This window comes from Gadus chalcogrammus, chromosome 1, assembly GCF_026213295.1.
Source record: "Gadus chalcogrammus isolate NIFS_2021 chromosome 1, NIFS_Gcha_1.0, whole genome shotgun sequence".
NCBI classification, from domain to species: domain Eukaryota; kingdom Metazoa; phylum Chordata; class Actinopteri; order Gadiformes; family Gadidae; genus Gadus; species Gadus chalcogrammus.
In genome coordinates, this window is record NC_079412.1 from 19,858,570 (window position 1) to 19,926,069 (window position 67,500).

Sequence of the window (67,500 nt, forward strand, 5' to 3'; positions counted from 1 at the left end):
TGTCTTCGTAGAGAAGGTAGGGGTTAGCCCACTCACAGACACCTACAGGTAGATGCAGACAGTGCAGGGTCTGACCCGCTGACCCCTGACCCCTAGAGGTTCCTGGTCCGCTGTACAAAGAGGTTGGTTCAGCTCCCGCCTCGCTCCGCTGCCGTGCTTCAGAGGGGGTGTGTACCGCGTGATAGGCAGCGACTCTTCCTCCGTACTAATGAGGAGAACCTCTCCTCTCGTCTGAGCGCTCCACGCCTGACGTGGCTGCTCCTGAGATGGTTTGTTTACGCTCTCCTGTAAATGAGGGTGATGCTAACAGGATGAAACAATGTCTCGCTTCTCTATCATTACGGAGAAAGAGAGCTTCGAGGTAGAGAGGTAGAGGTAGAGAGGGGGAGAGGGGGAGAGAGGGGGAGAGGGGGAGAGAGAGAGAGAGAGAGAGAGGTGTTTGGCATGTGGTAGGTCGATGTAGATCGATGAGACCGGCAGCATTATAGTTCACCAGAATGTCATCCTTCTCGTTCACAAGATGCGTTTATAGAGTGAATTCAGATAAACGTAATCCAGGCTTAGGCTTGTTTCTCAAGTATACTTGGGATCGTGGCTTTATCAAGTGGTGGGAACTTTGACGGACAGCTGAAGTGCGGTGCGTCGGAGGACTACAACTCCCAGCTGCCGGGCCTCTAGACGGCGGTCAGCCTTCCAGAACCTCTCGCCGAGCCCGCGATGCCTTCCAGATGTGGGTGCCCTGCTCTCTCTCTCTCTCTCTCTCTCTCTCTCTCTCTCTCTCTCTCTGCTCGCCCCCCAAAATGTTTGGGTCCCACATTACATCATGTCATCGTCTCCATGCTGATATGTGGGTGTTTTTTTTTTTTAGCTCTGAGGAATTTGTGTGTGTGTGTTTCTGTGTGTGTGTGTGTTGGGGTTAATTTAACCTGTGTGTGTGTGTGTGTGTGTGTGTGTGTGTGTGTGTGTGTGTGTGTGTGTGTGTGTGTGTGTGTGTGTGTGTGTGTGTGTGTGTGTGTGTGTGAACTCCACCCTTTCACCACCCACTAAGACCAGTTATTGGTGGGTAGTGCGGTGGTTTACGGTCTGTTATGGAGCAGCAGGACTTGGGCGTGGAACCCCATGCCCACTCTGTCATTAACAACACAACTACCTCACTGGAAACACACACACACACACACACACACACACACACACACACACACACACACACACACACACACACACACACACACACACACACACACACACACTCCCTTTGAGAGGAAGCAGCTTGGCTTGGGCCTCTAAATACCTGCTACACAATGAAGCTGTGAGCCACGTTGTTCGGACTTGGTGTTCCGAGATGGATGGTGTAAAAGGACTGGTTGGTGTTCAGAGACGGGTGGTGTTCTTAGACGGATGGTGTTCAGCGATTGGTTGGTGTTCACCAGCTTGGAGGGAAGTTCTGCTCCCACTAGTTCCCACAACTGCTCTGTTTCCCTAACCCCCCCCCCCCAACTAAATACGGGTGAACATTTGACCTCTGAACCATTAGAGGGCACCAGAAAGACAGATTCCACAACAAAAACAAACGATATGCATCAACCCAATCACAGCAGAGGGAGGGAGGAGAGGGAGGGAGGGAGGAGAGAGAGGGGGGAGACAGTAGCATGTGGAGCTGAAGAGAAATGGGTTTATTTAACGCAGTGTGACGGTGTGTATACATCTGTGTCTGCAGAGGAACGTGTGTGGACGTAGGGGGAGATGGGAGTGTGCACGTGTACAGTAAGTGTGCACGTGTACAGTAAGTGTGTCCATCTGTGTTGCTTTGAGGCTTGGAGCACACATGTCTCCACAAGGTGTTTGGGTCACAATGTAGAACCGCCTCTGACAGGTGAATCTAGGCGGGGTGGAGGGTTTGAAGCAAGGGTGTTCAACTCAAATAGAAAGAGGTCCAGTTAGAAAACATTTTTCCGGTAGATCCTAATGTATAACTATTTAGAGTGATACGTTTAAGTTGCTGTATCAACATCTGCATGTAATCAATACCTAGATACCTTAGATTAGACTATTAGATTCAATTTTATTGTCATTGCACAAGTAAGGAGAACCAGTGCAACGAAATGCAGCTTGCATCTAACCAGTAGTTCATCATCAACAACAAGTGCTTTTCCTTATGGCAGTGCTTAAATAAAATAAAAAAAGACAGTGCATCGGTGATCAATACCTGACTGTCAAATCAAATGAATTCCAAACTGAACATACAACCTATGTCAATATATGTCTATCCTTTAAACTTAGAGTATTAGCGTTTGTACAGGCTTTAATACATCACTCCTTTGTACATCAATCTGGCGTGCCGGGCGACCAAACGCATCCACCAAGCGACCCCCACAGTATCGCGGTGTGGATAACCTGCTTCAACTTGAGCTGATTGAATTGCCTCCCTGTGTTGAAGCTGGGGGTCATTAGAGACCCCGAGGTCCTCTCTCGGAGCCCGGAGGAGTGTCATATCACCGCACCGCCGTGCAGCCCTAATGAAAGCCTTCTGAAGCAGCTCAGCGGCCAATGGCAGCGCTGCGTTCTCCTGGTTTGTTTACCCTGCCCGGGGTCGGGTTTTTTGGCCGTCGGCGAATCAGACCCGAAGCCGTGTCGCCGCCGAACGCGAGTCACACTATACTTCCTCCAGAGGGGACCCGACCAGATCTGGGAGATGTGGTGGGTTTTGGATTCCAGCGCCGTGTGTATGTTCCCCTAGTTCTGATTAGGAGTGTGTGTGTGTGTGTGTGTGTGTGTGTGTGTGTGTGTGTGTGTGTGTGTGTGTGTGTGTGTGTGTGTGTGTGTGTGTGTGTGTGTGTGTGTGTGTGTGTGTGTGTGCGTGCGTGCGTGCGTGCGTGCGTGCGTGCGCGCGCGCACAGTGTACACACAGTGTGTGTGTGTGCGTGCGTGCGCGCGCGCACAGTGTACACACAGTGTGTGTGTGTGCGTGCGTGCGCGCGCGCACAGTGTACACACAGTGTGTGTGTGTGCGTGCGTGCGCGCGCGCACAGTGTACACACAGTGTGTGTGTGTGCGTGCGCGCGTGCGCGCACAGTGTGCGTGTGTGCGTGCGCGCGTGCGCGCACAGTGTGCGTGCGTGCGTGCGTGCGTGCGTGCGTGCGTGCGTGCGTGCGTGCGTGCGTGCGTGCGTGCGTGCGTGCGCGCGCGTGCGTGCGCGTGATTGAATGTGTGCCTGGGGAGATGGGATGTGAGCCAAGCTCCTGCTGATTACATAAGGCCTCTCTTTTCTCTGCTGCTGGCTCCAGCATGCCGCCCCCCCCCCCCTCCCCCAGTGAGGGGGTCCATGCTGTATCTTCCCCAACACCCGGCCCGCTCCGTCCCGGGGGCCCGGTGCGGCGGTGGTACGGGGCCAGAACAAAGCCCTTGTGTTGTGGGCAGGGCCCCCGTGTGGAGGGATCACAGCTAGAGTTAGTCTGGTGACTCACACCGCCACGGGGCCGGGGAACAGGCTGCGCTCTTACTGTGACACAGCCAGCGCCTTTACTTTGATATATAAATGCGGCCCGTTGGCTGTGTTAAACGCAGCAGTTTTACTGTGATGCAAGCAACGCCTTTACTCCGATACAGGCTGCGCTCTTACTGTGGTACAGCCAGCGCCTTTACTTTGATACACGCAGCCCTTCGACGGTGATGAACACAGCGGGTTCGACTGGGATGCGAGCAGCGCTTTTACTCTGATACAGGCCCGTGCTTTTATTGTGATACAGGCAGCTGGGTTAAAGCGAAACAGTGTGCCTTCCACGTAGAGCGCTGGCATTGGGGTTGGAACCGACAACCGTTCAGCAAGTGAGGCGCTGTTCTGCCCCAGGGCTGTACAGACAGACAGACAGGCAGGGCTCTGCCCCCCCCCCCCGCGCTACATAAATCACCCCCGGGCCTCCCGTCAACGTGTGGAAGCACGGCCTTGCCACCGCAGATTCCACACACAGACGGTGAAATAAGCGATTAGATGAGAGTGAGACACAAACATCCCTGGATCCCTGAATCCCTCTCTTTGTGCTCGGGAATGTTAATGGAGGGATGGGAATGATGGTGATCCCAATAAAAAAAAGCGCTTTTATTCTCTGGTTTTTACGCTCGCACTATAAACGTATTTAAGCGTCCCCCTCACAGTGTGATGGGGGGGGCTGTCGGACTGTGATATGATGTTTATGACCCCGGGGCTGATATCTCGTCGGGATAAGTCGAGCAAGGCATCATTATTGTCATTTGAGGGGCGTTTTTAATCGGCTTGCGTGTCGTAAATCGGATTCGGAGTCTCGCTGTCGGAAGGGTAATTTGAATCGGAATCTGAATAATTACACGCCGGGGCTGCTGTGGTTTTTCCCGCCCTGCGGCGGAACAGGGGATCACGGCCAACGCTTTAAACCCGGGTCCGGCCTAGCGCCTCCGGGGTGTGTGAGCCTGCGTGTGCGTGTGCGCGTGTGTGTGTGTGTGTGTGTGTGACGTGATGGTACACAGAGTAGTTTTCTCTACAGCCACTCAAACCTGTGCTTTATCTTCTGTCACTAAGCAGACGCCTTTACGTTAACGCAGTGATGTGTGCGTGTTCCCCTGGCTCCGCAGCGAGTGCAACAGCAACCGGGACTCTGTGCTGTCCTACACCAGCGTGCGCAGCAACAGCTCCTACCTGGGCAGCGACGAGATGGGCTCAGGTGAGTCGCCCTGCCGTCGCCGTGGATACGGCTGGAGCAGCTCTTGTTCTTGTGCGTGTGTCCCCTGGGATTGCTCTGCAAGTGAGTGACCTGGTCCTCTTGGTCCTCCCCGTAGGAGACGAGCTGCCCTGGGACATGAGGATCCCCTCAGACAAACAGGACAAGCTCCACGGCTGCCTGGAGCACCTCTTTAACCAGGTAACCCCCCTACCTCGTTAACCAATTAACCTCTTTAACTAGATAACCCCCCTACCTCGTTAACGAATTAACCTCTTTAACCGGGTAACCTCCCTACCTCATTAACCAATTAACCTCTTTAACCAGGTAACCCACCTACCTTGTTAACCAATTCACCTCTTTAACCTTGTTAACCAATTAACATATTTGACCAGTTAATCACCTTCCTCGTTAACCAATTCACCTATTAAGCCACCATGTTAACAAATGAACTGTTTTAACCCGGTATCCTCCCTTGTAAACCAGTTAAACCTTAACCAGGTAACATATTTACCTGTTGAACCGACTAACCTTTTAGGTCTAATTTTCTCACACTCACCAACTTGTTCTTCGTGAGGCGGACGCTGACCAGATGAATACCGTGACTTATTCCCCACATGTGTTTACCCAAATCAATTCAAATCAAAGGAGCTTTATTGGCATGAAAAGACAAGATGTCTTTGTTTGCTTGCCAAAGCGAATATGAAGTTGATTCACGTAGTGTTTATAAAAGAACAAGAAAACCGATTCAATACAACAATAAAAAAGGTATAAATAAATACACACGCACAGCCACCCTCGCCCCTGGCCAGGTAAACAACAGATGCAGGTTCATTAATCATGGCCGTCTTCTGGTCCTGATGCTGAGAGATTTAAACCAGACGATGCTAGCGAGAAGAGTGTGTGTTCATGTGTGTGTGTTTTAATGGTGGAAACCTTGGCAGCAGAGTGTGTATGTGTGTGGATTAGGGCAGAGGAAGAGGAAGAGGATACAAAGAAACACTCACTGACTACCTGAATGTCATCCTGTGTGTGTGTGTGTGTGTGTATGTGTCTGTCTGTGTGTGTGTGTGTGTGCGCGTAGGTGGACTCCATCAACAGCCTGCTCAAAGGACCGGTTATGACCAAGGCCTGTGAAGAAACCAAGCACTTCCACCCTGACCACAGCCAGCCAGGTGTGTGTGTGTGTGTGTGTGTGTGTGTGTGTGTGTGTGTGTGTGTGTGTGTGTGTGTCTACATGTCTTTTTACTTGTGTGTGTATTTGGGCCACCATGCCTCCTGTAATTAATTCAGTCAAAGGGCGTGGCATGAAATCAATGTTTACGCAGGGCATACACACACATGGCCCATAGTCAGGCGGTGTGTGTGTGTGGGTGTGTGTGTGTGTGTGTGTGTGTGTGTGTGTGTGTGTGTGTGTTTACTGTTTAATGATTTAAATGCTTTTATCCAAAGTAAACGTAGAGTGATTAAAATGTAATCCATGTAATGAAGGAGCAGGGAGAGTGTTCAGCCATCTTGCTCTAGGATGCCTACAGGGAGACTGGGAATCGAACCCACACCCTTTCGGCTGGGGGGGTCAAACACCCATAGCTAGCTGCTATGCTACCGTGCTAGTCTGAAGCATGCACACCTTCACCATGTTAAGCGAACCACTCTCCCCTTCTCTCTCCTCTCCTTCTCCTCGTCCTCTCCTATCCTCTTCCTCTCTCCTCTCCTCCTCCTCTCCCTCTCCTCTTGACTCTCTTCTCCCCTCTCCTCTTCCCTCCATTCTTTCTCTCCTCTCTCTCCTCTCTCCTCTCTCTCCTCTCATCCTCTCCTCCTCTCTTCTTCTCCCTCCTCTTGCTCTCCTCTCCTCCTCCTCTCCCTCTCCTCTCCTCTTCCCTCTCTTCTTCCCTCTCCTCTTCCCTCCCTTCTCTCTCTTCTCTCTCCTCTCTCTCCTCTCATCCTCTCCTCTCCTCTTCTTCTCCCTCCTCTTCCCTCTCCTCCTCCTCTCCTCTTCCTCCCCCCCTTCTCTCTCCTCTCTCTCCTCCTCCTCTCCTCTCCTCTACCTCCCCCTCCTCTCTCTCCTCTCTGCTCTCTCCTCCTCCTCTCCTCCCCTCTCCTCCTTTTATTCTCCTCTCCTCCTCCGTCTCCTTGGCGACGAGCAGAGTTCCGGCACACGGAGGACTGGACGGTGCGGTGCCGCTGCGTGATCCACAAGAACATCCAGGAGGACCCGTGGAACCTGCCCAGCTCCATCCGGACGCTGGTGGACAGCCTGCAGCGCTTTGTGGAAGGTGAGGCCCTGCTGAACGTAGCTCTGGTGAACGTAGCTCTGGTGAACGTAGCTCTGCTGAACGTAGCTCTGGTGAACGTAGCTCTGGTGAATGTAGCTCTGGTGAACGTAGCTCTGGTGAACGTAGCTCTGGTGAACGTAGCTCTGGTGAACGTAGCTCTGGTGAACGTAGCTCTGGTGAACGTAGCTCTGGTGAACGTAGCTCTGGTGAACGTAGCTCTGGTGAACGTAGCTCTGCTGAACGTAGCTCTGGTGAACGTAGCTCTGGTGAACGTAGCTCTGCTGAACGTACCTCTGCTGAACGTAGCTCTGCTGAACGTACCTCTGGTGAACGTAGCTCTGGTGAACGTAGTTCTGGAGAACGTACCTCTGGTGAACGTACCTCTGGTGAACGTAGCTCTGGTGAACGTAGTTCTGGAGAACGTATGAACGTACCTCTGGTTATCCTTGTCAACAACTCTGTCATTATTTGGTTCGTATTTTTGTATCGATTCAGACCTATGATCTAGCTCTTATGCTGGTATAATGTAAGGTCTAGTCTCCCTTATGTAGCAGAATGCTTCCATATTTATTGAGACTTCATCAGGTTAAATAAAAATGCATTGATGAAAATAATCGTAACTTAAAAAATATCGTTAGCATCGACTTTTATGCATTTCATTGATCGTTTGTATTGCTTCTCCTCCTCCTCCTCCTCCTCCTCCTCCTCCTCCTCCTCCTCCTCCTCGTCTCCCAGACGGGAAGAACCAGCTGCTCCTGGCTCTCCTCAAGTGCACAGGTACTGCTCCCCGCATCGCACCCCCTCGGCCCTCCCTAAGGCTCAGGGTTGAATGGTCAGGGTTAGATGGTCCGGGTTAGATGGTCAGGTGGTCCGGGTTAGATGGTCAGGGTTAGATGGTCAGGGTTAGATGGTTAGGGTTAGATGGTTAGGGTTAGATGGTAAGGGTTAGATGGTTAGGGTTAGATGGTCAGGGTTAGATGGTCAGGGTTAGATGGTCAGGGTTAGATGGTCAGGGTTAGATGGTCAGGGTTGGATGGTCCGGGTTAGATGGTCAGGGTTAGATGGTCAGGGTTGGATGGTCCGGGTTAGATGGTCCGGGTTAGATGGTCAGGGTTAGTTGGTCCGGGTTAGATGGTCAGGGTTAGATGGTCAGGGTTAGATGGTCAGGGTTAGGTGGTCAGGGTTAGATGGTAAGGGGTTAGATGGTCAGGGTTAGATGGTTAGGGTTAGATGGTTAGGGTTAGATGGTCAGGGTTAGATGGTCAGGGTTGGATGGTCAGGGTTGAATGGTCAGGGTTAGATGGTCAGGGTTAGATGGTCAGGGTTAGATGGTTAGATGGTCAGGGTTAGATGGTAAGGGGTTAGATGGTCAGGGTTGGATGGTCAGGGTTGGATGGTCAGGGTTAGATGGTCAGGGTTGGATGGTCAGGGGTAAATGTTAGAGATGGACTAGAGCCACAGATTGGATTGGCTCCGGCATTGTGTAGGAACTAATTTGTTGTTTGTTGTAGAGGATTTAGATGAACCATTACAGCGGTTCCACTTCAACCTAACAAGTGCTTCACAAAGTGTTTTGGTGTTCATTAGCCTCATCACTTCATTCATAGCTGGCATTTTAGTTATCACATTTTGTAACATTCTCTCTCTGTCTGTCTGTCTGTCTGTCTGTCTGTCTGTCTGTCTGTCTGTCTGTCTGTCTGTCTGTCTGTCTGTCTGTCTGTCTGTCTGTCTGTCTGTCTGTCTGTCTCTCTCTCTCTCTATGTGTCTCTCTATGTGTCTCTGTCTCTCTCTGTCTCTCTCTCTGTCTCTCTCTGTCTCTCTCTCTCTGTCTCTGTCTCTGTCTCTGTCTCTGTCTCTGTCTCTGTCTCTGTCTCTGTCTCTGTCTCTCTCTCTCTGTCTCTCTCTCTCTGTGTCTCTGTCTCTCTCTCTCTATGTGTCTCTCTCTCTCCCTCCCCCCCCCCCCCCCCCCAGACACCTCCCTCCAGCTGAGGAGGGATGTGATCTTCTGCCAGGCCGCGGGCGCGGCGGTGCTAACGCTAGCTGAGCAGCTCCTTGCGGCGCTGCGCGCGCGCTACAACAACGCCGGGGAGTACCAGGAGGACAGCAAGGAGACCAGCCGGAAGTGGCTGGAGCAGGTGTCCGCCATCGGAGTGCTGCTGCACTTCCAGAGCTCGCTGGCGCCCCACCTGGTGAGGAGTGGTACTGCACGGACAAAAGAACAACATGGAAGCGTGTGACTCATCCCCACGATGTTGTCTGTACAGTGTACATGTTGAAGGTTTCACGCCGCCGTCCATTCACACCGAAAGTGCACTTTCAGACTAATTCACTCAAAGTGAAAAGGGAAATGCCTCATTTCACTTTCCCTGTGCTTTGTTTACATGTAAAGGATGTGGTCGATGACGTGTCACCCAAACCGGTGATTCTCAATGCACGTGTTGTAAATCACGTTTGCAACTGTTGACTGTCAGTCGCAGTCTCCCTCAAGAGAAGTGAAGCATTCCTCAAAGCGTCCTTTTGACTGCACATCTGTCTTCTAACAACAAACATTCAAATCTCCCTTCCTCCCTCCCTCCTCCCTCCTCTCCCTCCTCCCTCTCTCCCTCTGTCTCCCTTCCACCCCCCCCCCCCACTCCATCCCTAATCCCTACCACCTCCTCCCTCACTCTCCCCCCCCCTCCCTCTCCTCCTCTCCCAACCCTCCCTCCCTCTCACCCTTTCCTCCCTCCCCCCTTCCCTCCTCCTCCATCCACCCTCCTCTACCTCCCTCTCTCCCTTCCTCCCCCCCTCCCTCTCCTCCTCTCCCCCCCCTCCCTCTCCTCCTCTCCCCCCCCCCCTGGCAGAAGGAGGAGCGTACCATGCTGGAGGACACTAAGGCCGCTCTGTTGGACCTGGACAAGCTCACCGTGTTCTTCAAGCAGACCCAAAACGAGTATCTGGTGCCCAGTAAGTCCCGCCCTGACGGACACACAGGGGGACCTCTCAGAGGGCGGGGGCGGGGCCACGCAGCTGGAGGGGCCGGGATAAGGTTCCCTTGTGCTCTCTGAATCTCCCCCTTCTGCCTTCCGACGCTGGCACCCATCGCTGTCTCAGGCCACGTCTCTCTCTCTCCATCTCTCCCTCTCTCTCTCTCCCTCTCCCTCTCTCTCTCTCTCTCTCTCTCTCCTCTCTCTCTCTCTCTCTCTCTCTCGCTCTCTCTCTCTCTCTCTCTCTCCCTCCTCACTCTCTCCCTCTCTCTCTCCCTCCTCACTCTCTCCCTCTCTCTCTCCCTCCTCACTCTCTCTCTCTCTCTCTCTCTCTCTCCCTCTCCCTCTCTCTCGCTCTCCCTCTCTCTCTCTCTCTCCCTCCCATCCCTCCCTCGTTCGGCCTCTACATTTAAATTCACGCCTCCACCCCTCCCAAACGAGGCGACCGGTGGAGTCGGGTGAATCAATCCTCCGACACCACCCATGAATCATTCACACTCCAGCCAGAAACGCTCTCCCTGTCCTGGGTCAGCCGGCCGGAGGGTGGCCCGCCTAGCTTCACTCTCTGTGGATGGTGCAAAGGGTAGATGGTGTATACGGTATGTGGGTGGTGTATACGGTATGTGGGTGGTGTATAGGGTATGTGGGTGGTGTACAGGGTATGTGGGTGGTGTATAGGGTATGTGGGTGGTGTATAGGGTATGTGGGTGGTGTATAGGGTATGTGGGTGGTGTATAGGGTATGTGGGTGGTGTATAGGGTATGTGGGTGGTGTATCGGGTAAGTGGGTGGTATATAGGGTATAGGGGTGGTGTATTGGGTAAGTGGGTGGTGTATAGGGGTAGATGTTGTATAGGGTAAGTCACTGGTGTATCTGGGTGGTGTATAGGGTATGTGGGTGGTGTATAGGGTATGTGGGTGGTGTGTAGGGTATGTGGGTGGTGTGTAGGGTATGTGGGTGGTGTATAGGGTATGTGGGTGGTGTATAGGGTATGTGGGTGGTGTATAGGGTATGTGGGTGGTGTATAGGGTATGTGGGTGGTGTGTAGGGTATGTGGGTGGTGTATAGGGTATGTGGGTGGTGTATAGGGTATGTGGGTGGTGTATAGGGTATAGGGTAAGTCAATGGTGTATGTGGGTGGTTTACTGGGTATGTGGGCCAGGATGGTGGCATGAGATAGATGGTTAGCAGTTGCCTGGCGACCGCGACCCACTGCTCCGTCTTACCTCTGGGTCGATCCGGATGCAGGATCTCGTCTTGTCGGCGGTCTGAGCCTCTTCCTCATCTCCCTCATCTTCACTTCAGACTTGAGCTGCTGTGTTTGAGCTGGATCTCGCTGAAGGACTTACAGCTGTGTGCATAGTGTTGTAGATCCTGGGCGGTGATCTCATCGCGACCTCGCACCCTCCAATAGTGTGCCGTCTGTTTTTCTGGCGAAATGCATTCTGGGTAGGGACGCATATCCACCGGATATAGGCGCGGGAATGATGCGCACAGGTTGGCAAAGCGTGAACTCACAGATGAACATAGATACGCATACACATGAGTTTGCACACGCACACACATACACTTCAAAACACGCACACAAAAAAACTCACACACAGGCATATGAATGTGAGTATGTTTACAAAATAGGATTATACACACACACACACACACACACACACACACACACACACACACACACACACACACACACACACACACACACACACACACACACACACACACACACACAAGAACAAACACACACACACACAAGAACAAACACACACACAAGAACACACACACACACAAGAACACACACACGCACAAGAACACACACACGCACAAGAACACACACACACACACACACACACACACACACACACACACACACACGTAGACACTTGCTCAAAGACACACGCACACACAGAAACAGATACACGTAGACGCAGACACACGCACACACACAGACAAGAACGCACAGCCAATGTTTTTTTAATGTGCTTTTAAACGGCCTTCCACCTGCTGCTTCAGAGGCAGCTCTCAGGCCTTTTATCTGCTCCGCTGTCCACCCGACCTGAAGCCCGGGCGCAGTCCCAGGGCGCGGTATTGATCGGCTAAGAGCAGCTGAGTGGGCTGGGAGGCTACAGTGGTCTCTGCGGAGCTCTGTAAGCACGATAGGAAATGGACCCTCCACCTCTTCCTCCACGTCGTCCTTTTTCTCCAACCTTCTCCCTCCTCCACCGCTTCCTCCGTCACCCTTTCTCCCCCCTCCTCCACTGCCCCCTTTTCTCCTCCCTCCACCACCTCCACCACCTCCACCTCTACCTCCTCCTATTGCTTCAGCCCTCAGCTGGACAGGGCCCTGGGGTTCAGTAGAGCGCACCGCCCCACGTCTGTCTCTAGAAGGGTTCACTGAGCACCGGTTAGAGGGACAATATTGTATTCAAGTGTAAAAGATCATTAAATGTGCATGTGTGTGTGTTTGTGTTATTAATCGCGTCTATGTGTGTGTATGTGTGTATGTATTAATGCCTGTCTGTCTGTGTGTGGATTAGTGTGTGTGTGTGTGTGTGTGTGTGTGTGTGTGTGTGTGTGTATTAATGTCTGTGTATGTTTGTGTGTACTAATGCGTGTCTGTGTGAGTACTAATGCGTGTCTGTGTGCAGGTTAATGCGCCCTGTGTTTGTGTGTGTGGGTGTGTGTGTATTAATGCATCCTGTCTGTGTATGCATTGATGCCCGCTGGGTATGAATGTGTGTGTGTGTGTGTGTGTGTGTGTGTGTGTGTGTGTGTGTGTGTGTGTGTGTGTGTGTGTGTGTGTGTGTGTGTGTGTGTGTGTGTGTGTGTGTGTGTTTTAATGTGTGTGTGTTTTAATGTGTGTGTATTAATGCGCCCTGTGTGTGTGTGTGTGTGTGTGTGTGTGTGTGTGTGTGTATTTATGCCTCCTGTGTGTGTGTGTGTGTGTGTGTTTTAATGTGTGTGTATTAATGCGCCCTGTGTGTGTGTGTGTGTGTGTGTGTGTGTGTGTGTGTATTTATGCCTCCTGTGTGTGTGTGTGTGTGTGTGTGTTTTAATGTGTGTATTAATGCGCCCTGGGTATGATTGTGTGTATTAACTCCCCCTGTGTGTGTGTGTGTGTGTGTGTGTGTGTTTCTGTGTGTCTGTATGTATTGATGCGCCCTGGGTATGATTGTGTGTATTAACTCCCCCTGTGTGTGTTGCAGACACGCCCGTGTCCTACCAGGTGGACGGCGGTCGCCAGGCGCTGCGCGTCACCCTGCTGCTGGACAGCTGTCACTTCAGCGAGCTGCCCGGCCGTCTGCAGAACGGAGGCAGCCTCAAGCTGCACACCGTGCTGTTCACCCGCGGTACGACCCCGGGACGGGGGGGACCAGGGGGAGGGACCAGGGAGAGAGAGAACCAGGGGGAGGGACCAGGGTAGACAGAGAACCAGGGGTAGAGGACACAACCAGGGGTAGAGGACCCAGGGTAGAGGGCACAACCAGGGGAGAGGACACAACCAGGGGAGAGGACCCAGGGTAGAGGACACAACCAGGGGAGAGGACACAACCAGGGGAGAGGACCCAGGGGAGAGGACCCAGGGGAGAGGACACAACCAGGGGAGAGAGGGGGTCCCAGGGGAGAGAGGGGGTCCCAGGGGAGAGAGGGGGTCCCAGGGGAGAGGACACAACCAGGGGAGAGGACACAACCAGGGGAGAGGACACAACCAGGGGAGAGAGGGGGTCCCAGGGGAGAGATGGGGTCCCAGGGGAGAGGACACAACCAGGGGAGAGGACCCAACCAGGGGAGAGGACCCAGGGGAGAGGACCCAGGGGAGAGGACACAAGGGAGAGGACACAACCAGGGGAGAGGACCCAACCAGGGGAGAGGACACAACCAGGGGAGAGAGGGGGTCCCAGGGGAGAGGACCCAGGGGAGAGGACACAACCAGGGGAGAGAGGGGGTCCCAGGGGAGAGGACACAACCAGGGGAGAGGACCCAGGGGAGAGGACACAACCAGGGGAGAGGACACAACCAGGGGAGAGGACCCAGGGGAGAGAGAGGACACAACCAGGGGAGAGAGGGGGTCCCAGGGGAGAGGACACAACCAGGGGAGAGGACCCAGGGGAGAGGACACAACCAGGGGAGAGAGGGGGTCCCAGGGGAGAGGACACAACCAGGGGAGAGGACCCAGGGGAGAGGACACAACCAGGGGAGAGGACACAACCAGGGGAGAGGACACAATCAGGGGAGAGGACACAACCAGGGGAGAGGACCCAACCAGGGGAGAGGACCCAACCAGGGGAGAGGACACAACCAGGACTGAGAACCCAGGGTAGAGAGGCTGGGGACAGAACCGGGGCCAGGGACACAGCTGTAGTAGTAGGGACATCCAGAAAAGGGGATACACTCAGAGCAGAGGGACCCAGGGGATAGAGACCCAGGGCTGAGGGCCCCTGGACCAGGGGACACAACCGTAGTAGCGACACAGCAAGACCGGGGCTGGGGTCAACGCAAGGGGTGGAGGCAAGGGGTGGATGGCGGAGCCAGAGCAGGGCTGAGGGACTTGATGGGGGCGGATATAGCTCAACACTGCTCCCTAGTGGGGGAGTCTATGAACTGCAGTTACACACTTGAAAGGCCAGGTGCTGAAGTGGGCATGCTTGTTTGTGCTTGTGTGTGACAGTGCCAGCAGCTGTGAAGCTAAAGGCCAAAAGAAAAGAGGATTTCAATTCTGTGTGTGTGTGTATTGCTCTCAGGCTTAATGTTTAGAACAATTTGTGTGTGCGTGCAGCTCTGAAGTACAATGTTTATAAAAAATGAGTGCGAGTGTCTGTATGCATTTTTGCGAGGCGTAATGTTTATAAATGCTTTGTCTGTGTGTGTGTGTGTGTGTGTGTGTGTGTGTGTGTGTGTGTGTGTGTGTGTGTGTGTGTGTGTGTGTGTGTGTGTGTGTGTGTGTGTGTGTGTGTGTGTGTGTGCGCGTGTGTGTGCGTGTCCCCCCCCAGCCCTGGAGCGTCCAGAGGGCTCGTCCCAGCAGGACTTTGTTGCCATGGAGGAGTTCCAGCAGAGGACCAACGCGGTGTCCCTGGAGAGGGTCAAGGCCTACTACCGCAAACTCAGGTATGCTACGCTAGGCTAATACTGTGCTAGGCTACTGCTGTTCTAGGCTAATTATTTGCTAGGACGAAGCCAGGCTAATGCTGGTCTATGGTAATTATGTGCTAGGCTAGTACTGTTCTAGGCTAATGATTTGCTAGGATAATGCTAGGCTAATGCTGTGCTAGGCTAGTACTGTCCTAGGCTATTGCTGTTCTAGGCTAATGATTTGCTAGGCTAATGCTGTGCTAGGCTAATACTGTCCTAGGCTAGTGCTGTTCTAGGCTAATGCCCTGCTAGGCTGGTACTGTCCTAGGCTAGTTCTGTTATGGGCTCATGCTCAGCTAGGCTAGTACTGTGCTAGGCTAATAATGTGCTAGGCCACTGCTGTTCGAAGCTAATGATATGCTAGGATAATGGCAGACTAATGCTGTGCTATGCTAAGTCTCTGCCACCAGGCTCACTACTTCCCTCATTTTCCGTCTAGGATTATTAAGGAAAATCGTATCTTGACTGTGCTATAGTGATATGCTACGATGCTAACACTGTGCTACGCTGGTGTCCACAGGGCTTTCTACCTGGAGAAGTCAAACCTGCAGACCGACTCCAACACCACCGCCATGAAAATCGACCAGGTAGATATTAAGTCTTCAACTCCTTGCTCCTCCTCATCACCGTTTATGGCCTTACTTTTTTCATTTCAACGTATTCTGTCACTTTTGCTGTGGTCCTGTGGCATGCTTTGTGACTTTTTTTTATCATTATTTTCTGTTGACACATTTCTGTGACTCAAAAATAAATGTGAGCACAGATACTGGGCCTGGAGGTCAGAGACCACCAGCCGAGCATTTCCAAAGTAAGAAGGTGTCTGGTACGCTGGGTTTCAATGGGAACCCCCCCCCCCGGTAGATGGTCGAGAAGACCTGATTAATCCTCACTAACCTCCACACCTCCACTCCGATGAAGCACATTAAACACATTAAAACTCTGCATTTAACCCCAGACTAGACTCAAGAGAGCAGTAGACTAGCGTGCATCCCCTCCCCTGGCCCGCTGTAGCCGAGTAGTTGAAATGGAGTCCGCTGGTCGTAGAATACACAATGGAGATCTCAGTTCCGGTCTGTCCTGGAACAGGAAGTCCAAAAAAGGTTCTTCCTGTCCCGCCCCTTAACTACCTTCCATGGGCAACGGACAACACCGGTCTGGGTGATCAACCCCCTGTAAACACCTTTTCACTCAAACATCCGTTACCCGTATCGTTTGGCTAAATGACTTGGATGTACCGATTCTTCCGGAGATAAATTAGCATGAGCCACGAATGTAAACAATGGCAACACAGCATTTCTTTAACAACGTCTGTTAGACTCAAGGTGTGCCGGTTAGTGAAGAATTTAAGGACGACATAACAGTGAATCATCATACAAGTATTCAACCAAATGTCCCCACACAAAGAACAAAGTGCTGTGTTGCTGTTGTTTAAATTCGCGGCAGACGGCTTTACGCTAAATAATCCGCTCTTCGGCAGAATCGGGCCGACGAGAAAATAACCAGGGATGACGACTCCTCTTTAATAAAGCAGTTCCCACCTCACCTTCTTCATACCAGCCTCCTCTCCGATCCTCCCTTCCCCCCCCCCCTCAACCGTCCTGTCACCTTTTGAACCACGCCGACCTCTGACCTCTGACCCCTGACCTCTCCTCCAGCTCCTGCGACCCCTGAACACGCTGGACGACCTGTGCCGCCTGATGCAGTCCTACGTCAACGTGCGGCCCAGCGCGGGAGGCCACCCGTCGGGGGTCAGCGTGCTGAGCGTCTCCTCGGAGCTCTGCAACCGCCTGGGGGCGTGCCACGTCACCATGTGCGCCACGGGCATGCAGAGGTCAGTCGCTACGCCCGCCGCCGCAACGCCGCCACCGTGCACACACACACACCCACTGCAATGCACTCCATTCACCTACGGCGGTCAGACGGACCAGAAATGACTGACACTCCATGTTCATCACCTTAGGCCAATAAGCCTACTTTCGGTTTCTATATAATCCGAAGACTCCGCCATCCGACAACATGCGGTCGCGCTGCTCTGATGAACTCCATTACCCAGCAGCCCCGGGGTGACCTGTAGCCTGTGTTGTGTCCATGCAGGTGCACCCTGAGCGTGACCCTGGAGCAGGCCATGATCCTGGCCCGCAACCACGGCCTCATCCCCCGCTGCATCATGCAGACCATGGACATCATGCGTAAACAGGTACACCACCGGCCGGGTCTCTCCTGAAAAATACTTCTTAATCTCAGTGAGACTTTCACCTGGTTAAAAAAAAGGTATAATAAAAAACCGAGTTTGTAAAGTGCTTTGGCTTTGTAGTGAATATTATGTGTTTGTATTCAAATGTATCATATTTTTAGATGTCCCGTTTTATTTTAAACCTACGTCTTGGTTCCGGTTGTGTCGTTTACCTTTGGGTGTGAACCAAGAACCTCTCGACTGGGGAGTCAAACAACCTAACCACTAGACTATGCTGCCCCCCATTCACCCCCGAGAAAACGGTTGATAACGTCGGCCATTTTAACTATTTTTCCCGCTCTTTGTTCCATTCAACAGGGGACTCGGGTTGAGCTGTTTGCTAAAAACCTGAAGGTGATGGACCAGATGCCACCGTCAGCACCCAGGTAACATCAGCCCCTACCACAACCAACTACCATCTTGCATTGTACAGCACTGGTCAACTATTATTAGATAGTTAGAGCAACACTTTATAAATGTTAGTTCGAGTTAGATAACATTTTATCTAATTACAATTATTGAGTTAAGCAGAGCAGCAGTGAAGGAAAAGATGCAAGATATACAGTATTTCAGTAAAATACAATACAATACAAACTATTGCTAAAGTTATGCTAGGAAACACTGAAAGAATTCAACCAACTGAAACCCAACTGAAACGCTTTAATATTACATAATCAACCCATGTTGTCTTCTGCCTCACAGGCTCTTCAGGCTGTGTTTGCCTCCGTCGGACGGAGATCTCTAAGGACACAATAACAGCACATCTACTCTGGACCTCTCACAACAAACAGGGAAGACCTCGAGGGACTCCAGCGGCGGAGGTCCTGAACGAATGTGGAGAAGAGGAAGAGGAGGAGCCAAGGGGAGGAGCCAGAGGGAGGAGCCAAGAGGAGGAGATAGGGGAGAAGCCCAAGGGGGAGGAGCCAAGGGGAGGAGCTAGGGACAGAGTTTATACCTCTGTGTTTCTGACCGGGAGACCGTGACGTTGACAACTAAAAACAAATCCTTGTACTGGATGATTCTCTGACCATCCCAGGGACCATTCCATCGTAGAAGAGGGAGAGCCTTTGTTGGGGTTATCGATTAACCCTCAGAACCATCAGACCAGACACAGAGCTGGAGTGGAGCTTCACCACCTGCGGTGTGAACACCTGTTGACACTGAAGATCTCCACTTGAAAAACTCTTCTGTACCAGGGATTTCTATTGTAACAAAAAAAAGAAAAAACAGCTTGAAAATATGTCGAAGTCTTACGGGGGGAAAAGGAGGTCTTCGAGAAACGCATCAAACAATAATATGCTCGCAGCTGTCCAGGGCTGGCATTACTGGATTAACCAAACTACCTGCATCCTCCACTCATACCCCTAACACACGTTCACCGCACGCTCACCGGTCCGCTGACCGCAAGGCACGGGGCGGTCACTTTCACTGTCTGGGGAGGGAGGGGGGGGGGGGGGGGGGAGGAGGGAGGGAGGGGGGGGATGGTATATGAAGGGGTGAGTTCAAGGGGGTAGATGGCCAAGGGAGAGACGGACCCCCCCCCCAACAGGGCTAGAGATCTCTAACCGGGGGGATATCTCTCCCTGTATGTGTCCGATTGCGAGTTGGGGGGGGGGGGGAAATCAAAGTGTTGGAGGTTCGCCGGAGGAAGGGGTGGAGGAGGATCGCAGGACGGGGAAGGGGTCTGCCCCCCCCCAACGCATGTGGTCTCTGTGCAATTACTGTAGAGGTAGTGTGCGTACTGTATCACCACACTCGATGAAGGATAGTCTATTTATTGTAGCGGCGAAAAAAGAAGCGTCTTTTTAACCTCTCACTTATATCAGGTATTAAAGAACTTAAAAAGCATTCCAGCCTACGCCATAAACAGTATTTAATGGACCAATGGCATGCCATTAGTTTATTTTATTTTATTTAGACTCTGCTACCTGTGTATTTTTTTTTTACTTTGTATCGATCACGGCGTTGATTGATTATAGGAGAGCGGGTGCGAGCTGAGGTTTCAGGGAGCGTGAGGGAGGGAGTCCACGACGCACCAATCAGGGGACAGAGAAAACCACGGCAGAGCTTGCAGCAGAGTTGTTTATTTTTTCGTTGGCGTGTGCGGCCAAGTCTGAGTTACTGAATCATGTGTTTTAAATTATTAATATATTGGTTTATAGCGCTAGTACTGGTGTTTATAGTGCGGACGTGGAGGACCGCGTCGGAGCTTTTCGTCTTCTTGCGTGACTCACAACAACAAGCTGTCTCGGATCAGGAGCCGGTGGAAAAAAAGCACAATTCATCCAGCGAGTTCACAGCGCTGCCGGTGGGGGTGGAAAAAATAAAAAGACGGCCGGTGGCAGAGGCAGAAGGGACCAGTGACGACCGAGGGCATAGACATGTTATTTTAATATGACAGATTTAAATTTTATTGCCAGTGTATATACAAACTGTGTAACCACAACGGACAGAGTAGTAAAATACAAATAAGCCCAACTTATGTCTTAATGAGTAACGCTGTGAGCTAAACTGAATACGTTTTATTGGAGGGATTATTACATAACTTAGAGGATGTTTAAAACCTTCTGCTTTTTATGAAAAAAAATTAAAACACAGACTAGCGAGAGAAGAGTGCAGCTATGGGGGTTTCTCTGCCTCCATTTTGTGCTGGGATTCCGCTGTCCCACTTCCCGCCATTTTATTTATTTATTGAAGCTCTGGAATGCTAACATTTAAAGTGTCTAACCCCCACGTGCTACTGCAGCCGCTAAAGACGCGTGACCTTAAACTCAACTTTTGCATATGAAAAACTGCCTAGTATGTCTATAAAACGACCAGGCCGTAGGGTCTTACATTAGCTAAATGCTCTTAAAAAGCGTCACTCTGAAGGGAAAATGCATCGGTCTTAATCATTTCTCGAGTTACATTTTAAACGTGATGTTTGCCTCCTGCAGAATGAACATGTCACTGACTATAGTCAGTGACATGTTCATTCTGCAGTATATTTACTCATGTATTGACCATGTTTTAATGTTGCCCAAATGTACATACTTTATTTTACCATTTTATTTTGCCTGACAATAACTGTACAAAAGATTTTCTTCCCTCGCCTTTCTAAAAGTATAATTGTAAATGGAATCTTAACAAGCTAGTAAATAAAATGTTCTCAGTTCGATAATGCTACGCCACATCTCTGCGTTGAACTTTGTTCATACTCATCTATACTGCATTGTACTTGTTTTACATACCTCTGTATAGCCTACATCACCTATGTATAGGTGATGTTTATCTGGTGGCGCTATCCAAAGCCGCGAACATCATTCAACTCGATGAGACACGCACCCCCCCCCCCCCCCCCCCACAGCGGCCATATTGTTTTGTTGGGCAGGAAACCTTCTAGAATCTTTGGAAACCATGACGACTCAATGCACAATGTTCAGTTCTCCGTTCCCGTCCTCCCAGGAATCATTAGGAGAAACTAGCATCGACACCAAAGAAACTCCACAAGGGATGTTTAATTATGTCGCCCGATATTACTCTTCCGACATTATTTAGCATTCACACCTACGTTGAATGTTGGCAAAACAAAAATGCCCTTGCTAAATTATTAATTCTGAATTATCCTAGAGTCGTTTCCCTTTTTGAAGATGAAACCAGAAATGTGTGTGTGTGTGTGTGTGTGTGTGTGTGTGTGTGTGTGTGTGTGTGTGTGTGTGTGTGTGTGTGTGTGTGTGTGTGTGTGTGTGTGTGTGTGTGTGTGTGTGTGTCAATAAGTCATGGGACTACTATCCAGTGGATGTTTATATCACTGTTTTTATTGGAAACCTTAAAAAGTGTTCCTTCATCTCAAATACCTGAGTTTAAACGGTAGGCTACAACGTGTAGCTTAAACCGGATAAAAGGGAAATCAAGGTGTGTGTGTGTGTGTGTGTGTGTGTGTGTGTGTGTGTGTGTGTGTGTGTGTGTGTGTGTGTGTGTGTGTGTGTGTGTGTGTGTGTGTGTGTGTGTGTGTCAATAAGTCATGGGACTACTATCCAGTGGATGTTTATATCACTGTTTTTATTGGAAACCTTAAAAAGTGTTCCTTCATCTCAAATACCTGAGTTTAAACGGTAGGCTACAACGTGTAGCTTAAACCGGATAAAAGGGAAATCAAGGTAGGGGTGTGTGTGTGTGTGTGTGTGTGTGTGTGTGTGTGTGTGTGTGTGTGTGTGTGTGTGTGTGTGTGTGTGTGTGTGTGTGTGTGTGAGTGTGAGAGAGAGAGAGAGAGAGAGAGCTCACACATTGCAGTTTCCAGCGGTTATTCTAATTGGTTTCTCAGGGTGGGGGGGAGGGAGGGAGACCAGCACCAACTGCATTCACGAGCTCAGCCCAGCAGCGCACACCCCTTCTCACAGGCACCGGCGATGCATCCCCGAGGCGAAGGCACCGCGACCAGCTGCTGTTCGCCGCCCGAGTCCCGGTAGGATGGTGCAGAAAGCGGTGAACGGCGGCGGGGTCTACCCGGACCAGGCCGGGGGGGAGAAATCTAGGCACAAAGTGGGCTTCGTCGGTCTGGACCCAGGGGCTCCGGAGTCGAACCGGGACGGAGCGCTGCTCATCGAGGACGCGAAGAGGGGTAGCATCCTCTCCAGACCACGGGCCAGCGTCTCCGGGGGGAGACCCAGACCCAGGCCGTCCAAGAAGAACGCCAGCTATCGGAAACTCCAGAATTTCTTGTACCAAGCGCTGGAGAGACCGCGGGGATGGGCCTTCATCTACCACGCTTATGTGTAAGTGTGCGTGTGTTCCCCGCGGGGTTCCGGGGCTCCGGGTCGGGATGGGCTGGGCACGGGACGGGCGGGCTGGACACGCGAAGCAATCGACGTGAGACTTTTTTTGGCCCGCGGAGTTTCTGGGGTGTGGAGTGTGTAGTGTGGCGGTGAGCTAATGGTGCACATCAGAGATTACGAGATGCTCGTATTCTCTCTCTGCGCAACCTCGTGTATCGATATAACGCGTTTATATATATATAGTAGGCCTATGAACCACACCCCCTACCCCTGCACAATGATGCTCTGCAACGTGCAACTATTTCTGCAACTATTCCGCTGCATTGAATGCAAACGGTTACCGCGCCGGTCAATGCAGCGGCAGAGCTCCGGCAGTGCAATGCGTCCCACAGCCTCATCTATACTTTACATGGCATTGAATATGCGTGTTTGACATGGCATGCCGTGTTGCGCTCGACGGTGTGTGGTGGTCCATGTATTGCGGCAGCACCAAAGCAGCCGTTCTGTTTCAGCACCCATGGCCGTAGTCAGCTCCCGCGCCACGTCACTCATCCAACTAATTGGTGTTGCAGCCATACGTCGAGTCATGTGCTTCCTGTACTCAAATAGTGCATCTTCTCGCTGTAGGTGAAAGTGAAACCGGCTGTGCCGTCTGGTCTGCCCTCCCGCGCACACATCCCATCTCATGAATGCTCAGACGGAAGCCTCCATGTAAAACTGCACACTCACACTGACTCACCCCCCCTGTCTGGGTTCGTATCAGATCCATACTGTTGCAACCCACCACAAAACCTTGGATCGATGGGAATCTTCTGATCTGTGCCCATAGGCCCATGCATGTTGTATCGTGAAACTAGCAGGCCTAGGGGAAGTAGTGGTAGCGTTCTCTCATCAGTTCAGGGCGAGCCTTCTGCACTCCTGCTTAGGAATTCAGATATTGTCCGCGGAGGAGCTGTCGGGCCAAGAGATCCACGACCGATGCTGCCCCGATCACATGACCTCCGTGGCAGCAGCCTCCCCTCGGTGTGGATCCCGTAAGATGTGACCTGCTCGACTTAGCGGTGTGAGAGCAGAGAGAGTAACCCTGGACCCTTCTCGGCTCCTTCTGACTCATATGCATAATTCACACTCCGCTCAGGTCCTTTCATCCCCTCTTAGACTTAGTTTGACTGCTTTACCGGTTTGTATGAGACACTCTGGTACGCGTCCCTTGTGTTCCCCTCCATCCCCTCCCCTCCAGTTGTGTTCAGGCTGTTGTTTTTGCAGACATTTGACAGATAGAAGGCTGCTTTGTCGTGTTCTCTGGAACGGTGTGGTCGTGCCGGTGTTGGGTTTCATCCTGTATTTGTAATGCATGTGCAGTGGATCATTAGATGAAGTTTCCTATATCAAGCATGCTCTCTCTCTCTCTGTCTCTCTGTCTCTGTCTCTATATCTAGCTATCTCCCTCTCTATCTCTGTCTTTCTCTTCAGCAATCTCTCTCTCTCTCTCTCTCTCTCTCTCTCTCTCTCTCTCTCTCTCTCTCTCTCTCTCTCTCTCTCTCTCTCTCTCTCTCTCTCTCTCTCTCTCTCTCTCTCTCTCTCTCTCTCTCTCTCTCTCTCGCTATCTCTCTCTCTCTCTCTCTCTCTCTCTCTCTCGCTATCTCTCTCTCTCGCTCTCTCTCTGAGTTTCAACAACAAAACCATCCATGTATATATTTTGTTCGTTCAGTCCAATCAGTAGTCCAATAGATCAATAACGGTCCAATCATTAATCCAAAACATTAATACCAGTCCCATCAGTCGATCAATACCAATCCACTATGATAGTCCAGTAAATCAATACCAGTACAGTACCATCCCTGCAGTGTCAATGCGGAATGCGTATGGTCAGAATAGTAATTTATTGAATTAAATATTAATTGATGGTATCGTGGTCATGAAAGAATGTAACGTGATGCCATTTCGTGGACGGTCAATATGGTGTTAAAATTGAACCCAATTTAACGATGGATGCATCTGTTAAATGACAAAATAATGAATTGTCGTCGTCGACGACAATTCATTATTTTGTCATTTAGCAGATGCATCCATGCCAAGCAAATAACAGTGATTTGTTTCATTGATTCATGTCTTTAAGGTGCAGGGATTCCTCCAATGACTGCACGCCTTGAGGTTCAAACCTAGAACCTTTCAGATTGGCGTGGAGCCCCTGGAAACAGGACAATACCGCCCTTTCTCTATTTTAATCCTTGATGAATTCTGACAAGCCTGACTAAAAGCCTGCAATGCCTCCCCTGCGCTCAGCGGCAGATGCTCCAGTGTCTCATTAACGCAGACACACACCCGTTTGGACGTGTGAACGTCTCCCTTGTCTGCTGTTCCCAGCAGGGGCTCCTCTGTATCTGTCCCATCAGGCGCTGTCCCCAGGAGACGCAGCCAGACTGAAGCACAGCCTCCCATCGCTTGAATGTGGAACTTTGCTAGCAAGATGCTACGATCTATGGCCGGCATGTGGCTCAGGAGGTAGAGCGGGTTGGCTTTTAATCGGAAGGTTGCTAGGTCGATCCCCGGCTCCTTGAGAGTGTCGAGATGTCCCTGAGTAAGACACCTCACCCTGACTGCTCCCGACGAGATGGCAGTCGCCTTGCATGGTTGTCACCGCCGTCGGGGTGTGAATTTGTGCATGAATGGGTGAATGTTAAGTTAATACTGTAAAGCACTTTGAGTGGCCACTTGTTAGAGAATCCCTGTATAAATGCAGACCATTTACCATTTACCATCAGGCACAGTGTCTCCTCATCGAGATGATTGCTTTTTCGTACATTGCCACAGAGAAACCAGACCAGATAATCGAGTGGCACTACACGTCGTTAGGACTGCATGATAACACACATCACCTTTAAAGACCTGCTGCCCCGATGGGCTCCGTCTCAGAGCAGACGGAAATCAATGTTGTTCGTTAGCCTCGGCCGAAGAGGAAATGCAGGGGTTTTTTCAGCCGCTGAGAAATGCCACATTGTCATTGATCAACACTGACTTCCAGTGAGCCAGGGCTTGGGCCTGGACGGGGCGACTGCTCTGTTGACTGAAGGCCCCCCCCGGGTCTCAGTCCTTAATGGGATTTGACCTATTAGTTATGCTAGGCCTGGGCTCCTTGGAACACCGAACATGGGCATCACGTCGGGACCCAAAACAGGGACAGAAAATATCAGAGATCGTACTTCAGTAGAACAGCAGTATTCATATTTATATACAGTGGTCTTAGCGTTGAATTGGGTGCCGGACAGTTTCTATCATGGAGACAAGGGAATCCCCTTGGGTAAACTGAGATGCAGTTATAGAGGAGGAGGAAGGCCATTTTCTAGGCTGCCTGAGGTTGATCAAGTTAGAGGTTAATTCGGAGACTCCTTGGGTAAACATTACATGAAATGGATTAGTACTTGTAGCGCAAAAACACGTCCACCAGAGCCCAACTCAAACAAAACGTCTGACTACAACTATTTATGGGAGAATCTGACGGCGGAAACTCTCACCTGAGACAGAAGAACAGTGTTCCCTCATGTTCTCGTCAGATCACACGGTAAGCCTGTCGCCGATCGAGCCGGGCCCTCGCATCCCCCGGACAGCCCTCTGACTGGGGAATACAGTTCTTTTCCGCAGTGACTCTGGAAGCTTCAGGGAAGATGTGTGGCTGCAGCGAAGCCTCCATAAATCCACAGGGGGAGTTGTGCTGCAGCCCTCAGGAGACTTGGGGCGTCTCGCGGACGATTTAGCTCCCAGCCGGACACTGACGCAGCAGCACAGCCTATACATTCTATACAGTCATTCAGTGGATGCTTTTATCAATAGTGACTTACAGTGAGCAGTTTTCTTAGACACAGATCATAAATCATTAAGAAGCAAGTAGCAGTTGCCGCATCTTGCTCAAGGGCAAAGCAGACACTGGGGTTGGAACCCAGATACGTTTGGCTATGAGTCAAACGCCCTAAGCACCAGACTAGCCTGGCCAAGAGAGTTAACTTGAGAATGCGAAGGAGACTCTGAAACCGGACTAAACCAAACCTGACGGTTGCACGTTTCCCGGTTTAGACTGAGGTGCTGCCGGAGTTACTGTTGAATCTGAAGTGTTAGTCTATGTGAAACATCAGAAGATGCGCAATAGATAAACACAGAAGATTGCAATTCAAATCCAAATGACCGGGCCAATAGTGGAATCTGGTACATTCTGTTTACCATCCCAATCGGTCTCAGTTCATCCTTGCTCCTTTATCAAGAGGGCTGGACTGCTGATCGATGCTCCAGTCATCAGGCTTGAGCTCTAGCATTAAGAAAAGGTCTGGGCTCGAGTTCTTCCCGCCCCTTCATTAGCATCTGCAGGAGCCTTCGGAGCCAGCCTCACTTATTTTCATTAGCGGCCATTATCGGCCAGGTTCACAAATTCAGCGCTGAGCAGAGTGTGAGGTCTCGTATCATTGCACAGCGGCACAGTAATGTTAACAATAATGACCTTAAATGAGAATTACAATCATTTGTACCTTAACGTTCTGCATGTACCTTTCTACTACCAACATTTTGCATGTTATATCTATAAACTTTTTGGTAGATAATTATTTTTTCGTCTAGCTCTGCTGTAACATAAACATTTTTTATATGGGATTAATAACGTAGGGAATATTTTGTATACCTATTTGAAACTGATATGTAGAATAACAACTTCATGGTTGATGGCAAACTTGACCAGATAGGACTGGTAGAGTCTTGCTGATGTATATGAAAATGCAAAACATCTTGAACATGAAACGTTAAAATGCACCAACTTATCTGTCTAAACAGTAAGGCTCTCGATAAGTAACAGGCGTTAGAGGTCAGCTACAGTACGTGTTTGGAAAACCAATCATATTCCTCCATGACTGATGCATAAAGTGGACCAAAAACAAGTTGTTTCATTTGTGTGTTCAAAGTCAGCAATTTGGGAAATTCCCTGATGACAGCTTGTTAATGATTCTGCAACGTGAGAGTTCCTGACCTCAGCAATCATCAGCTAAAGCCAGATATCCCTAACCCCTACCTGTACATTAATGACATCTTTCACTTTTTTGCAAGTTTGCATAAAGTGTCCGCTCAATGAATAAATAGTCAACTTAGTAAGCAGACTTCTGTCGGTGGCCCTGTCAATGGCTAGAAACAAAAGGGAGCTATTTTATGTCTGCTGTTTGATAATGACTTCAGCGCCCAAGACGGGAACCTCAGGCTTCACATGTTGGCACGAATTGCGACACAAAAAAGGTCACGGTCCGGTCGGAAATCATATGCTGACTCAGTGTCTGAGGGGCTGCAGAAATTGGCCCGGTCTAGCCATTCCTTTGCACTACCGCTGTTTGTGCAACATTGCCCCTGAACTGCTGGTTAGGCAGTTTTGTGGAAGGATGCAACCCCATTGTGCTTCGACCTTCTGGTGTGTTACTGTAGCCGAGCTGGGGCGAAGAAAGTTACCAGGGATGGAAGCGGGCTGGCTGGTTGAGATGATGCACTGAGTGTAGAATGCTGTAAGCAGTAGGTTTGTTTACATTTATATTAAGGGTATTTAGCAGACGCTTTTATAAAAAGTGTCTTAGAATAAGTACATTTGTCAGAAGAAAGAAAAAACCAGAATGTATCGCTATCAGTACAAGATGTTCGTAGAACCAAGTGCCAAGCAATAACAATTGTTAGGCTAACCCATTTCCCGTACACAACAAAGATAGCTCGGATAAGATGCTACACATTGCTAAGTACTATTTAAGTACTATAAGTGCAAGGACGTACAACATACAATAAGTGTGTTGTTTCAGGTCATGATCTGTTGATGCTACAAGCTAGGTTTAATATGTGCTGAGGGCTGGGTGTTGCACACAAAACATAAAGGTTTAGTAGGCCGATGTGCTACAGGCTAGGTGTAGTACTGTCTTTCTCATACAGCTTTGGCTCATTATCCCCACAGCTCGGTGTGGCTCAAGTTTCCCTTCCCCAAACCAGAACTACATTCCTTTGAACCAAGACTATGCTATTGATCATGTAGCATGGTTATTAATATCGTAATGGTCTGATGCGTTTCAAATGGAAGACGCAGAGGAGTACTTCTATTTCTGGTCTGAACTTTATCGACCAGCAATAATAAACATAACCTATATATTATTTAATAAACATTAATAATGTACGTCTTCATTTTTGTTTTGTAATTACAACAACGCAAGATCAGAGTCTTGACAAGTATTCACTGGAACCTTCTCACACAGCACTGGTGGAGGAATGGTGCGTGAGTAAAACAAAGTACAAGCTGGCTGGGTGTTCTTCCTGCTTGGTGTAGCGTGCTAAAGTGAGGCTCAGGGTGTACGGCCATGAGTGTGAAGTGATGGTCTGAAATACAAGAGAGTATGTTTCTTTCTGTTGTGAGATCATGTTTAATTTAGCTCATGCCTGTACTTGACTACCTCTACAGTGCAACTTTTGGGAGAGGTCTCCATGGTTCAGCACACCAACAATCTCAAAATGTGTCCCCCCACTCTTTCACCTTCCCCAGTAAACTAGGTTTCAGACAGACGTTAGCACGAGCTAATGCCTCATGGAAGTCTGCATGTGGTTAATGGCGTGCCATTACCGCAGTGAGATTATCGCATCATACGAGCACAGAAAGTCTGCGATGTGTCATACTGCGCTGGAGCTTCTCTGCTCCTCTGGCCTTTCTCCTCTGTATCTCTACGCGGTGATTCATGCAGGTCGCCCTTTCCTTTTGAGTGCTTCTTTCAAATCCCCTGTATTAGTTTTCACCAGCCGTTCAACATTAGCTCTGCTGGTGGATGCCAACCAGCCCTCCTCCTCGACCCAGCCCCCCTGAGAAGCCTCTCGCTGCTGCCCTGCTCCAGCTCCACTCTCCCGCATGCAGCTTAAAGCTCACCTGATCGGCCCGGCCAATCAAATTAAGGAGCATACCTCCAAGCAGTCCTCGGTTTCCCCTTGAATCCTGCTTCGGGTCGGGTTACGTCAGTCCACAAGCCTTGGGTTATCGTGTAAGAGGAGATGATATCCAATCCATCCTTTGCATCAATACTACCTCTTAGAGATGCTCCGTTGTTAATGCCTTTACACTCATTTTTGTATTGATCCGGTCAATGCGGAATGTGCACGTTGTCTATTTTTGTTTTGAGAAACATATATTATATATTTTTACTTGTTTAATAGTCTTATAGGGAAAATACTGTGCTATGCAGTTATAAGAAATGTGTGATCTAGAATCACCCTGTTTAAACTGTACATTTAAACACAACATTTTAGGTTCAACGGTACATTTGAATAACACAATTTGTGCTCAAATGTACATTTAAATACAGCACTTTGCGTTATATTGTACATTCAAATACAAACCTCTGTGTTAGATTGTACATTCAAACACAACCCTTTGTGTTATATATTGCACATTTAAATCACACACTTTGTGCTTGGACAGCTTCACAGTATGGCACGGTACAACTCTAATCAAATACGCAAACAATAAGACACAAGGTTGTTGGTGACAGCAGGCTCCCCATGCGTTTGTGTCCTTCTCCCAACCAAACAGAGAGGGGGACGATAGCAAACACAAACACAGTGGAGCCCTCACACGATGCTAATGCTGTCCATTTAGCGAGGGCTGGCTCGGGATGCACAGCATTAGCAGCCGCGCTCGTGCACAGCTCATCACCTTTTGAGCGACCGGGTGATTGTATAAAGGCGAACGTAGGAACCCGATCCAGTTCCTGATATGATCTGATGATAGGATCATCAGCGGGCTGATGAGATTACACAGCTGTGTTCCAGTTGTTAAACCCAGAAGTGTCTCGGGATGGATATTGAATTAATGTGAAATCCGGTAACCTCCGCTGAACTCTGCTGCACTCTGCTTGGCTTCCTGTCCTTTGACCGCCCTGCGTTGTCCCCCTTTGTCTCCTCCTCAGGTTCTACTATGTTCTAGTATGTTCTAGTCGGTTCCAGTAGGTTCTAATAGGTTCTAGTCGGCCTTCAGGTGAAGTGAGAGTCGACTGTTATGCAGGCCTTTATCAGGTAGGAGTCACGGGGACGTTCTGCAGGTAAACAGAGGACATTGGGGTTTGAACACAGAACCGTTGAGGTGGGCTCCCACACCACGAGACTACCCTGCCCCTCGTCAAGAACCGTCCATCTTTCTCCAGTCAAATAGTCTGACATGAGGAGGCTTATTTTCTAACTTCAAACTTTTTTTGCTAACTTTTCTGACAAGAACACTAACACGTTTTCTGTCCTGTCTCTCTCCCTCCCCCTCTCTCTCTCTCTCCTTCTCTCTCTCTTTCAGCTTCCTCTTGGTCTTTTCCTGCCTTATACTGTCCGTCTTTGCCACCATCAGAGACTTCAAAAATAGCTCAGAGAGTGCCTTGTACATCCTGGTAAGGTGTCTGCATCACATCTGCCAACGCTGTTTCGTTTAGCATCGACACTGTCTGAGATAACTACTGGAACTGTTTGTGCATGACAGAGCATGTGTACTTCCAAGGGGATCTCTGGCAAAACAATCACATCGTATTGTTGCTGCTTTCCTGGCCTGGTTATAATGTAAAACTAGTGATGGAGATGATGCAATATCATTTCAACTTTCTGTTATTGTTTGACCTTGTTTGTTTTTATGAGCAGCCTAATGAAATGTATTGCAAACAATTTAGTGGAACGCCCGTACTTTCACAAAGTGATGAAGGGCAACAATGTGTGACCCATAGTATGTTGCTCCAGCTAGGGGGTTGAGAGGGTCCCTTCGTGGCTCTGTAGAGCAAAGATGTGTCTTCTGGAGGAGGACAGTGTGAGCAGGCTGTTGTGTTCCTCCGCCCCAGGAACTTGTGACCATCGTGGTGTTTGGGGTGGAGTATATCGTCAGGATCTGGGCCGCAGGATGCTGCTGTCGCTACCGCGGCTGGAGAGGGAGGCTCAAGTTCGCCAGGAAGCCCTTTTGTGTGATCGGTGAGTAGCGGTGACCTCAAGGTTGTGGTTGGGGTGGTTTTAATGAAGTAGTTGTCAGGTTCCTCTCACACCTCGGGAACGAGGAGGACCCAAGGGACTTGCTTCTGTGTTGTCCTAGTTTTTTATAATTCACTTGAGTTAAGAACAGAACTTTCCTGTTCCTAAGCTAGTGGGCAGCCAGGATCTCACTGAGCTCACTCACTGATTTGTGATTACATTATGGTTGGTATCTGATTATTCTCAGACCACAGGAGAAACCTGAAAAGAGGACTTTGTGTTAATAACACTAAAAGTCAGCAGTTCCAGCCACAGCCACCATTATTCATGTAGGAAGAGAAAGTGTAATCTTTCAACAGCTACCAAAGTTATGCACAATTTTGTATAAAACAAGTTGGAAGTAAAGTTTTTTTTTCACTAGTCGTTTATCAGTAGGAAGTAACCTTGAGAAGGAACACACAGGGGGTTGTGGAGGGTCAGGCAATAAATAGCAGGAAACTTCTGATTTAAAGTCAGAAACATAGTCAAACATACTCGGGAGCAAACTTCAAAACAAAAAGAGTCCTCTTCTTTGTGGCCAGACATCATGGTGCTGATCGCCTCCGTGTCAGTGCTGGCGGCCGGTTCCCAAGGCAACGTGTTCGCCACCTCCGCCATCCGAAGTCTCCGATTCCTGCAGATCCTTCGGATGCTGCGTATGGACCGGCGCGGAGGCACCTGGAAGCTGCTGGGGTCCGTGGTCTACGCTCACAGCAAGGTGGGGTCCCCACTTTGGTAGCATATTCAGAATGTGTCTTTAGAAACGTCCCCACTTTGATATAATATTCTGAATGTGTGTTCAGTCATTTCCCCACTTTGGCAGTATATTCTGAATGTGTGTTTAGTAATGTCCCCACCTTGGTAGAATATTCTGAATGTGTGTTTAGTAATATCCCCACTTTGATAGAATATTCTGAATGTGGGTTTAGTAATGTCCCCACTTTGATAAAATATTCTGAATGTGTGTTAAGTAATGTACCCACTTTGGTAGAATATAATGAATGTTTGTTTAGTAATGTCCTAACTTCGGTAGATATTATGAATGCTTGTTTAGTAATGTTCCCACTTTGGTAGTATATTCTGAATGTCTGTTTAGTATTATCCCAACTTTTGTATTTTATTCAGAATGTGTGTTTAGTAATGTACCCACTTTGGTAGGATATTCTGAATGTGTGTTTAGTATTTCCCTGCTTTGATAGAATAAACTAAATGTATACCTTGTTATGTCCCCACTGTCCCCACTCTGATAGTACATTCTCAATGGGTACATAGTCATGCCACACTCTGATAGAATATTGTAAATGGTGTATGAATAGTTGTGTCCTCACTCTGATAAAATATTGTAAATGGTTTGTGAATATTCATGTCCCCACTCTGATAGAATATCATAAACGGTGTGTGGTAGCAGAGCCCTCACAATATCAGTAAATTCAGATTGATCTGTGATTACACCGACTGGTTATTACATTGCGCTGTCTTTCAGGAGCTCATTACCGCCTGGTACATCGGCTTCCTGTGTCTCATCCTGGCATCTTTCCTGGTCTACTCAGTGGAAAAGGAATCCAATGATGAATTCGAGACCTATGCTGACGCCCTTTGGTGGGGACTGGTGAGGATATTTATTGTTACGGAGGGCCGAATGAAGTAAACAACAACAACAGTCGTTTCATTCGCACACAAACAGGCACACTCAGACTCTTCAAAACCCAAATGCAAATTGTTTTGTTTTCTAGCTTTTTTTCGTCTTTCATTCCGCCGACGTTCCGATCGGAAATTCTTAGTGCCGTTGGGAATGTTATGTTCCCTGTCCCCAGATCACGCTGACCACCATCGGCTACGGGGACAAAGTACCCAAGACCTGGAACGGCCGCCTGCTGGCCGCCACCTTCAGCATGATCGGCGTGGCGTTCTTCGCCCTCCCCGCGGTGAGGTCAGGTCGGGATGGGGGGGGGGGGGGGGGAGTGACGGGTTTGATTGATTGAAAACTTTATTGAACAACTATCAACAACAAGTGTTGAAAAGGATAAAAAACACAATAAAGCCCAAAGGCTTGTTTCCATTGTGGTCCCTACAATGGCTGTGGAGAGGGCTTTTCATCCCCTTCCCCTGGTGACCTCAGCTCCCGCCAGTCCGGCAGTAAATACGGTAGTGGTACAGTCACATTGCCTAGGCAACGAGGGCATGACATCACCGCGACAAAGTTCCGCTCGCCCCGATCTTAGGGTTCCGAGGAGAAAGGAAATGTGATGAGGAAAGTCGTTGGGGGTGAGATGGATCAGTGATGTGATGAGCACGATCAATCGTCGTGGGTGCTTTTTGTCATCGTATAAGCACATTTGCACATATTTAGTGATCGTAAATGAGCGATGAGATGAAATCAGATTAACGAATATGTGATACTATTTGATGTAGATGATTACATTTAGACATTTCTTGCTAGGTCTGGTTATGGCCCCGTTTACACGAGGACGCATGCGGGTGAAAACGACGAAATATTTAGACGGTGACGGTGTTTTTAGGGCATGAAAACGCATAAATCTGAAACCACCCTCCAGAGTGGAAAAGTTGAATACGCTCCACCGTAGCGTTTCCGTCTACACTGCCAAGACGCAAAACACTGCTCAGATCTGCTCACGTCGCGTACGCGTTTACGTCACATACATGTGCCAGTACAAGGAAATAAACAAACATGTCAGATTATTTCCATGCGTCTGACCTTCAAGCTGCTCTGGCATCTCTAACAAGCGTACAGGAGTCTTTCCACGAAATGTACAGGATATGTACAGATAGTGTTACTGAACAGAGAAGGATCTTTTTGGTTTTTGCGGCACGGATACGAGAAGAAGGAAGATTCTACGCATGCGCTCAGACATGGCGGTGTTGTGTGATAGTGTATCACAGCACCACCTAGCCGCCTGGCATGCATACCCAATCGAATTCCACACACTTTTGCGTCACCGTATGCACGCAGATTTCCTCCCGAAAACGCTCGTCTAAACGCGGAATAAAAAGTGAAGACGCAACGCCACTTTTGCGTCTTCTGGTCAGACCGTCATCGTGTAAACGTAGCCTAAGTTAGGCCTGAAGGTAGAGGCTATCAGAGAGCTCCTTTACTAGAATTCCTGAAGGGCATCGCTTCCACTGCTCACGGAGGCCCGGTCAGCATGCCGAGAGTGGGTCATATATTTGATTAGTTTAATGAAAGAGTGGCGTTTTGGCTCGGGAAATGCCTGCTTTCATCAGGCTCTTAGCCGCTGGATTGCAAATCAAGCTGCGTTTGATGCTGATTTCTGCTTTCCGCTGTTAGAGTTAGACTGACGTTTTAGTGGTCGTTCCTCCCCTCTTCTGTCTCCATCAAATGTTCGGATTTCAACTGTCAGGTCTCTTTACTGTCTCTCTTTATCTCTCTCCCCCCCTTTCTCTCTCTCTCTATTTCTCTCTCTAACTATCCTGAGTATAACATATAGGCCTATATACCTACACACACCCCAACTTCCATACCTAACGACACACACACACATAAACACACACACACACTCAACTACAGACACACGCCCACACCCACACTAACACACCCAACGACACACACACACACACACACACACACACACACATACACACAGTCTTAAAACTAACCTCAAGGTCTATCCCACTCTGCTCATAAATGTCTCTCTCTGTTTTCGTCTCTCTCCCCCATCTCTCTCCCCCATCTCTCTCTCTCTCTCTCTCTCTCTCTCTCTCTCTCTCTCTCTCTCTCTCTCTCTCTCTCTCTCTCTCTCTCTCCCCCATCTCTCTCTCTCTCTCTCTCTCTCTCTCTCTCTCTCTCTCTCTCTCTCTCTCTCTCTCTCTCTCTCTCTCTCTCTCTCTCTCTCTCTCTCTGTCTCTCTCTTCTTTCTTCTTCTTCTTCTTCTTCTTCTTCTTCTTCTTCTTCTTCTTCTTCTTCTTCTTCTTCTTCTTCTTCAATTCAACCCCAACGTTTTCTCTCTCCCCTCTCTCTCCCAGGGTATCCTTGGCTCTGGCTTTGCCCTGAAGGTCCAGGAGCAGCACAGGCAGAAGCACTTTGAGAAGAGACGCGACCCTGCGGCGGGCCTCATACAGGTGAGGAACCACCAGGCATCACCACCAGGCATCCATATTAGATCAGGGTCCAGGCAGAACCTTCCCCCCCCACGACCAACTAATATAATAGAGTTTTCGTTATTTAATTTTTTTTCGTTAAACATTTTATAGAAAGTGCAGAATAGCTGGATACATATCTGTACATTATTTTTGGATTTGAACAATTTCTATTTGACCATTTTGTGTATTATTTTACGGCGAAATTTCAAAGTTTTCATATACAAAGTGTTTTTTGGGAGAGACATGCTGAATAAATGCATCACGTTTTCCAGCTCAAAAAATAATAGTTTGAATAATCGTGATTTCAATATTGACCAAAATAATCGTGATTATGACTTTTCCATAATTGAGCAGCCTTAGTGGACGCTCGATAACAGAGAACCTCTGGGCTTAGCTGCTGCAAGGGCAGGACGGAGTTGAGCATCAAAGTAAGGGATTGTTTGGATTAACTCCATCAATCAATAGCCCTCCACTTTATAGTCTGACGGTAGGCTACAGCATTAACATCCCCCGAACGCAAACCATGGTGCTTCAAACGCTAATAGCTGTGTTATGACTCAGTGTTGAGTTGTTGATGTAACAGTACAGTGCAGCCCCTGTCTGCCAGAGAAACCCAGTTCAGCCACATAGCCACCGACCATAGCGGTGTGAGCCACCAAACGCGTCAAGGTAGTCATCGAGCTAGCCACCTAGCTCACCACCCAGCTGATCCACCTGGGAGCAGACTGGTTGGTTGCTATGCCACCTAGCATAGTAGCATGAGCCACCAAACGCGTCCACATAGAGAGTGAGCTAGCCACCTAGCTCACCACCGAGCTGATCCACCAAGAGCTGACTGGTTGGTTGCTATGCCACCAAGCATAGCAGCGTGAGCCACCAAACACGTCCACGTCGTAGACAGTAAGCTAGCCACCTAGCTCACCACCTAGCTTATTCACCAAGAGCAGACTGGTTGGTTGCTATGCCACCGAGCATAGCAACGTTAGCCGCTAACACAGTGTCCTATGTGTCCAATGTTTGGGGCCAGGCCTCCTGGAGATTTTACTCCACCAACCTCTCCAGAACGGACCTCCTCTGCACCTGGGAGTTCTTTGAGCAGACCGTAGCCGTGCCAATGTACAGGTGAGTTCTGATCAGGTGACCCTCCGAATGACCGCTGAGCCAGGGACGTTTCCGGAGATTCCGTTCACGCCAAAGTATGTGACGTCTGGTCGACGCTTTTGCAATACGTCTACCCCTGACCCCAGCGGTGCTAAGCCTGGCTCCGCTTGGCTAGACGGACTGGACCATCATTTCTAAGGCTTTTGTTGTGTCGAGTGTAAATGTTTTAGTAACTCATGAAACTCTGTTCAATGTCATCCATCTTGAAAATGGAAACGTCTTCTAGAGAGATTGACCCTCATTGTGTGGTCTGCTGGTGGTCTTCTTTGGAAACAAGCTAATCAGACATGGTTAGAGATGTATAGACCAATCAAATGGTTATATATGAGATAGGAAGAGAATTCCGTCCAATGGGAAGGTTTCCGGCTCTTAGGGGGGGTTAAAGGGACACTACTCATACTGTCTTATGTCAGGTTTCCTGGTAGGGGTACTCTCATATGGTGAAATGAGTGAGAAAGCATGGAATCACCACACCTTCAAGCTGATATCCATGCACCTTATTATGCTGACAAAGGCGCTGATATCCTGCTGTTTAAAAACGCTTTGGATTTCAAATCCATTTCTGGAAAGGTTCAATTTCCTCGTGGAGAAGCAAAAAGGATGATGGATCATAATCATCATTTTAGCTTGGGTAGCATTAACGGGATGTTTTGCTAGCTGTGTTTTGGCTAGAAGGAACTCTAAAAATACTTTGTGAAAGACAAGATGTAATGTATGAGGTTGTTTTGATGCTTGTTTACTATCCAGGCCTGTATGGCATATTCAGTGTGATTTCACTATTAGAAACGTTTTTACTTAACAGTTAGAAAGTACAGAACCGTAGTTCCTAAATAAAAAATTTAAACATACAGAAAATATATCTGCACAATAAGAGTGGTAAAATGTGAATGCAAAAACAGATTTAAACGGTCAAATATTCTTTTACAAAAAGTTATGAGACTCCTTCATTACATTAGAGCTATATAATGGTTAATGCATGCATTATCGACAGTATAGGCAACATTATGGAAACTTTACACGATGGAGCGCTATCCATAATAGGCCACTTTTAATTGAACTAATGCCAATTTTGCTAACGCACTCGAAACCTAACGAATGAAACGGATTGACCGGGCCCTGAGCGCTGCGATCCATCTTCCTGAAACGTTTCCTGTAAGAGTCAGTGGCTTAGCTGCAGGCGTGGACCGATGGAGCAGAAGCAGAAGCAGCACCTTTAATATAATTACCTCGCCAGCACCAAGACACCCCCCGCAGCCCCCGGAGGCCAGTGCTGACCCCAGAAGAACCCACCCTAATGCGATGAGAAAACGATCTCTGCCCTCTCTTTCAGACTCATCCCTCCTCTGAATCAGCTGGACCTCCTGAGGAATCTGAAAGGCAAGACGTTCAGGTGGGGACGGATGCTTCTATTGGTGCTATTATTAACAATACTACTACTAATACAACTACTAATACTACTTCTACGTTAACTAATACTATACAACCAGGGCTGGGCGAAACATTTATTATCGCTTTAATCATGGGGAATCTTCCACGAATGATTAAACACACCATTAAAGGCAGTCTAGCTGAGGGACATTAAAAATATGGCATCACTAAAACTAGTTTTCCTTCTGAAGGGAAAGGCATTCAGGTGGGAGCTATGCTATTAGCAATACTATTAATACTCATGCTACTTACACTACTACTGCTGCTCGTACAACTACTACTACTGCTCTTCTACTATTACTGCTACTTGTACCATTACTTATACTACTACTGCTAGCACAACTACTACTAATACTACCGCTGCTACTACTGATACCACTACTAATACTACTAACACTAGTACTGCTACCAATGCTACTGCTACCACTTATAATATTACTGCTACTGTTACCACTACTTCTACCACGGCTACTAATGCTGCTAATGCTACTACTGCTACTGCTAGTTATGCTACTACTACTGCTAACTGCTGCTACTACTACTGCTACTACTGCTACTGCTATTGCTACTACTGACCAGTCCCTCCAGAAAAACGCAGCGTTTTTTTGCAATTGTTGCGGCCAAAAATCCTTGATTATTCGGCACGTTTTCTTAAAAAATTAGATGAAATATGCGGCAAATTTTTTATGCGGGAACTTGCAAAAACTGCGGGAACTTGCAAAAAGTGCAGCTTTTCGACAACGTATTACGTCACTTCATAACGTTCCCATGGCAACAGGGAAATGGCTGCTCTTGTGTGAAGTAAACGCAACATTTTTCAACTTTCTGCTAAGATATATCATGTGACTTTTTTGCAACGAAAATGCAGGAATTATGAAATCATGCAAGCCCTGCATATTCTGCGCGGAAATTTCCAATTTATGCTGTGAAAGTGCGGCATATTGGAAAAAATTCGGCCCCCGAATGAATATGCAGACTTTGGCTGATTATGCGTTGAATTATGCGATCGCATAATCGCGTTTCCTGGAGGGACTGATTGCTCCTGCTGTTAATTCTGCTACTACTACTGCCAGTAATGCTATTATCAATGCTAATACTACAACTGCTACTAATGCTATTATTAATGCTAATACTACTACTGCTACTAATGCTATTATTAATGCTAATACTACTATTGCTACTAATGCTATTATTAATGCTAATACTACTATTGCTACTAATGCTACTAAAACACAGACTACTACTATTAGGAATGAAAAAAATGGTTATTCATTTTTGGTAATGACACACAATAAAAAAAGACAGGAACGGGAAAAAAGCAGCGATTAATCGAATACATCGACCGATCATCATCATCATCATCATCATCAGTAAAACAATTAATGTCTGAATATCTGGGCTGCATCTAAATAAGGAGTTTTTCATCAGAGAACACAGATGCCTTCAACAACGTGTTATTATTACGCGGTATTGAGTTCTTCTGAGTGTTGAGTTTCACGTCCCGTCAGAATCGATTTATACCTGCAGGCCCAGAAGCAATGCCTCATGGGTAACCAGAAACGAATATCAAACGCAGTGACATCACCGCCTCTGGTAAAACAGGTGACCTCACCGAGATGAGCCAATCAGAGGCCGGAACGTCGTGACATGCGTTTGTGGTCAGCTCTTGTGCCTTGGTATTCAATTTCTTGATAAGATGTAGGTGCGTGTGCGTTGGGGCTTTGTGTGTGTGTGTGTGTGTGTGTGTGTGTGTGTGTGTGTGTGTGTGTGTGTGTGTGTGTGTGTGTGTGTGTGTGTGTGTGTGTGTGTGTGTGTGTGTGTGTGTGTGTGTGTGTGTGTGTGTGTGTGTGTGTTGGATTAGATTAAAATAGATTGAACTTTATTGTCATTGGGCAGAGTACAAGTACAGAGACAACGAAATGCAGTTAGCCTCTAAACAGAGGTGCACAGACGCAGTACGTTGAACACTGTGTACATAAATAATATAGAGTAGTGTGAACAGAAAACCATTTGGTGTATACATTTAGGATACATACAGTACATATACAGTGCATTACAAGAGCAGTGTATAGACAGTATTAACAGTATAGACAGGTACATACAGTTAATAAGTAGAGTAGAGTACTATAGGTGGGAAGTGAAATAGTAGCAGTGCAATGTCCGGGGGTCCGGGGGTTCAGTCACTGGGGGAAGGAGTGTGTGTGTGTGGGGGGGGGGGGGCTCTCCGGGGCTCTCTGGGGTCTAGAGATCAGTAGGGTGCCTGGGGGGGGTACGGCGGGGCCTGTAGCGCCCCCCGGAGGGGGGGAGGAGGAGGAGGAACAGTCGGTGGTCGGGGGGAGATCAGTCCTCGACGATGCCGAGTGCCTTCCTTAGACATCTCTCGCCCTCGCTTGCTGTGTGTGTGTGTGTGTGTGTGTGTGTGTGTGTGTGTGGTTAGGCTGAACCCAGAGCTCCTGATTCTATCTGGAGGCATCATTGGGCCAAGACTTCACCTTAAATGTCTGTTAAGTGATCGAATAGTAAATTGTGTGTGTTTGTGTGCATGTGTGTGTGTTTGTGTGTGTTGTTATTGTCCTAAACAGGAAGGACTCCCAGTCCCAGCCAGATGCCTCTCCCAGGTCTGTGATGTGATTGGTCTATTCTAACAAACCCCGCCCCCTTCCCCCTCCTGGCGACCAATCAGCACTGCTCTTAGCTGCTGCTGAGACTCTTCTTGGGGGAGTGTGTGTGTATGTGCATGTACTTGGGTTTGCTTGTGTGTATGGACGTGCGCATCTTACATATGTATAGATTGAGTGTTTGAATTTGTTTGTTAATGTCTGGGGGTTTGTATGTGTGTGTGCTTATATTGTGAATGTGTGTGTGTGTGTGTATTTACGTGAGTTTGCTTATACGTGCGTGCTTGCAAGTGTGTGTATCTATACATATGTGTGTTTTTATTTCTGTGTTATTGTATGGGCCTGTGTATGTGTGTGTATCTGTGTTTGTGTGAGTGTGAGAGAGAGTACTGAATCCCAGAGCGTTCCCTTACTAGTTAACCCTCACTAACTAGTTGTGTCTGTCCCAAATATTCCCTGTGATATACCTCCTCCTTCAAGAATAGTCATGCTGCGTTCCCGGCATACACGCGCGCACACACACACACACACACACACACACACAGGCACACACACATGCACACACACACGCACACAGATACACACAGCGCACACACACACACACACACACACACACACACACACACACACACACACACACACACACACACACACACACACACACACACACACACACACACACACACACACACACACACACACACACACTCAACCACACACACACAGAAACATGTACACAAGCTCACTATAGCTCTCCTACGCAATCCAAAGCAACATTATGCAACAGCAGCATACCTGTTCTCTGACCCTACCGTCGTCGACAGGAGCTGTTTAAGTGTATTCATGAGCAGAATGTAACACAATATATTCACTGATATATATATATTTATATGCACACAAAACAAGGTCAATACTGTTCTCTCTCCTCAACACTGGCTCACTAGCCCATTCCTGGTAACACGTTTATGATAACTAACCCTTCCCCCCTTAAGCTACGAGTCCTCTTCAAGGACTCTCAAATAAGTCTCTTCCCACCAATCAAAACAAGGATCCGACACTGTGTTGATTCTGGCGATGACTTATTTGCTATTATAACGTGTTACCTGCCTCACCCTATGACGACGCACACCCCTTGTTCCTGCTGCTGTGTCACCCTCTCTCTGTCTCCCGGCCGGCCACTGCAGTCATGAGCACCCACACAAAGACAGACTCTGTGGGTGCTGCCCGACACTGCCTAGGTACGAAGGCAACACACCCCACTAACTACACCCCATTTATTAGTCAACAGTAGTAAGCGACAGCAGAATGTGACCTCTTTGTTTATCAATGCCTTTATTCGGCTCCGCCGACACAAATAGTTCCGCACCTGGACTGGGAATGGACTGTTGCCAAGCAACACATAAACATCTTCCTGTGCACTAGCTTCTACTTTGTGTAGGTCTACACATGACCACAGGCCAGCTGCTCTGTACCATGTACGTTTATCTGTATTTTTCCATTTATTGTGTAGCCGGTGAAGTAAGAGTCTTTTGACAGTTGCTTGGGTGTGTGGTGTGTGATTCCGATGAGTTAACTGCTTACAATCGTTAATGTAATAAACTGTTTTTACAAGACGTCTAAGGCAGAGCGATACATGTTGTTAAAAGTCCCAGTGCTGTTATTCTCTATAGCAGCACTCATTGAATGGCTCTCCTCCAATTAAATCACTCGGTTGGAACTAACTGTTATATATATAATTATACATATTTTGAAATGGCTTCATGGCTCATTAACCTCTCACCTGGTAGTGAAATAGGGGCCCTTGAATAAATGATGATAAATGATAATATCGTAAGCAAAGCCCATTCAATGTATGGTAGTGAACTATGGGGGGTATAGAGTCCGATATGTCCATCAAATATGTTAATGGCGGCTGGTGTAACGTTTAACCTGAAAAACATATTCAACCCTTATTCAACCAGCAGTCAAAATAAGGAATAAATCAATTAATGGACCTCAAGGGCTTACCGTACAGAAACTTGATGTCACATTTATGAATATAGATTTATAGACATTAATTAGGAACACGCAATAATAAATCAGATCCATTTGAATGTTTTGGTTTATTTGTTTATCAGAAGTAAATGAGCCCGTCGATTCTCCTTGTTCCTGATGTCTTATGCCCTCGTAGTCTTTCACTGTCGTTTGATGGTTTATTTCCAGTGTTGTCTTCATGCCCTTTCTTTGCTTGCTAACATTCTCCCGAGTCGGTCCCAATAAACGTCTGCTCAGCAGCTGAGGTGCATACTGCTGCGTACCCAGCAATACATTCCCCCTTCAACGATCCCAGCTCTTGAGATCAGGACAGTAACGGTGCCTCTGATGTGCATGACTTCCTCTTCCTCTCTGCATAGAGACCCCAGCCCTCCCTCCCCCTGCCCCCCCATGCACGCTTTGCTTGTTGCTTCACGCTGCTTGCCTGACCCATGCCATCCTCGGCTGCGTTCCTACAAGGACATGACTCCTTGACATCTAGGACGCTGCCAACTCGTGCATTTTCTGCCAAGGTAAGTTCTGCCAATCCGATTGGTGCCGATGTGGAGGACCAGGCTGGGACAGCTGTTGAATCTTTGGCGACCTACGGCCAATCATTACGATGGCAGGACGCAACTCTTCCTCAACACCCCTTTTGTCAAAGGCTTTCCACTGTTTGCTGTGGTGTGGGCTGTAGATGGATACTGGCTTCCGGGAAAGGCAGAGTATAGTTGAGGTGAACCCAGTGGTTCTTCGACCATTGAAGGGGGAAATAGAACGTATGACGGGCCGTGGACTTCCATCAACGGCCGTCGTGGAGACAGCAGTGGAAAGCCTAGACAACATCAGTGCTATTGAGGAATCCCTGCGTGGTACGCCATCACCCTGGTCCCCACTGGAGCTGCAATCCACTGGGATTAACAGTACAACGAACTGGGATTAGCCCTGTTAGTCTAAAAAGACAAAGCTCAAGAAAATGCCGTGGTTAAACACTGAATCAAGTTAAAAATTAACTAGTTGTATTTTTTGGTGTGTAAAACACGGACTAATATCAGTCCATGCACTCAACCTGACCCCCCCCCCCCCCCCCTAGTCGAAAGGCCAGCTTGAAGGAGAAGGTGTTCTCCAGCCCGACCAAGACCCCCCCAGGCAAGGCCGGAGCCCCGTCCCCGGGGGCGGAGGACGGGGCGGAGGCCAGCCCCAGCAAGGTCGGGAAGAGCTGGAGCTTCGCCGACAAGAACCGCGCGCCCAAGCACTCGTTCCGCGTGCGAGGCAGCGCCTCCCGCCAGAACTCAGAGGGTAACCGCTAGCGCCGAGCTAACACTTCTCACACCGTTAATAATTACTATAATCTTTGGAATATATATTATATACTGTATATATATTATCTTTATTGTATATGTGTAAGTAGTTAACCTAGCAATTGTAAGGGCTTGGCACTTCGTTCCAAGAACATTCTTACTGTACCGACCGCGATATATTGTTGATTCTCTTTCTTCAAATGTACCTATTCTAAGTCGCTCTGGGTAAAAGCGTCAGCTAAATGCCTCAAAATGTAAATTTAAATGTTCATGATTATAATTATTATTACAAGAATAATTATAATTTGTTTTAGGAAAACAATCTGTTTAATGATGCTCCATCTGCCACTCAGCTTTCAGATTCACTGGTTGGCTTGCTAATTGCTATTGTAGCCAACTACAGACCAAATACTGATGCTGCCTAATTGATTATCCTTAATTGATTAAGTGTTTGGGTGCATTCATGTTGTCCATTTGGCCCATCTCCCAAAAGTTTAGCTCACAGAAAGTGCTCCAACGTTTACATGTGTATCAATATTCGCAACCTTTATACTTCATATTTGTGAACATATATAAATATATAAGTAGATTTATTTAAGATTTTCTTTAGATTATCAAACCGTTTTGTGCGCTATCCAATCCGAAAGATATTCCATAATTCCAGGGCTAACGAAGCAGTAGTTACAACACCTTCCTGATAAAAGGATAGTTTGGTTTCAATCCTGACATCACTGATTTCTAGAAAGCAAAAACACATCCATGCTTCATCCAGGCAGCGGTCTTTCACTTTCACTAAATACACTGCTCCTCTTTCTCCATCCTTCCTTTTGAACTCTCTAAAGGGATAATGTTTTATCGGATGTTCATTCATAGCACGTTAAAGTGCTGATGAAATACAGGACCAAGACTGAAGTGTACTCAAGGTTAGCCAAGCCGTCCTCCTTAAGTTACGTTTAGTTCATGTTAATTTAGTCTAAACTCTACACTCTCATGTGTAAAAACTAAGAGAGAGACCATCTTTGAGAAAGCAACTGGGAACCATGCATTGAACTCCAAAAGCCGTCGTTGTTTGAGATTGATCTATGTTTCATGGTTTGTTGTCACAATAGAATCCATAACAAACTCTCACACGTCTTCCCTCTCTCCTCTCTTTGCAGCAATTGAAGGTTTAATAAGTAAGACATTGGCGTACTTCTTTGGCTTCTATCGGTATATGAACAGGCAACAAGCAACCTTGACTGGTGCAGGAAACATGCATGAAAAGTACTGGCTTGTGGACCGCTTGACTTGAACCCACTTTAATTTGAATGGGTCACAGTGCTCAGAGTGGTTAGATGTGCTGTTATCTTGCTATGGTAATTGTATTAATGCTTACTGCCCATGCTCATCACTAATTACCAAAACTGCAATGCACTCAAATGCACTGACACTGCAATATATGAACGACATCCCCAAGTAGGTTCAAGTCAAGAGGGACCAAGAAAATAATAAATGAACACCAATTGACAATGATTATAAAAAATAACACACTGCTTTGGCTTGCATGGAGATAGCTCCCTTTCTTAAGTGATGCTGTAGTGTAGAAACTTGCCTGTATGCATCATTCCTTTCAGTTTCTATAAACGAATTACTAGACTATGTCCGCAAACCACAAATTTTGACAGTGGTTAGCGAAAAGTAGTTAATTTAGTGGTAGAAAAGTAATAAGACCTTCCAAGCTGTTGCCCACAACCCTATCCTTCAATTCTGCACTTAATCTTTCCCTTTGTTCCACAAAACCCATGATCCCAAACAATCCTCTGGTTGCATTATACTAACACGGTGCAATCGGTCACTAACCAACTCTTTGATTCTGCACCTTTTGAAACAAGGTGGGCCATACATCAAGCTATGGCTCTGCCTTGTCCTCCCCCTGCTGGCCAGGGGAGACAAGACATACTGATCGAGAAAGTGTCCTTGTCTTTATTCCCTAGAGGCCAGTTTTCCCGGAGAGGAAATGGGTGACGATAAGAATTGCGACTGTGATTTTTACCAAGAACTATCGCCGGGCTTAAAGGTCACCATCAGAGCTATCTGGTAAGTGTGCCGCGTGTTAAACTGGTTACACAGAAGTGTTTGTCCCGCTGTTACAACTTGAAACATCAGCATTTACAGGATAAAAGCTTAAAGACAGAGAGACAGTGTTGTATTTTAGGAATAACATTAGTCTTCATGGAATTCCTTGTGTCCGCCGTGTTCCTAAGGGGTGCCCCAAGGTGTTGTAGGTTATTCAAAGGTTAAGCCGTTTTTTAAGGACAGGTCGCTTCCTAGGTGTGAGGGGGAGTGTGGTGCACTAACGGCCCCAAATAAAGTAAACTTACTTTGTGACGGCACAAAGTCATCTAGATGGGGTCGCCGCCATCCCTGTCACTCCGCCTGGGTAGAGATGACGGACGGACGGGTAGACGGGATGGATGTCTCTCACACCGAGGTGATGTGTTTTGTCGTCAGCATCATGAAGTTCCAGGTCGCCAAGAGGAGGTTCAAGGAGAGCCTGCGTCCCTACGACGTCATGGACGTCATCGAGCAGTACTCCGCAGGACACCTGGACATGCTGTGTCGCATCAAGAACCTCCAGTGCAGGCAAGTGTTCTGTCCTGACTCCCTTCACAGCTTCCTCCGGTGGTAGGGGACAGTCGCGCTGTCTGTCCCAATGCACTGGGCCTTCACAGCTTCCTCCAGTGGTAGGGAACAGTCTGTCTCAATGCACTGGGCCTTCACAGCTTCCTCCAGTGGTAGGGGAACAGTCTGTCCCAATGCACTGGGCCTTCACAGCTTCCTCCAGTGGTAGGGGAACAGTCTGTCCCAATGCACTGGGCCTTCACAGCTTCCTCCAGTGGTAGGGAACAGTCTGTCCCAATGCACTGGGCCTTCACAGCTTCCTCCAGTGGTAGGGAACAGTCTGTCCCAATGCACTGGGCCTTCACAGCTTCCTCCAGTGGTAGGGGAACAGTCGCGCTTGTCTGTCCCAATGCACTGGGCCTTCACAGCTTCCCCCAGCACTCCGTCTAGGGCAGGGGTTCTCAAAGTTTTGAGAGCTGATGGCCAATTTATGAACCCAGAATTTGACTGAGGGTCGCCAAAGGAAAGAAAATTAGGCGGGAAACGCCGTCAGCATCCCAGTGGTGAAAAAAAACATCTGGGAGGACCTCTGGGAGTGAGGTCAAGTGCGGTCTAAATCATAAAACTGAGGTTCATCCTTTCAAAGTAATGTACAGTCGGATTAAACCTAACAAATGGAACAGGATTTAATTGAAAGCTAAGGGTCTTTAATAATTAATATTGATATAAAAAAAGAATTAAAAAAAAATTAATTTTTTTTTATTCTTCCTTTTTTACTTACATCTGTATGTCATCGCGGGCCGCCAGGAATGTTTCTGCGGGCCGCCATTGGCCGCACTTTGAGAACCAATGGTCTAGGGCAACACAGCGCTGGGGTCTTTGCTAACATGCGAGTACTGCTTCCTACGCGGGTTGAGGAGGAGAGGTCCTGCAACATCAACACCGTTTGAAAAGAATCCCTGGAGAGGTCGGACGATGGCGATGGCGGTCAGTGGGTCCAACTCGCCAGGGTCTTCTGCGCAAACGGTGTTGTTGTTGCGTGCCACCATGTTCAAACAACACGTGCATTTAGCAGTACTCAGTCAGAGAGTCGCAGAGTGGGACGGTTCTCCTATAACAGCAGGACACAATGTGTTCAGGACAAATGTTTTGCATTCTTATGTATCTAAACCAACGAAGATTTCAGCCAAACATTTAAATTGAAGTCCAAAGACAGCACCAAACACAAGGTATTGCAATTGCTGTTTTCAGATTGGACAAATGTGTGTGGTAAGAGATGTAACACATGCTATGTACAGCGGTTATAGTATTGTATGGTATTAGAACAGACATCAGCCGTCCCTTCTGATTGGATATTATTCTTGGTCTTTAACCATTAAGATCCACTGATTGACACAGCCATGTGCTATTGCTAACCATATGCATATGCTAACCATTGTCTTTGTTATCGCCGCGGGATACACACATGTTGCCGCGCATCATCCTACCGCCTCTTTCAAATGTGAAATGTCATGTGTTGTATTCAAATTAATTGTAATGTTTAACTTTTATAATAAGACTACCTTATAACCCTATACTCCAGCTATGTCTTGCTTTCTTAACGTTCCGGAAAAACTCCATTGTTTATTCAACGGACATCGTCGAATGCCTAACTTAAAAACTGACGGACTAACGTCATATATTCCAGTATATTAAGTGTGTACATCCGTGCGGCATATAGATAATCGCTTCATTCACAGAGCGCATTACAACACCACCGCCCTGCCCATCTGTCCTGTCTGTGTGTATGTATGTATGTATGTATGTTTGGAATATTTCGAAGCTGAAGTCCCATGTTTGGAATATACCTGAAGCTTCTTTCCCATGTTGTGTTCACGATGTTCTTGCTCCATTTGGCATTGCACTCACATGGTCTGTTCGTGTCCTCGCCAGGATAGACTTGATTGTGGGGCCGCCTGCCCCATCTACACCTCGACATAAGAAGTCCGCAGACGGCCCTAGGTTAGGCCCAGAGACTGCCCCCTCAGTCCACAAATCCCCTTTCCTCCATCCTGTGCTCCTCTATCTGCCTTTAGTCGGAATTTGAAAGCGGTAACGTGCCGCACGTTGTTTTGGTTCACAAAACCCCTTTTGAATCTTAGCTCAGGGCTTGGCTTGCGATCGTAAACACGATGGAAGTACGTGTTAAAATGAACGCCATAGGTAGGCATATGGAAAGAGTTGGAACTGCCTGGATTGTGGGATCTTTGTACATTTGTCTGTCGTTTTTTAAGTTCATAATGCAAACCAGACCGTTACTTGTTAGTTACTTTAAGTTGCGCACAAGAATAGACGGTTAGGGTCTCTGTAGCCTTTGACATTTTGCAATAGCCTATGCGAGAAGCTAAAGCTCCTGAATAGTGGAATTATGATTTGAGTGTAATGTTCCTTTAATATAACAAGCTAATGTAGTGCCTTGGAGCTCACCAGCTAATACTGCACCTTTAATAAAACAAACTAATGCTATACCTATAACATAACAATCTTATATTGTAATGCTGCTCCTAAAATACAATGAGCTAAGGTTCATGCTTTAAGGTTAAGAGCTAACGCTATTCCTTTAAGCTAATGAGTTAAAGCTGTTTAATTCCTTTAATTATACGTAATACACTTATGTTGCTTAAGACCCTAACAAGCTTACGCTCTTCCTGTTAGTAAACAAGCTGAGTCCAGTAGCTTCGCTCAACAGGGGTTTGACAATGCCAGAGTTTGCCTGACAGAGCTCCCCCTGCAGGATGCAACGGATATGACGCATGAGAAGCACGAGAACAAGTGCATGGTGGTGCATTTTGTCTTCCATCGACACACCCACTCCCTCCTCTCAACACAGAGAATGTGATGCCTGTGATCGTAGCGCATGCCTCCACACAATTCCATAATCGACTGTCACACAGCGGCCAGTTTCATTCAACGCCGTGATGATGTGTTTGATCCTCAAACATGTACTAACACTTACTAGCCGAGCCTACATGCCATGCCAGAGTTGCTAACCTTGTGGCATCGTATGAGCTCAGCGGAGGTAACGGATTGAAAGGGGTTTTGGAGTGGGGTTCCTTCCTCTGCAGGCCCGTAGAACTAGCTTCTCGACAGGAGGGGTTCGCCTGGGATGGGCGGAGATGACATGGTCTAGGCCCTACGCACTATAGCCCTTATTTCTCTCGGTGACATATATATATATGGAGCCTTATGCACGTTAACCGCTGGCTAAATAAGATTGTGTGATGCTTACATTCCATCCACTTTATACCATAACTTCACCATGTCTATCATGCACATAGGCTAAGGATCACAGTTGGTGTCTAAACCCAAGTCACCGTGACAATATCTAAAACAGTACATCCTAATCCCCATCTCCAGCGCTACACCTGCCTCCATAATCTACACTTAGATCCTAGCCTCGGCCGCCATGCCTCCCCCCCCCCCCCCCCACCACCCCCCCACACCCCGCCCCGCCCAGGGACGTTTCCAGCCCGGCCAATCAGCTCTCGCTAGAGGCTAGTCTGGGGGGCTGCAGGTGGAGACTGCTAGGGGGTGTCTCGGAGTCGGCTCCAGAGCACGGAGATGGGGGTCTGAGCGCAGCGTGTCTCTCTGTACACCCGTAGAGTGGACCAGATAGTGGGCAAGAGCATGAAGGACGGAGACACCACCGAGGACGGCAGCATGATGGGGCGCCTGGGGAGGGTGGAGAAACAGGTGAGGATGGTGTTTATAGTGACCCCTAGAGGTGTTTAATAGGGACCCCTAAAGGGGTTTCTATTGACCCCTAAAGGTTTTGTTTATAGTGACCCCTAAAGGTGTTCTAATGACCCATAAAGGGGTTTTAGTGACCCCTAGAGGTGTTGTTTATAATGACCCCTAAAGGTGGTTTTAGTGACCCCTAGAGGTGTTGTTTATAATGACCCCTAAAGGTGGTTTTAGTGACCCCTTGAGGTGTTGTTTATAATGACCCCTAAAGGTGGTTTTCGTGACCCCTAGAGGTGTTGTTTATAATGACCCATAAAGGGGTTTATAGTGACCCCTAGAGGTGTTGTTTATAATGACCCCTAAAGGTGGTTTTAGTGACGCCTAAAGGGGTAGTTTTTAATGACCCCTCACGATAAGAAGGGGATGTTTTTAATTACTACTAAAGTATCTTTGTTTTTTAAAGTATAGATAGTTGATAGACTTGTTGCTTGTAACAACTTTCCTCTGTAGAGATCTAGATACTGTAGATCACTGTACAGTAAATACACAGCAGATAAAGCACAATATACAGCACAGTAAAATACCAGTAGACACAGTATAAAGCAGTAAAAAACACAGTAGAACTCAGAACAGAGTTTAATCATCATAAATGAGGAGAGAGGTGCACAACCATAAAAGCTGAACCCACGGAAGACGTCTTGGTATCCGTTCTTCGCAGGTGTGCTGCATGGACCGCAAACTGGACTTCCTGGTGCACGCGTACGTGCAGCGCATGGGCATCCCCCGCTCAGAGACGGAGGCCTTCTTCAGCTCCAAGGAGCCCTACCCAGCGCCCCCCTACCACAGCCCCGAGGCAAGGGACAAGGGCGAGCAGGAGCAGGAGAACAAGAAGAAGGAGGAGGAGGAGCAGCAGAAGGCGGAGGAGGAGGAGGAAGAGGAGGTGAGGGCTGAAAAGGAGCTGAAGGTCTACTCGGCGGTGGAGGTGATGTGCTCGGAGGGCTCGGTGGAGCGGAGGGACACGCCGCTGGGGGGCCAGTCCGCCAACGGCTCCCTGGGGACCCCCTCCATCAGCCACCGGCCCACCACCTCCTGGCAGCACCAGCTGCAGCACCCGCTGGCCCAGCCCGCCTGGGGCAGCAGCATGGCCAACACCCCCTCGCCCGTAGGGGGCAGCGGGGAGCAGTCCCCCACGCTGTACCGCCTGCCGCCTCCGCCCGCCTCAACCCACGACCGCTCCGTCTCCAGCGCCCACACGGCGGGGGCTGGCGGCGGCGGCGGCGGCGGGGGGCGGGAGAGCGGGAGGGAGAGCGGGCGTGACAGCGGCTCCCAGAGCAGGAGGCGCCACCGGCGGCCCCGGGGCCCGCAGGAGCAGCCGGCGGCGGTGGCGGAGAGCGACACCTCGGTGTCCATCCCCTCCGTGGACCACGAGGAGCTGGAGCGCTCCTTCAGCGGCTTCAGCATCTCCCAGGCCAAGGAGGACTTCTTCGGGCCATCCTTCTACGCCAGCCCCGGCGGCGGCGGCGGGCGAGGGCGAGGCCGAGGACGGGACGCCGGGGGGGCGACGCGATGCGCCAAGGTCCGGCCCTTCCTGGCAGAGGGCGAGTCGGACACGGACTCTGAACTGTACGCCCCCTCGCCGCAGGCGTACACCCCAGACGGGGCCTACCTGGAGAGGGGCTGGCCTGGACACCACTAGGCCCCGGAGCTGGAGGACAGAGAGGGGCCCGACATCGGTCCCGTCCCCGGTCCCGTCCCCAGGCGCGGAGGGGGAAGCCTGCCCGGGCCGTCGAGGCTGGCTGTACCGAGCGATGGGTGTTGCCAAGAACATAACCCTGTGGCCCAGGGGACGGCGTGAGGGACTGTCGCCGAGGAGACCGCCACAATACCCCCCCAGACAAAAGGTGGTCCCGGTGCTGAGGATTAAGTTAAGGTGGACATTAAGACGGGGGTGTGACGAGGCTAAACGGATGATGATTACATCACGATGGTATCCATGATGAAGCTCAGATCGGGATGAGGATTAAGATGGTGATATAATTAGTGATAACGTTGTAAAAGATACATTGAAGGGGGTGATATTTAATTAAAATCCTACGGAACAAGGATGGAGAGGAGCTGGTGATTAACTGAAGCCGAGGTTAATCAGTGGACATTTCAGCACCGCCCGTAATTAAATCATATCCTTACCGGAATTTTACGGGAAACCATTGGTCTATTTGTAGTTTGTCGCCATGAAGATTAAGTTTCAATGCCAACGCTACATAGCTTCATATCGCGTTAGACTAAAATATAAAACAACTACTTCCAGTTGTGGTCAGTGGTACAATTTTAGGCGTTATGTTACATTACGTTGACACATTACAATTAGGAGTAACATATATGGTTATTGCAGAAATTAATTATAGGACCGTATTTTTGCACTAATTATCTACTTGAAATGTATTCGTCACATAATTTTTTTTGCAGAAATGTGCTTTGTACCCAGTAGTCTGACTCGCGCACATTTTCAACCACACAGCGCTTGAAGCTATGTTTCGACGCTAGTTGGTCAAACCAGAGTGGGTAGTTGGCTGTTGGTCCTTTGAAAGAGGCGGAATGATGCCAAAGGGGGTCGTTGGGTCTAATTATTAGTAGCCTTAAAAAAAAAAAGAAGCTTGTTTTGAATGTCATAGATTCAGTGGTACCCGCCCAAAACGTCCCCTTCTAAATCCCTGATTTCATACCGATGAACCCGGGAATCCTGCATGGCATGACGGAATTCAAGGATCCAAGACTGTTACGAGGGCTCTAGATACCGCCCCTTATTAATAAAATTATCAGTTTTATACTAATGAATACAACTAGAAAACCAAAATGGATGCATGTGTGGTTTCAAGCTAGGATATGTTAGCTTTTTCAGAGCTTGAAAGCCAATAATTTGAAGAGGCCAAATTTTTACCATAACATAATCTCTGTTCATATATGTTAGTAGAGTCCATCTTTAGCAGAAGATCTCTCTCTCTCTCTCTCTCTCTCTCTCTCTCTCTGTCTCTGTCTCTGTCTCTGTCTGTCTCTCTCTCTCTCTCTCTCTCGCTCTCTCTCTCTCTCTCTCTCTCTCTCTCTCTTTCTCTCACTCTCCCTGACTCTTTCTCCCTTTTAATTTGTATGCCATTGTACCTCTCTTGTTCTCTGTCACTCTCTTTCGCTTTCTCCCTCTCTGTCCCTCTCGCCTTCTCTTCCTTCGCTCTCTCTCGCTCATCCTCTCTTTCTGTCTCTTTTTCTCCCTCTGTCTCTTTCCCTCTCTAACCTCCTCTCTCTCATTTTATACTTTGCCTCAATAGTTTCATGAATATTAATGACTTGACCTTCACACTGGAAGGTTAAAAGTGAAGGTTTGCCACCACACTTGTCCTAATGCAATAAGAAGCAAGACATTAGTTACATTTGCACCTGAGAAGCTTGTATGAGGCATTATGCTTTCCCCCAATTTACATAGATCTTCCTCAATTAGCGTCGTCCCATTTTAGGTGAAGTCACGATTCCCAGGCTTTTTGAACATGATATTAAAACTGCCTTTCAGTTTCAATCGATCATGAGGGAAAATGAACACAAACATTTGACGAACTGAGCCACATGCGATGCTAATCATTGGAAACTTTGTTTTAATCATTTAAAAAACAAGGAGCGCCTAAATCTAAAAGATTACCAGACAATCTTAAAATATACATAGAAGTTTATGGCAAGGTTGTTTACTTATTCTGTGAAAGAAAGGTGGAATCCAATTGTTCTGTGAGAAATGTGTTAAGAGTTTGCTAGCATGTTTTCTACCAATGTAAAAGAGATGAATGTAAAGTTTTCCATGATAAACGGTTCACGGCTGTGTAACTGCATACACTCCTTGGTCTTCTCCAATAATTAAACTTTGTACACCACTGAACGGTTATGTGGCGCTTCTGCATATTGGGTTTATCACATCGTCGTTGCATGTTATTGTTTAAGCAATGGTTCCCAAACTTTTCAGGCCTGTGACCACATTTTTAGCTCAGAACTCTGTGGCATTATATTGTACGTTGCTTCCAAGTGCATTATTGTAACCTTGGCAACACCTGTGCAAGGTATACTAGTCCTAGTGAAGCAGTTAGCCGTAGGCCTTGTGTATACATAGCTTTTACCTTCATTAAATACAAAAATGTGTATATTTAATACAAAAATTACCATTAAATAGGCATATTTCTATCTTACACGTCATCAATCTCTTGGGAAACTGGCTTTCATAATATAATGGATGTAATTATTGTAATATGAAGTCTAAATCCTGGTGTAATGGCGGTAATATTCCACAAGGGGGCAATCAACAACTCCGCTAGAAGTAGAGACCAGCGTAAACTAACTGCCATTTTCCTTCGATTGCTTGTGTGTTAATGTTTAAATTGTTTTTACAATATAATAACGACATATTAATAATAATTTGATGAGAAAGCAAACTAGATTTACGTTTAGTTTAGTTTTGTGAACATACGTCAATATCGGAAATACCTGTTCACCGGCGTACAACCAGCGAACTGAGGACAACTGAACCCCGTCTACAGTCTTGTTTTGGTTATCCTTCCTATAATATCAACTAAGAGTCCCCAAAAGGCTTAATGAACGACATAAACTAAACCAGGGAGGACATTTTCTCAGCAAGAACAGAGGATTACTCCTCTGTTCTCCTCTGTTCTCCTCTGGAGACAGTGGAAGTTCAAATTTTATGAAGCCGAATTGATTAAACCCACTTTCAAACCGAAGCAAGGTTCAACATAAACAAGGCAAAATAAGTTATTTTGTGTGGTGGGCTGGAATTCAGCTTCACTTAACCTAACTGAGACTCTTACTAATGAAAGTAGACAAACTGCCAGCACGGAAATATTACTGGACCCGGAAAAATCAATTCCTTATCCCTACTTGCAATTCTTCATTCCAGCAGTAACCTTGAAAATATACACAAGTAAACAAGAAAGTTAGCAAAGTCCGAAGCACAAGCGCTGACTTGTCGTTCCGTGTTGACCTGTCGTTCCGTGTTGACCTGTATGTATCCCCCAGCCCCCGGCCTATTTAGCCACCGGGAACCGCCGTTTATTCAAATACAAAAGATTTGTGTTTGAACAACGGCACTGGGAAGCAACGTCCATCGACCGGGTCATGACAAACGACCTGGTCCTCGGATCAATGAGGCCATTAGCAGGCCTACCCGACGACGAGATGAGTGGCAGGAGAGAGAGGGAGAGACACCGGCCTTAACGACACATCAGCACCACCTGTGGCCGGTGTTTAATCCATGAGGCTAAGTGACGGTCCAATCGCACGGATAGAGTCACAGCGACGGACGTTGTTGTGAAAGGAGAATTCATGTCGTTGCTTGGGAATGCTTTCGCCCTAATCCCTCACCCATACCTCCACGTGTACCCTCACCCATATCTCACCCATATCCCCACCTATACCCCTCACTGGTCCTAGACCTCACTGGTCCCAGACTGCCACAGTCAGACCCAGCCTCAGGTGAACTGCCTGCTAGTGACCATGAAATCATGAGAAGGTCTGTTTCCATGACATCATAGAAGCTGGGTTACCATGGCAATAGGTTATTGATAGGCAATTCATTTTGTCCCTGGCCTTCATAAAAGATTGGTTGGAGATTTTGTACAGATCTTAAATTAAGGGTGATATATTTTATATATATTTTCACTTTTGCTTCTTTCAAAGTGTATGAACCTCCAGCAAACTGACACTAGCATCAGTAACCCAGTCTGAGAGCAGAGTCTGGAGTCTCAATGACCAAGGTGCCCTTTGTCTGTCTCTCTCTCTCTCTCTCTCTCTCTCTCTCTCTCTCTCTCTCTCTCTCTCTCTCTCTCTCTCTCTCTCTCTCTCTCTCTCTCTCTCTCTCTCTCTCTCTCTCCTCTCTCTCTCTCTCTCTCTCTCTCTCTCTCTCTCTCTCCATAATAATGTCGGCGAGGAGGCTCTTGCATCATCAGTTCATGGATTTATTATTGATTAATTTAGCAGACATGTTGATTCAGATTCGTCCACTGTGTTTTAAACAAAGGCCTCTGGGACAGTCCATCTGATGGGGGGACTAGTGGTGAAAGGCCAAAAACTGTCCTCTGTCTTCTGGCCTATTAAAGGTCTACTATTTTACCACCAGGTGTGATGATTGGCGGCCATTTCAAAATCAACCCTATAGCGACATCAGTCAAGTGGGACTGTCTATCCAGATGTGTGATGGATAGATCAGCCCTCTAGTTTGGTACAGTCCACTGGGTCGAACCATCTGTCAGGAGGTCGTACCTCGCAGACAGGAGGTCCTGGGTTCGAGGCCTCTCCCCTCCTGCCCTGCCCATGAGCAAGGTAAAGGCACAACAAACCGGCCCGCTGTGGGGCTGAGTGCTCCTAGCAATTCAAGATGGGTTCAATATAGATTAAACTTCCCCACAGGGGTTAATAAAATATCAGTCTGTCCATCATGGTAATGACGCTGGACGCACGTAATTTGTATTTTGTGTCGAATCAGTTGTGAGTGGAAGGAGAGGAGGAAGAGGGAGGGAGGAGAGAGAGGAGGAAGAGGAGCAGAGGGGGAAGAGGGCTCCGGAGACAGGCGTTCATTAAGAATGATGGGCCCTAACGAACTGTTCCATGCTGTTGATGACCAGCCCTTCCTCCACTGGCTACGCTCATTAGCAGCATTCTTCTGACAGTACCACCTCCTCGGTAGTTTGCTGTGTTTTAATATTAACAGTACTACTGTTGTGTACTGTGTGCTCTTGAAAACCCCGACCGAAACAGGTTTCAATCACTCGAGCAGCAGGTGCTGGCCGTACGACGTTTGAATATCGGTAATCTCTAGGAATGGATGTCGTGTTGTTCCGAAGCGAAATCGTCCGTCATTCGACAATTACTAAATTGGATTGATTCTGACTGCACCCCCCCCCCCCCCCCTACCAGCTCTGGTAGCTGGTCATTAATCAGTGTGTACGGCTGGACTGTGGATGTACACACTGGCCGCACTAATTATCCCTGTGCGCCATTCATCCCGGAGCCCGTTCACCGTCAAACGGAAACGCGTCCGAAATCCTCTCCCTCTCATTGTGCTGTCGTTGGGAAAAAATGTGAACCGGTACGACAACGTTTTCCTTTTAAAGCGGTACAGAAGCCCTCTGATTTACACCGACTGTAAATCTCTGCTGTTTATATGACATTTGGTGGATAGAATGCTGTGAGAGTGTGTTTGTGAGTTTGTTTGTGTGTGTGTGTGTGTGTGTGTGTGTGTGTGTGTGTGTGTGTGTGTGTGTGTGTGTGTGTGTGTGTGTGTGTGTGTGTGTGTGTGTGTGTGTGTGTGTGTGTGTGTGTGTGTGTTGATGTGTGTGTGCTTGCATTTGTGTGTGTTTGTACGTGTGTGTGCATTTATGTGTGTGTGTGTGTGTGTGTGTGTGCGTGAGTGTCTGTTTTTGTGTGTATGTGTGTCTATGTGTGTGCGTGATCCGCCAGCGGCCATGTTGTTTTTATATGGGTATGGACAGATGGATCCCCCCCCTCCCCCCCATCCAACCGAGCCCCCCTACCCTTACGACTCCGGAACGACAACATAACTCCGTCTCTCCTTGGGGTCCGGGGGGGGTGTAAGATATGTCTCACTTGGTACAGCGGGGGCTGCGACTCCAAAGTCCTTCACAACAGCGTTCCTCGTTAATCTGGCGGTGACACGCTGTGGTCAAAACAAAACAACGCGACACAACAACATTACATCCGTCACAGACACACCTGCTCCCGCGTTAAAGGGAAACCAGACAGGAGTTTGGCTTTTCCATCACCTGTATGAAGAGCCAGAGAACGGAAAAGACGACATTTGAAGCCTACGGGAAACTAGCAACAATGACCGCGTCTAGACATAAATGGTGGCCTTGTCTCGGTGAACAGGTAGATCAAGGGACTGCTGGGGTTAAGGCTTCGATTCGCACTGATAAAAATGTGTGCACTCAAGTTACAATTTCGATAAAAGTGTCCATTAAATAGCATATAAACTGTCTTAAATGGGAATCATGTCTCTTTTACTGCTTTTACCGCCTCACCTCAATTAGAAAAATCTAGAAGAGGATGAACGAGTGAAAGATAAGGTAATCTGATAATCTGACCTCTGAACCAATATGTCTATCCCCAGAGGTGGTAGTAACTCTCATCTCATCTCATTTTCGTCCGCTTATCCGGGGTCGGGTCGCGGGGGGAGCAGCTCAAGCAGGGGACCCCAGACTTCCCTTTCCCGGGCCACATTGACCAGCTCTGACGGGGGGATCCCGAGGCGTTCCCAGGCCAGTGTTGAGATATAATCTCTCCACCTCGTCCTGGGTCTTCCCCGAGGTCTCCTCCCCACTGGACGTGCCTGAAACACCTCCCAAGGAAGGCGCCCAGTGGGCATCCTTACCAGATGCCCGAACCACCTCAGCTGACTCCTTTCTAAGTAAAGGAGCAGCGGCTCTAATCCGAGTTCCTCACGGATGGCTGAGCTTCTCACCCTATCCCTAAGGGAGACGCCAGCCACCCTTCTGAGAAAACTCATCTCGGCCGCTTGTACCCGCGATCTCGTCCTTTCGGTCATCACCCAGCCCTCATGACCATAGGTGAGGATAGGAACGAAGATCGACCGGTAGATCGAGAGCTTTGCCTTGCGACTCAGCTCTCTTTTCGTTACAACGGTGCGGTAAAGCGAACGCAATACCGCCCCCGCTGCTCCGATTCTCCGGCCAATCTCACGCTCCATAGTACCCTCACTCGCGAACAAGACCCTGAGGTACTTGAACTCCTTCACGTGGTAGTAACTAATCAGCCCTATTGATCCCAACACAGTAAATAGGTGGTTGTCGGAGCAGCTGATCAAAGCCATTGATGATTGGTTTGAGAGTGAGAGACGGACAGCATACACAGAGAAAGATTTTTTTCCTGAAGGAGCTGAGATGGAACTGAATCTGCTCCACACATTCGTTAAGAACGTGTTCACTGACGGTCATTTCATTAGTGTTGTCACCAGTGGCAAGCACTGGCGCTTGACACCGGAGCACATGTAAAACAAGTTATAATTTATTGATCCAACCCAAATACAATCAACAAAAATATTTGTATACAAATAAAACTACCAGCTCAGCAGCACAACGGCAGCCATTTCTGTTGTGAAATTGGTTCTTTCTGAACACCCTGGGCATGCATCCCAGTCCCATGGACCCCTCACCCCTTTACCCCCTCCGCCTAAGAGCGGTCCACCTGTAGAAGAATCGAAACAGCCTCTGATTGGGGGGAAGGGTCAGGGGTCAGGGGTCAGGGGTCGCTGCCGGGGGAGCGGGGGTTAATTGGCCTGTAGATGGCAGAGCTGGTAGGACCCTGGGGGCCGTGCGACGGGCCCCTTTGTAAATGTCAGGAGGAGTGTAATGTGTGCAGGGAGTTTATTAAATCTCTGCTCGTTAATCCCCTTATGTATCTCAGGGTGCTAAGGCCTAAAAAATATTTTTGTTTGGTTCCGGTTTCCGACCGACCCTGTCAATTTATGTGCGACCTAAATTATTTTATGAGCTATAAAAAAAAAGAAATATGTAATGAAAACAACCTACCTATCATTCGCTGCTGCTGGAAAAAAATAAAATAAATAATAATAAATAAATAAATAAATTCCCTACCTACCTATGACCTAAACTGACAACCAACAGGAACCAAACTTTTTTTTTTTTAGGCCTAACGGACTCCTGCCATTCTGTCCCTCCTGTCTGTAGTGTGTGTCGGAAAGGTGTGGCTCGTCAGTTAACGTTGATGTTCTCATTTGGAAATGAGACCCTTTTGACTTTTTTTCTAAATTGTCTTAAATGTTGCTTTGATGTAGTTATTTGAAATCATTATACACTTTATTTGTAATGATATATTGGATTTGATCGTTTTTTTGTCACTGAAGGTCTTTGGACATTCTCGTCCCATGCCTCCGTGTGTTTCAGCTCCTCTTGGTGAACCACGTTTGACCGCGGAGTAACCCCCCCTCCCCCACACACACACCTGTCTCTGTGCTTGTCTTCGCTGTGATGCACCGAGCTTCATCTATAATGTATTCTCCAAACTCACCCAAAGGCATCAGACTGCTGGACTTCTAGCGCTCCAACAATAGCTCTGGCGTCAACATCGAGAATGCTTCCCGACTTTTGTTTGTATGCCTTCTTTATCTTTCTTCTAAACGGGTTTAACGAAATGGCTAGGCTACAAGCTTCTTGTACGAAGCGCTATCAATCTTCAACGAGAAGGGTTCTGGAGTTTCACTTCGCCTTGGCTACTACTCAAACTATAAATATATATCTTCACACTAAAATATATATCTTCAATGCTTCACTTGAAGACAATTCATGAAGATAGACATTTGTACATGTCTTTTAGGATATTTTTTGGGGGATGGGAATATGTTTCAATGAAACGATTCGAGTGCATTAGGCTAATCCTATCAGCCATCAGGGAGCGATCATTCCATCCCATAATACGAGGAGCACAATGGTATTAAAAGTCTGCCGTATCGTTCGCTCATTAGCTTGCACTTGAATAGAAATCCATTTAACCGGCCGTCCAAACTGCACTCATCCGCGTTGACCTTTGAGCTATCCATCTTTCAGCGTAGGAACACTAACATTAACAAACGACTTGTTTTACGGGCTGTTGGCACGGCGACGCCTCGGCTCTGAGCACTAACGTGTTGAAAGAACCCTCCGGAAATCGCTGTGCTGTTCAAATTCAAAATGGGGGTGTACTTCCAACCTCCCGCTTGGCTGTCAGCCAGTCCCGGAGGGCGGGGGGCTTGGGGGGGGGGGGGGGGGGGTGATGGGACCCGAATCGCAGCACCAGGAGCTGAATGACCAATGAGAAGCCGGGCCGACCTCAGCGGGCTACTCATGAATATCTGAGGTTGTGTTGAGAGTCTGAGCACAGATGTCCGCCGGTAGGACAGAAGAACCAGTCTTGATGTGGTTACAATGTTCCTCTGGCCCGTCTCTTTGAAGGCTTCTCTGTACATTTCCGCAAGGCTTTTCTAAATATTGAAGGGGCCGGGAGAAGGAAGATGCCGGAGGTGGAGTTCTCTGGCCGAAGAGTTTCTGGGTTTGATTCCCCACGTCCGCAGTCCACCTTGTAGGCCTCATTGAGGAGGGCGCCCCCCTCCCATACCTGCTTCTGTATGACGTGCCTCTGAGTTCTCTGTCAGTCCCTATGGATAAAAGCCTCCGCTTAATAATGAAGAGCAGTAGACCTTGGAACAATTGAAGAGTATGGGTATCACAGAACTTCAGACTCTTCGGGTGAGTAAAGCAGTTAATCAATCCAAAACAGACTGATTCATCGCAGCCCCCCGCCCGTTTGCTAGACGTCTCCTCAAACACGTTGAGGAGCTCTGTGTCATTTCCTTGCCAGCCCAAAATAGTACTTTTTTTTTAAGTCTATCCAAGGTTTTAACGACCACTTTGCCCGGCTTGTTTGAGATGCAGACCTCGAACCGAACCCTGAGACAACTTTATGAATATTACCTCTGAATTACAACGCTGCTGTTCGCCACTGGCGGCCTGCCAAAGTGAGACTGGGATCCCAGCAGGGCAGCGATGGGAACCACAGGACGTCTCGTCAACCTCCCCCCACCACAATCATCTCTCATCAATCTTTAATATCCCCTCCATCTCCCACATCCAAGCCCTGCACCTAGTAATTACCATCACAGCTGGCGGCCATACTGGAGAGAAGGCTCTGGTAGTTAACGTGTTTGGAGACGGAGGCGGAGACGACGTGAAGTGAGACAGAGTGTTAATAGTTAATCCACAGCGCTCTAGAAGTGAATATTGTATGGCCGACTCTGATAGCTGTTGAGAACGGCCTTGACCAAGGCCTGTAACAGTACTCCAACCTGTGCCAGGGCACACTTATCGTTTAGCATTTGGATCTGAAGACTTGGTGATGGTTCTACGGATCGTATATCAGCAATCTCAGTCTCATCTGTTGGCCCACCGGAGAGGGAGAGAGTAGACGGATGGTTTAGGGGATTATTACAAACGTATTACATCAGATATGATGAGATTTACCTTAATTAATCCCAGACCGAACATTTGGATTTCCCAGTCATACCAAACGCTCTTAATTGCCCCTAGCCCTGATACCAAAACAAACTTAAAGGTGATCTATCATTTGAGTGTAATTTGTCAGAAATGCCAAAGCCATCAATCAGCTATTAATTAGTGAAATGCTCTGTGAGAATATCTGTTTGTAGTGTGTGTGAGACCATTTTGATTTTAAACCGCTCCCGGCTCATTTCTGAATAAAAGGGCATCTCTTCCCAGATTGGTTCGGTGAGTAACTGTCAATCACATCAACGCAGAATGGCAGAGACAAGCAGCGAGGGAGGGAGTACAGTGTGTTTTTTCAATTATACAAACCTATTCTGCTCTCTCTCTTTAAACTCTCAAAACGTACCTGCAGTGGGTTCAGCAGTCTAACAGCTAACACCAAACTATTCCTGATGCATGATGGGAAACCACCCAGGTAGCCTCCCTCCCTCTCGCTCTGACCTCGCGCCACACTGCGCGTCTGTGATCTGACGCGACCTGACACCCGATATCCCATAATGTCACGTAATGTCTCACTTGCTTTTCATTATCTTCAAATGTCACAATCAATTATTCACGTCCTACTTACCAAAAATCCCAGTCGGAATCTATTATACGGCGTAGGACTCCAGCCAGGGAGCGCGCGTCACGGCGTGGGAGTGACGGCTCCCAACGGCAATCCATTTCAACAGCGCTGTATTAACTTTCACTCGTTTGGGAGCCGCCGGAGAGGAGAAAGGAGGAGAGAAAGGGGGCGGGGAGAGGGGGAGGGATGGAAAGGGAGTCGTTGAGCAAACAGCGAGCCGCGTGTCCCAGAGTTTACTCTGACACACTCTTCGGTCCGTCTTCAAACAGACTCATCTGTTCTCCGTTACTCACCGTCGACTCAGACGGTGTCGTCTCTCCACCGGAGCCCTTCTCCCGTTAAGTCAGCGGAGTGTCTGTTGAACGACGGGACTAATGACAAGGCGTTCGGTTTCACGTCATTAACCCACGTTGAGCTCAGTTTCGACTAAGTGTGACAACCCTTTTGATAAAAAATAAAAGTGATCTCCCAAAAAGCTTAACGCGGTTATTTATTAGGCTGGAGGGCTAGATGCCTGAATTGTATCTCAATTTTTCTTGTTTTACCACATTAGGTTATTATGTTGGCTGCCTCGGCTCTGTGTCAGTTTCCTGCAGTGTCAGCTTTAGGCCATTCAACTCATAAAACTCAGGGAGTTTGTGAGATGGTGAAGACAAGAGAGTAGCCTATTCAATGGATGAAAAAGGTTCTCATTCAAATGCAAATTGATTTGGATCATTTCACCTCGAATCTGCTCTAAATGAATTAACAAGTAGGCTATAACAAAGGGTAAGACAACTCTTTTGTATTTTATCGGTATGTATAAATTTCGCTTATGTCGAAAGGTTATTCAAACGCGTGTTTGATGCTCTTATTTTAATAGCTTCTTCTACGCTAGCCATGGCCGTGTTAGCGCTGAACTTGGATCAATTGGGGCGCGACGCGCAACCAGGAGTTCAACTTGGGTGTGCGTCAAAAACGCAATTATATTTTAATTACTTGCTGAAATCGATCGCTCGCTAGAAGCGCCGAGTCAGTGTTGATCTTGAACGTCACGCAGACTAACCCAGATGACTCGGGATTTGGCTTGGTTAACGCCTTTCGTTTGTATTCAATTTGATGGAATAATTAATTTAATTAGGCCGCTGATTATATCAATAAGGCTTTTATCCATACAGCGCTGGTGGCAACATTGTGAGCATGGCTGGCCCCGGTGGGAATCGAACCTGAGCACTTTTAATGCCTGCTTTACCAGCCATACAGAACCGTACATTGTTTACTCAACATTAATAATCAACCTCCCTGCTTTTTTTCTCTCTCTCTCTTTCTCCCTCTCTCTCTCTCTCTCTTTCTCTCTCTCTCTCTCTCTCTCTCTCTCTCTCCGTCTCGCTCTCTCTCTCGCTCTCTCTCACACCCCCCCATTCCTCTCTCGCGCCCCTCCATTCCTCTCTCCCTCTTTCCCTCTCTCTCCCCCCCCCCCTCTCTCCGAGATAGTGTCTATGGGGGCTAACACGGTGGATGCAGACAGTGCAGTCTCAAAGGAGGAGGTGTTTGTAATCACCAACAACAGCGACAGAGAGCCCAACTTTATCTCTGTGCGGGGGGGATCCTGCTCCTCTGTAATTAAAGAGATAGCCAGGGAGAGATCCTGGGGGCTAGGGGGGAGCAGAGAATCAGGGTTAGAAGATGGACTAGAGATCCTTCCTGACTACCTTCACTTCGTCCAGCTCTCCCAGAGGCATGTGGCTCAGGAGCTAGTGTCTGGTAACCGGAAGGTTGCTAGGTCGATCCCCGGCTCATCCTTGAGTGTCGAGGTGTCCCTGAGCAAGACACTTAACCCTAACTGCTCCTGAAGAGCTGGCTGTCGCCCTTGCATGGTTGACGCCGCCGTCTGCGTGTGCATGAATGGGAGGATGCAAGGCAGTATTGTAAAGCGCTTTGAGCCACTGGTTAGATAAAAGCTGTAGTCCATTCACCGTCTTATCTGTAGGCCACTCAACCATAAGATATTTGTAATGTTTTATATAATAACAAAGCGTTCAACTGAAAGACCGGAGGTATTTAGAGGTCATGTATGTGCTCTTAGAGACTCTCTGCATCCTTGGGATTCAGAGAGTGGTCCAGAGAGTGCTTCAGAAGCAGCAGAGAGAGAGTGTGTCTGGGTGGACTGTTTCTTTGGGTGTCCTTGCCTTCATCCGGTTCCTTCGTGTATTTATTCATTCCATTACAAAGCAATAAAAGCCGATTATTAGGCAACGACAAAGCAATGCATCATCTCCCTTTGTAATGTTTTGAATTATTGCGTTTTCATTATTAAAAAATCCACAGAGGAAAAGAGTGAAGCCAAGAGGCGGTGATAAATATCTACTGGAGTGAACCTCCGTAGTGTGGGCGGAGAAAGGAGCCTGTCAGCGAGGGAGGAGGGAGGCAAAGGGAGGCAAAGGGAGGAGGGAGGGGGAGGAGAAGGGAGGCAAAGGGAGGAGGAGGAGGGAGGTGGAGGAGGGAGGTAAAGAGGAGGAAGGAGGAGAAGGGAGGCGAAGGGAGGTGGAGGGAGGTGTCCTGTATTTTTCTGACGCACCTTCTCATCAGGGATTATCTTAATTTATCTTTTATCTTCTTCTGTGTTTTTTTTGGACTATCTGGATTTCATTCATGCTGTGTTCTACTTTTAATCGAAAAATTTATGAAAAAAGGCAAACACAAAAAGTCAACATTTTAATTGCTAAAAGTTAATCAGACACCTGTAATGAGTTACAGCAATGCAGAGTTCACTGGTTAATCAGAAACCTGTAATGAGTGACAGGGTGAGTTCACTGATTAATCAGACACCTGTAATGAGTGAAAGGGTTCTTTCACTCATTAATCAGAAGTTGATTAATCAGAAGTTGAATTATCAGAATGTCAAGAGAATTCAGGGAATCTCCAATGACTGCACAGTTGGCATTTACCCACACAAATGCATACTTGCACACACACACACACACACACACACACACACACACACACACACACACACACACACACACACACACACACACACACACACACACACACACACACACACACACACACACACAGACACACACACACAGTGGCGTGTGGTAGTGCTGAGTGTGTGTCGTGTTGCGGTGACAAGGTTAATCAGGGGGGGTTGTGAAGGCAGTTCCCAGCGTCAGACGTTGCGACCCCCCACGGTGCCATCATTAACCGTCGAGCAGACTGGAGCTGCCTTTGGTTCTGCCTGCCCGGTCCACATAACGCGCTCCTGTTTATAGAGCTCTTATTCTTAGCCCTCGTTGCCGTGGTTTTGTTGTCGCCGAAGGATTTAATTTGATGTTGAACTGAGAACACACTTTGTGGATGTGTACAACTTCGCTATCTGTGAGCTGCAACTATTACGCACTAATTAGAAAATATATATAAATATATATATACTCGGCACTCTGGTGCAGGTGTAATTTGATATTTAGAAACTTGGTAGTGCAACCCTCAAATCTGTTTGGTTGGCGGTATGGAGATGCTCAGAGTTTTTTTCAGCCTCAGTAGATGGGCCTTTGGGATAAAAGTGTCTTCTAAATGTAAATGTAATTCCGGTAAAGAGCTCGCTAATCAGACTGGTTAATAATGTGATTTTATAATACGAGCGTGCTTATCGGCTCCATTCCAACCGGGTTATGGGCTCTTACCACAGCTCGTTAAGCCCCATGGTGATGGCTGCTGCAGAGAAAGGGTTTTGTTGGAACAACTCCTGAGGTCATTTCAGTCGCTCTACCCCTGTTTGATCCTCTGGGTGGAGTTTAGGGGTTCATGGACTCACGCAGAGGTGAGTGTTCAGTTCAGGGGTTCAGTGAGTCAGACAGAAGTGTGTATTCAGCTAAGGGGTTCAGTGCGTCAGACAGAAGTGTGTATTCTGTTCAGGGGTTCAGTGAGTCAGACAGAAGTGTGTATTCAGTTCAGGGGTTCAGTGCGTCAGACAGAAGTGTGTATTCAGCTAAGGGGTTCAGTGAGTCAGACAGAAGTGTGTATTCAGTTCAGGGGTTCAGTGAGTCAGACAGAAGTGTGTATCCAGTTCAGTGAGTCAGACAGAAGTGTTTTCGGTTCAGTGAGTCGAGTGAGTGAGTGAATACAGTACAAGTTCAGAAAGCGTTCAGAATCCATCGACATTCAACAGATATGCAGCAACTAAGAATGCAATTAAACTATTTTTTTTATGGAAGTACAATGACCTGATCAGAAAAACGTCATGTTGTCCAAAATGAATCCTTTTGCTATCTTGTTTTGTCCTCCGGCTCCACCATCGGCCCACTCACTCTCCCTGCGTGTCAGCCCCCCCACCACAATAAATAGTTTTACTTTTTAGTTGTGCCGGTTCAATGTGTTCAGCCTCTGTTTTTATGTTAGTTCCTTCAGACCTTTGGAAACGCAACACTGAGCACTTAAGGGAGACCCGGTGAGTAAGTCTGTTAATTAGTTGCGGCGACTATTAGCGTGAAAGCAGGCGTCGAGTGCTAACTCTGTGTTCTTTCACGGGGAGACGGAAATGTAAAGAGGCTTTTAATCCACAAGGTCGGCCCCTGGCAGAGGATGGAGGCTCCGACACCACCGCCTCTCGTTACACCACCTGGAAGCTCAGACTTCCACCTCCACAAGCATAGCTCATAAATGACCTTGAAGCTGTTGAAATCGTTGTTTCTGGCAGACTCAAACCACGGATTAAATATGTATTTTCTTTATTTTCCTCTGGCGAATAGTGATTGATATTCGATTGGCTTTGAAGAAGTGTA

At 48.0% G+C, this 67,500-nt stretch overlaps 3 protein-coding genes across 3 annotated transcripts in view; all 3 read left to right on the plus strand.

Annotated features, from left to right (window-relative positions):
- Positions 1 to 18,731, plus strand: part of prex1 (phosphatidylinositol-3,4,5-trisphosphate-dependent Rac exchange factor 1) — a 52,697-nt gene extending 33,966 nt beyond the window's left edge. Inside the window, exons 11-25 of the mRNA XM_056588418.1 lie at positions 1,718 to 1,733; positions 4,569 to 4,694; positions 4,810 to 4,892; positions 5,776 to 5,866; positions 6,839 to 6,967; positions 7,703 to 7,744; positions 8,939 to 9,156; positions 9,811 to 9,913; positions 13,146 to 13,289; positions 14,931 to 15,045; positions 15,590 to 15,656; positions 16,725 to 16,900; positions 17,164 to 17,266; positions 17,621 to 17,688; positions 18,005 to 18,731. Coding sequence (XP_056444393.1) covers positions 1,718 to 1,733; positions 4,569 to 4,694; positions 4,810 to 4,892; positions 5,776 to 5,866; positions 6,839 to 6,967; positions 7,703 to 7,744; positions 8,939 to 9,156; positions 9,811 to 9,913; positions 13,146 to 13,289; positions 14,931 to 15,045; positions 15,590 to 15,656; positions 16,725 to 16,900; positions 17,164 to 17,266; positions 17,621 to 17,688; positions 18,005 to 18,047 — 1,524 coding nt within the window. The 3' untranslated portion in view covers positions 18,048 to 18,731. The remainder of the gene's footprint in view (positions 1 to 1,717; positions 1,734 to 4,568; positions 4,695 to 4,809; positions 4,893 to 5,775; positions 5,867 to 6,838; positions 6,968 to 7,702; positions 7,745 to 8,938; positions 9,157 to 9,810; positions 9,914 to 13,145; positions 13,290 to 14,930; positions 15,046 to 15,589; positions 15,657 to 16,724; positions 16,901 to 17,163; positions 17,267 to 17,620; positions 17,689 to 18,004) is intronic.
- Positions 18,732 to 21,740: 3,009 nt separating this feature from the next.
- On the plus strand, positions 21,741 to 36,319 carry kcnq2a (potassium voltage-gated channel, KQT-like subfamily, member 2a). The gene is made up of 8 exons (XM_056594730.1): positions 21,741 to 22,056; positions 30,383 to 30,473; positions 30,912 to 31,038; positions 31,617 to 31,792; positions 32,558 to 32,683; positions 32,889 to 32,999; positions 35,077 to 35,172; positions 36,221 to 36,319. Exons 1-8 carry the CDS (start codon positions 21,752 to 21,754, stop codon positions 36,317 to 36,319), a joined length of 1,131 nt encoding a protein of 376 aa, XP_056450705.1. The 5' UTR covers positions 21,741 to 21,751.
- Positions 36,320 to 36,342: 23 nt separating this feature from the next.
- LOC130381067 (potassium voltage-gated channel subfamily KQT member 2-like) lies at positions 36,343 to 51,734 on the plus strand. The gene is made up of 11 exons (XM_056588527.1): positions 36,343 to 36,389; positions 37,685 to 37,744; positions 43,507 to 43,712; positions 44,872 to 44,923; positions 45,662 to 45,790; positions 46,205 to 46,336; positions 48,248 to 48,316; positions 49,957 to 50,047; positions 50,757 to 50,891; positions 50,946 to 51,293; positions 51,345 to 51,734. Exons 1-11 carry the CDS (start codon positions 36,343 to 36,345, stop codon positions 51,732 to 51,734), a joined length of 1,659 nt encoding a protein of 552 aa, XP_056444502.1.
- Positions 51,735 to 67,500: the final 15,766 nt, after the last annotated feature.

Excerpts from the sequence above, each read along its gene's own strand:
- kcnq2a (XM_056594730.1), top strand. The coding sequence starts at position 21,752 with ATGGTGCAGAAAGCGGTGAACGGCGGCGGGGTCTACCCGGACCAGGCC. Across the intron at positions 31,793-32,557 it reads TGGTCTACGCTCACAGCAAG|GAGCTCATTACCGCCTGGTA; the intron begins GTGGGGTCCCCA and ends GCTGTCTTTCAG. Across the intron at positions 32,684-32,888 it reads ACGCCCTTTGGTGGGGACTG|ATCACGCTGACCACCATCGG; the intron begins GTGAGGATATTT and ends CCCTGTCCCCAG.
- LOC130381067 (XM_056588527.1), top strand. The coding sequence starts at position 36,343 with ATGACCGCTGAGCCAGGGACGTTTCCGGAGATTCCGTTCACGCCAAA. Across the intron at positions 37,745-43,506 it reads CTGAAAGGCAAGACGTTCAG|TCGAAAGGCCAGCTTGAAGG; the intron begins GTGGGGACGGAT and ends CCCCCCCCCTAG. Across the intron at positions 51,294-51,344 it reads CCGTCTCCAGCGCCCACACG|AGCGGGCGTGACAGCGGCTC; the intron begins GCGGGGGCTGGC and ends AGCGGGAGGGAG.